This window comes from Helianthus annuus, chromosome 9 (genome assembly GCF_002127325.2).
Source record: "Helianthus annuus cultivar XRQ/B chromosome 9, HanXRQr2.0-SUNRISE, whole genome shotgun sequence".
Classification (NCBI taxonomy): domain Eukaryota; kingdom Viridiplantae; phylum Streptophyta; class Magnoliopsida; order Asterales; family Asteraceae; genus Helianthus; species Helianthus annuus.
In genome coordinates, this window is record NC_035441.2 from 15,091,948 (window position 1) to 15,164,036 (window position 72,089).

The following is a 72,089-nucleotide window of genomic DNA, read 5'->3' on the forward strand; positions in this document are numbered from 1 at the left end:
AGGGCGGGGCATGACGCCAAGGGCTTTGCCCGCTGCGGGTGGCGAAAGCCGTTTTTTTACAGAATGTTATGTGGCTGGTCCCAGCACTACCATTTTCACAAAAAAGCTCATAACTTCTCCAATTCTCACCCATTTTACTCCAAATTTGTTTCTAAATGACCGTAAAACCATGGCCTACATATTTAACCCAAAATCCTTAACCCGGATTCATAAATTTTATAAATTACACAACCTTTACCCAGTTTATTCGTGTTTTTATTTGACCTGTTTCACCTACTTAAGCATTAACCTATATTACCCACGTCTATTGCTAAAGATTAATCCCTTACGACATTTGCCCATTTTCCGACCTTACTAGACTTGCGTTTTACACTCCCATTATCCGATTTGCGTACGTACTTGTTTGACCCATTTGATTATTCAAATCAAACATAGACGTAATTGACCCATATCTAAATTTCCATTTAACATTTGCGTTTTCAATATATTTCTTCTTTTTTTTATTTATCATCACCACTTCAGTTGTGATGGATCTTGATAGAATATCATTATATTCCTATCCTATCCTCATATATGAGAATTTTACGAAATTGACCCTTTATGTAGCATATTGCCAAATGGTTTAACCCTCCATTAAAAATTCTCAAAAAGATTGACCCACATTATAAAACTCATATTTAAACTACCCTTTAGGCCATTCGCCCAGTTTATCATCAGAGGGCGTTTTGGTCAACTTTAGTTCATTAAATCACGAAGAACATTTTGAAAGCTAGTTTTGACCAAGAATACTCTTTTGACCCGTATTCTATGTTAAATTCATCATGTCTCTAAGAACATAATATCTCAAATTCAAATCACTAAATATACCTTACTTTAGGTAATTTAAATGTTCGACCATAACTCAATTAACTCTCCTCTGCCCTAAGACCTCATTGAGAGTTTGATCCATTACACATACCTGGCTCGGGTCAAAGCATTGACCCGTTTTAACATCTTGCCTTAATATTTGCTAAATCCCATACGCTATTCACCCCTGTGAGCATAAGACTTGACAAGCAATCATTAGTCATTATTGTCAAATGGTGTTAGCATTGCCATTGACCCGTTTGGTCTAAATGACCATTTTACCTGTTCATCCGTTATAGGTTACACCATAACGTAAATCTTTCCAAAACTTATTGTTTATTTGTCAACGCGTGGCTAGTTTACCATTTTACCCTTTTTATCATCAAATATGGTTTCCTACCATTTCTATTTGTTTCGGCCCGTATTAATTCGTGTCGGAACGCCATATTTCGAGGACTCATTTCAAATACTAGGTCACCTTGATTTTTAACCAAATACGTAAATGGATATTATATCTAAAAGATGTAAGCTTTGCTTACTTTGAATCCAAATTATGCTTTTCCTTCGTACTTGATTCATTTGACCCGCTTCCTTCCCAAGCTTCCACCTAGCTTGTCAAGCGTTAAACTATCATTTATAATTCGTAAGATGGTTAGATTAGTCACTATAAATCACCACTATTCCACCTTATGAATTTTATGTCGAACTTCGATCTTATTATAGGTCAATTAGACATTCAAAAGTCAATTGCCTTTTAACATATGAAATGCACAATTACATGAATAAGCTAAGCCAAGCCAAACACTTTTTAAAAATTATTGGCTTTTCCCACCCCATAAGCTAATCCAAACACTTTTTTAAAAACTCCTTTTAAAAATGTCATAAGTCAATAAGTGTCACACCCCTTTCTGCGGCGGAAGCACGAGGTGTGATCATGAAAGGTTCTCATTGCATACGAAGAGTAAACATACTATATGCTCATGATAATAACTTCAAATACCATAATTTGAAAACATGAGTTAGCGTTTACATCGCGAGTTAACATAAAACATTGTCTTAAAAGGTTTACACTTTATTTAAAGACAAACATAAGCGACATCCACGAGCATAAGTAAGACCGCGCGCACATCCACCTTAGTTACCTGAAATACATGTGAGTTTTGGAAAAACGTCAACATAATGTTGGTGTGAATTCATGCGGTTTTGTATTTCACGTTTGTATACTTTGTATGAAAACATAGTTTGTGAATAAATCAAGTTTTCATATATATATATATATATAAATCCAGTTTCATGTGTACACCACGTACTCATGTATAATTCAAATTCTTCTTGAGTACCCCACGTACTCAAGTATAATTCCCATTTTCTTGAGTACCCCACGTACTTCAAGTATAATTCAAGCTTTTCTTGAGTACCCCACGTACTCAAGTATTCATCAAGTTTTAGTATGGTATGAATTTGATGTAAATAAAGTATTCCTGTAAGTATCAGGATTGTTAATGGGTTGCAAAGCCATTAACATGTGACACGACATAGGAAGTCACCAAACCTTAGGCATTTAATTGGTATATTCTGAGACACAAAAGCACTACTCGATTCTCGCCCTCACCGAGAGTGTGGCTGCCCGGCACCCGTTAGGTATATTGTTGATTAATGGTGCTTCTGTACCCTATTCGTGACACGATTTCTCGCATCATTTCTCATAACGCATCCTACTTGGTTCTCGTTCTCACCAAGTGCGCTTTTCGTATTTCTTATATCACATCACGCTTGGTACTCGTTTCTCACCAAGCGTGTTTCTTGTATTCTTATATCACAACACGCTTGGTACTCGTTTCTCACCAAGTGTGCTTTTTATTATCATACCATTTGTTAATCACAAAATATTTGGAACATGTATTTCACCCCCGAAGTTATAAAACCTGAAAACAGTTAAGAGAAAAGGGGGAGCATGAACTCACAACTTTGCGTTCCTTGCGTCGTAAACTTCACCGGGTTTGCTTAATTAATGTCGTAACCTATACGCGTTTTCTTAACGTTAGTCACTAGACTTGTATCGCACAAGTACAGTCACTCTCTTTGGTGTATATATTCTTGTGTTAAAAATATTTTATATTTTTAACTAAGTATCTTACTTATATTATTTTCTCTAAAATTAATATAAGTATCTCGTGTTTTGCTCTTTGCACCCGAATTATGAATCTTGTATGTTGTATGTGTATTTTTATGTTTATACTCCTCATGAGTATTTAGTGTATTTTTTATGTCTTAATACGCTAGCACGTATAACACATACTATATACACTTAGCACAAAAGTTGGTGATAAAATAATATATATTTTTCTCTCAAAAATATACATACTTATATCCATTTTTATTCTTGAAGAAATCCTCATTTCTTATCACCAAAAATTAGGGAAACCATGGTAATACTCTTAAATACAGTTTTAGGGAATAAATTCTTCAAAAACTTATATTTTTCTAAGTGTGAGTTTCCCCTAAAAAAATGGAGGTTTCCCATGTTTTCAAAACATGTGTTTATTTTCTTTTATTCATCAACAATCAATTTTCAACAATAATTAGCAACAATATATACTAATTTCTCTATTCCATGAACTTGAATATTTACAAAAATGTGTAGTAACTTACTAGCACATTTAGTAAGTCTTGTTATCTTTAAAAATAAGTTTAATTTCTTAAAAACTTTATTTTTAAGGAATATGAAGTTTCACAACTTCTAGTCGGTTTTTACGAAAATTATTTCTTTGTTAAAACTTTTGTTACACAAGTGTCCATACACTTGTTTGTTCATAAAAACACCTCTAGTTCATGAAAGATCCGGTTTTAAAACATGGTTTCGTCTTACAGTTGGTTTTCCGAAAATACCACTTGTAGATCTTTAGATCTACTAGTTTAGAACTTCATTTTACAAGAAAATTTACTTTTACACAAGTTCATGTTATTATGTAGTAGTGTTCATCATCTAGTCCTTTTCATACTTTGACATACACTAGTTCATATTCTATGAACATGACTTAGCCGGGCTAGATGACGAGCTGAACTACTTACTAGCATAAATCAACACAAAATAATCATCACAAAACAAGATCCAAGAGTTTTACACTAATATTTACTTATTAACCACCAAGTTCATCACTTTTAGTAGACTTTTAATCTTGTTTTTACATTCTTATGATTTTCAACCGACAAATCTCTTATTAACCACCTTAGACAAGATCAAGAAGGTGTTTAGAAGCACTTACAACTAGCTCAAGGCTAGGGAAGAAACTAGACGAAATATGGGTGGTTAATAGCGTTGTGGTGAGGTTCTTGTGATTCCGTAAGCACCAAGCCTCCTTATGCATGATCCTTCACCTTTGTGTATGCTTGAAATAGCTTGATCAAGATCGAAAAGTGGATGTGTGTGGGTGTGTGTGTTCGGCCGAAGGTGAGCAAGGAGGGAGAGAGAGAGCTTTTGTTCAAGTGTTGTGGTGAAATGAATGGTGGATTATGTTGGATACTTATAGACAAATCTTGTATGATTAACCAATGGTTCTTATGTTGGCTAGATATTAGACAATGTTGGTTAGTATAATCAATAAAGGACAAGGGGGGGTCACATGGTGACCGAATTCGGTTGGGGGGGGGGTCTTATGGTTCATTTTCAACTAGATAGTAAGGGTCTAGTTTGATAATTAGGAGATTAAACCATTTACTAGGATGTTATGCATTGTAGCGGGTGTTAGGGTATTCGGGGACCCTAACTAGCTAAGAAAAAGAAAAACAATGTTATTGACATTATTTTTATGTTCCGGGTAGAGTCCGGTTGTTCGTTGGATACTGATCCGTTAAAGTGCTAATTTACGCTTTTTAGTGTCTTTTAAGTACCCCTCTTGTACCCTTTCAATTCCCAACACCTAGGGAAATATTCTGGATAATAAAACGACATTTTTGCATAATATTTCAGTGCCAAAATGTTGTTTTGTTGCTGAATTATATAAATTCTGCACTTAAAGTGCGTTTCGGGTGCTTTTTAGTGCTTATTTTTGCTTTCGAAATGACTATAACTTAAACCCTTATATGTACTCTTGGGTTTTAATGTACTTTTGTCGTAGGACCTACACCTAGGCCTCAATTCCAATGTCTGACTGCTTTCTGCAGTTCTGTTGACACAGTGTGTCTTACCGGTGAGTTTACTAATATTTCTGACGCAACGCTCTCGTTTATGCATAAAGCAATATTTTGTAGTATACAATGTGCATGAATTCACTTGTTTAGCATCTAATCAGTCAATGTTGATATTTAAGCACATAATTGCAGTCATTAAATAATAATTAAAGTGTACGGAAGTTACCGGTTTTGTGCCAGTTGTCACAGTCTCCCCCCGTTAAAAGAATTTCGTCCCGAAATTCAAGCTGAGCTAACTCTCGCATGAGTCTTTTTGAATAGGTGGGGATACTTTTCTTTGAACTGGTCTTCACGTTCCCATCTGTACTCGGGTCCGTGCTTAGAGTTCCAACGAACTTTGACAAGTTTCACACTGCTCCTCCTGGTCTTGTTGACTTTCTAGTCAGTAACCTCAACGGGTTGTTCTGTAAATCGGAGGGCGTCATCAATGTGCACTTCATCCGCGGGGATGATCACGTTCTCTTGTGTTGGACTCTTCTTGAGGTTGGACACATGAAACGTATCATGTACTCCATTAAGTTCTTCCGGTAACTCCAACTTGTACGCCACGGTACCAATTCTATCCAAGATTCTGAATGGTCCGATGTATCGTGGATTCAGCTTCCCACGTTTTCCGAATCTGGCTACGCCCTTCCAAGGTGAGACCTTTAACAACACTTTGTCTCCCACCTCGAATTCTAAGGGTTTTCGTCTTTGATCAGCGTAGCTCTTCTGTCGATCTCGAGCCGCCTTAATGCGCTCTCGGATCTGCGCAATCTTGTCAGTTGTCTCTTGTACCAGTTTAGGGCCAACCATACGCTTGTCACCAGCGTCTGCCCAAGATAGGGGCGATCGGCACTTGCGGCCATACAGAGCTTCGAACGGCGCGACCTTTATGCTTGTATGATAACTGTTATTGTAGGAAAACTCAACTAAGAGTAGGTGAGTATCCCAGCTGCCGCCTAGATCCATGACGCATGCGCGAAGTATATCTTCTAACGTTTGTATGGTTCGTTCGCTCTGGCCGTCTGTTTGTGGATGGAATGCCATGCTTAGATCTAGCTGAGATCCAAAGGCTTCCTGAAATGATTGCCAGATTCTTAAGACAAAGCGTCCATCTCTGTCTGAAATAATGGAGGTTGGCACTCCATGACGTGCCACAATTTCCTTCAAATATATCTCTGCCAGTTTTCCAGATCTATCCTTTTCTCGGATTGGTAGAAAATGCGCGGACTTTGTTAGCCGATCGACTATCACCCATATCATATCATGCCCTCTAGGGGTCCTAGGTAACTTCGTTATGAAGTCCATCGAGATTTGTTCCCACTTCCATACGGGAATCTCTGGTTGTTGTAGTAGGCCAGACGGTTTCTGATATTCAGCCTTAACCTTAGCACAGGTCAGACACTTTCCAACATAGACAGCAACGTCGCTTTTGAGTCTTAGCCACCAGTAATATTCTTTTAAGTCTTAATACATCTTGTCCGATCCTGGATGGATCGAGTATCTTGACTTGTGCGCTTCATCAAGGATGACTTCTCGTAGGCCACCATAGAACGGAACCCAAATACGCTTCTTAAAGTATAAGGCTCCCTCTTCATTTGGCGCCATGTACTTCCATGCACCTCGGAGGTATTCAGCTTTGCGGTTTTCCACCTTAAGGGCTTCTTGTTGTGCGTCACGAATACGTGAAGTGAAGTTCGTTCGGATAGTCATTTCCAATGCTCGAACCCTTAGGGTCTTAACCCTTTCTTTTCGGCTCAACGCGTCTGCTACAACGTTTGCCTTTCCAAGGTGGTACTTAATCTCACAGTCATAATCATTTAGCAGCTCGACCCATCGTCGCTGTCGCATGTTCAGTTCCTTCTGATCAAATATGTGTTGCAGGCTTTTGTGATCTGTGAAGATTGTACATTGAGTACCATATAGATAGTGTCGCCAGATTTTCAAGGCGAATACTACTGCGCCCAGCTCCAGGTCGTGAGTGGTATAGTTTCTTTCGTGCACCTTCAGTTGCCTTGAAGCGTAAGCGATGACCTTTTGGCGTTGCATGAGCACGCAACCCAGTCCTTGTCGCGAGGCGTCGCAGTATACCACGAAGTCTTCCGTGCCTTCGGGTAGTGACAATATTGGTGCAACGCATAGCTTGATTTTGAGTGGCTGAAAAGCTTCTTCCTGCTTAACACCCCACTCATACTTCTTGTCTTTCTGCGTAAGGGCAGTTAGCGGCTGAGCTATTTTTGAGAAATTCTCGATGAATCGCCTATAGTAGCCCGCTAAGCCCAAAAATTGCCGAACTTCAGTCGGGGTTTTGGGAGCTTCCCAATTCTTTATGGCTTCAATCTTGGACGGGTCTACATGAATGCCCTTCTCATTCACCACGTGACCAAGAAATTGTACTTCGCGAATCCAGAATTCGCACTTTGAGAACTTTGCATACAACTTCTCTTTCTTCAGTAGCTCTAAAATGGTTCTGAGGTGTTGCTTGTGCTCTTCTTTCGTCCGAGAGTAGATCAGGATATCGTCGATAAATACAATCACGAATTTATCGAGATATGGTTTGCATACGCGGTTCATCAGATCCATAAAGACTGCTGGTGCATTCGTCAGCCCGAATGGCATCACAAGAAACTCATAATGTCCATAGCGTGTTCTGAATGCCGTCTTTGGTACGCTTTCTTCTTGTATCCTTAACTGATGATATCCAGATCGAAGGTCGATCTTGGAATAGTAGCTTGATCCTCGTAACTGATCAAATAAGTCATCAATTCTCGGTAGTGGGTACCGATTTTTGATAGTGAGCTTGTTTAGTTCTCTGTAATCGATGCACATTCGCAGAGTTCCATCCTTCTTCTTCACGAACAGTACTGGAGCTCCCCAGGGCGAGAAGCTTGGCCTTATGAATCCTTTATCCAACAACTCCTGGAGTTGTGTGGATAATTCTTGCATTTCGGATGGTGCAAGTTGATAGGGTGCCTTGGCTACAGGAGCGGCTCCTGGAACCAAGTCTATACGGAATTCGACTTGTCGTTGCAGAGGTAGTCCTGTTAGATCTTCGGGAAAGACATCAGGGAATTCTTTCACCACAGGAATATCTTCGAGTTTTGGCTCCTCAGCCTTTTTATCTACAACGTGTGCTAGGAAGGCAACACATCCTTTCCTTAAGCACTTCTGTGCCTTCATGGAACTGATGATTCGAAGAGGCGCGTCTCGCTTTTCTCCATGTACGATGAGAGTTTCATCATTCGCTAAAGGGATGCGAATGATTTTCTCATGACAAATAACTTCAGCTTTGTTCTTTGTTCTTGGACAACCAGTCCATTCCGACTACCACATTGAAGCTACCCAATTGAATAGGTAGGAGGTCGATGCTAAATCTTCGTTCACCAAGTTCTAGCGTGCAACCTCTAACAACTTCGCCCGATTCAACAAGTTTACCATTGGCTAGTTCTATGGAATAGGGAATATCCAATCTACTAGACTCTATCCCAAGCGTACGTTTAAATTCCACAGACATGAAACTATAATCGGCACCAGTGTCAAATAATATGGATGCAAAGTGATTGTTAATGAGAAACGTACCGGTGACCACGTTAGGGTCCTCGCGTGCGTCCTTTGCTCCAATCACAAATGCTCGAGCCTGAGCATTGTCTTTCTTTGGGCAGTCTTTCATGAAATGATCATTGCTTCCACAACGGAAGCATCCTTGGTTCCGCCCCTTCCCGTTACCATTCTTGTTACCAACACCGTTTCCATTTCGATTCTTTCCCTTACCCCAACAGTCTTCCGTTTGGTGACCCAATCTACCACATTTGTCGCACCTTGGAATGCGATAAGCTCCATCATGATGATACTTACATTTTTGGCACTTAGGCATGGTGCCTTGGTATCCTTTGGCTGCAGTATTTGCCTCCTTAGGGGGGTTGGTGTCACGTTTCTTGTTGGAACCCTTGTTGTTGCGAGTTGCTTGATTCAGGTTTGAATGCTTTCTTTTCTTGTCACCGAACGACTCAGCATGCGTCACGGTGTTTTCTTTCGGGTTCAGAGATAGCTTCTCCATGCGAACACAGTCGTCAGTAAGGCTGACAGCCAGAGTTACAGCCTCGGTGATTGTTTGAGGTTTGGCTGAAGTCACCATGCCGTGAAATTCCGGGGCCAGTCCCCAAATGTAGCGTTCAACGCGCTTAAATTCCGGAGTCACCATATAAGGAATCACTCTGGACAAGTCATGGAACCTTCGAGTATACCCAGTGATGTCAGCACCTACCATCGTTAAGTGCCAGAACTCTGTCTCCAACCTTTGGAGTTCGGCACGAGAGCAATACTTCTCTCGCATTTTCTCTTTCAGTTCATCCCAAGTCATGCCGTACGCGGCTTCATCACCCAGCGTTTGACCTTGCAAATTCCACCATGTCAGTGCTTCATCGACAAACAGTCCAGTAGCGAAAGTGACTTGCTGATCCGTGGTACACTTGCTCATGCGGATAGTGGCCTAAGTCTTCTCCGTCCAACGCACAAATGCTACTGCTCCTCCAGTGCCATCGTAGTTCATCGGTTTGCAGTCGAGGAACTGCTTGAAAGTGCAGCCTGTAATTAACCCAACCAATTCACTTATGAGCAATCGAAGAAATAATGAAACAAGGACCGTTCATAAATTTCTTCATGCTTAGCAAATTGTTTTGAGGCTACCTTGAGTTGCGTTTCCTCTTGACGAATCTCCATGTCCGTTACGCCTGGCATTGCTTGGCCCTCCACTGTCTTGGGTACGGTTTGCCTCGTACTGGGCGATAGCAGCAGATATCCTCTCTTCCAGTAGAGCGTTCAGCTCTTCAGCAGTTCTGGGCAGTGGGGGAGGAGGAGGTTGATCATCATTGCGAGCATTCACAGCTTTCCTGGGTGCCATGTTCTGGCAGAACATAACACAACAGGGTTAAACTTTTGTTTGATATCGTCACACTAGACATTAGTAGCATATATATTCACAGGTATATATACCACATAAGTGACATCAAACAATTATTACTCCAGCAGAGTATATAGTAGGCTTGCACTGAGGGAATCTACACGTGACGAGACTTGCTGTGGTTTCTGTGCACTGAATTCCATAATTATGTATGCATCCATAATTGCGTAACATCCTTGCACAGTCCGCACAGTTCGTTTCATCCTCGTATTTCTTCCTTCAGATAGGCCATTGTTTTCAGGTAAAGTCACATATACTTGTGACATTCTACTTCTAGTACATGCTAATTATCACACATAATTGCAAGAAATTTCTCAGTTAAAGACAAGTGCTACTCCTGTGCACCCTAAGTCTCGTAGTGTCTTTTCTAGACTCATGTAAACAGTTTCAGGCAGTGGATGTCGCGGGACGTTTTATGCAATGAAAACTTTTTGAAAAAGTTGTTTTCGTGATAGGATCCTAGAGATTGTAGACTAGACTCGAGAAGGAATCCTGGTTCACTACAATCGCAGCTCTGATACCAATCTGTCACACCCCTTTCTGCGGCGGAAGCATGAGGTGTGATCATGAAAGGTTCTCATTGCATACGAGGAGTAAGCATACTATATGCTCATGATAATAACTTCAAATACCATAATTTGAAAACATGAGTTAGCGTTTACATCGCGAGTTAACATAAAACATTGTCTTAAAAGGTTTACACTTTATTTAAAGACAAACATAAGCGACATCCACGAGCATAAGTAAGACCGCGCGCACATCCACCTTAGTTACCTGAAATACATGTGAGTTTGGAAAAACGTCAACATAATGTTGGTGTGAATTCATGCGGTTTTGTATTTCATGTTTGTATACTTTGTATGAAAACATAGTTTGTGAATAAATCAAGTTTTCATGTATATATAAATCCAGTTTCATGTGTACACCACGTACTCATGTATAATTCAAATTCTTCTTGAGTACCCCACGTACTCAAGTATAATTCCCATTTTCTTGAGTACCCCACGTACTTCAAGTATAATTCAAGCTTTTCTTGAGTAACCCACGTACTCAAGTATTCATCAAGTTTTAGTATGGTATGAATTTGATGTAAATAAAGTATTCCTGTAAGTATCAGGATTGTTAATGGGTTGCAAAGCCATTAACATGTGACACGACATAGGAAGTCACCAAACCTTAAGCATTTAATTGGTATATTCTGAGACAGAAAAGCACTACTCGATTCTCGCCCTCACCGAGAGTGTGGCTGCCCGACACCCGTTAGATCTAACCTTTTGTTATGCGGTCAAGGTATATTGTTGATTAATGGTGCTTCTGTACCCTATTCGTGACACGATTTCTCGCATCATTTCTCATAACGCATCCTACTTGGTTCTCGTTCTCACCAAGTGCGCTTTCCGTATTTCTTATATCACATCACGCTTGGTACTCGTTTCTCACCAAGCGTGTTTCTTGTATTCTTATATTACGACATGCTTGGTACTCGTTTCTCACCAAGTGTGCTTTTTATTATCATACCATTTGTTAATCATAAAGTATTTGGAACATGTATTTCACCCCCGAAGTTATAAGACCTGAAAACAGTTAAGAGAAAAGGGGGAGCATGAACTCACAACTTTACGTTCCTTGCGTCGTAAACTTCACCTGGTTTGCTTAGTTAACGTCGTAACCTATACGCGTTTTCTTAACGTTAGTCACTAGACTTGTATCGCACAAGTACAGTCACTCTCTTTGGTGTATATATTCTTGTGTTAAAAATATTTTATATTTTTAACTAAGTATCTTACTTATATTATTTTCTCTAAAATTAATATAAGTATCTCGTGTTTTGCTCTTTGCACCCGAATTATGAATCTTGTATGTTGTATGTGTATTTTTATGTTTATACTCCTCATGAGTATTTAGTGTATTTTTTATGTCTTAATACGCTAGCACGTATAACACATACTATATACACTTAGCACAAAAGTTGGTGATAAAATAATATATATTTTTCTCTAAAAAATATACATACTTATATCCATTTTTATTCATGAAGAAATCCTCATTTCTTATCACCAAAAATTAGGGAAACCTTGGAAATACTCTTAAATACATTTTTAGAGAATAAATTCTTCAAAAACTTATATTTTTCTAACTGTCAAAATTTATAAAAATTTTGACAGAGTTTCCCCTAAAAAAATGGAGGTTTCCCATGTTTTCAAAACATGTGTTTATTTTCTTTTAATTCATCAACAATCAATTTTCAACAACAATCAGCAACAATATATACTAATTTCTCTATTCCATGAACTTGAATATTTACAAAAATGTGTAGTAACTTACTAGCACATTTAGTAAGTCTTGTTATCTTTAAAAATAAGTTTAATTTCTTAAAAACTTTATTTTTAAGGAATATGAAGTTTCACAACTTCTAGTCGGTTTTTACGAAAATTATTTCTTTGTTAAAACTTTTGTTACACAAGTGTCCATACACTTGTTTGTTCATAAAAACACCTCTAGTTCATGAAAGATTCGGTTTTAAAACATGGTTTCGTCTTACAGTTGGTTTTCCAAAAATACCACTTGTAGATCTTTAGATCTACTAGTTTAGAACTTCATTTTACAAGAAAATTTACTTTTACACAAGTTCATGTTATTATGTAGTAGTGTTCATCATCTAGTCCTTTTCATACTTTGACATACACTAGTTCATGTTCTATGAACATGACTTAGCCGGGCTAGATGACGAGCCGAACTACTTACTTGCATAAATCAACACAAAATAATCATCACAAAACAAGATCCAAGAGTTTTACACTAATATTTACTTATTAACCACCAAGTTCATCACTTTTAGTAGACTTTTAATCTTGTTTTTACATTATTATGATTTTCAACTGACAAATCTCTTATTAACCACCTTAGACAAGATCAAGAAGGTGTTTAGAAGCACTTACAACTAGCTCAAGGCTAGGGAAGAAACTAGACGAAAAATGGGTGGTTAATAGCGTTGTGGTGAGTTTCTTGTGATTCCGTAAGCACCAAGCCTCCTTATGCATGATCCTTCACCTTTGTGTATGCTTGAAATAGCTTGATCAAGATCGAAAAGTGGATGTGTGTGGGTGTGTGTGTTCGGCCGAAGGTGAGCAAGGAGGGAGAGAGAGAGCTTTTGTTCAAGTGTTGTGGTGAAATGAATGGTGGATTATGTTGGATACTTATAGACAAATCTTGTATGATTAACCAATGGTTCTTATGTTGGCTAGATATTAGACAATGTTGGTTATTATAATCAATAAAGGACAAGGGGTTGGGGGGGGGGGTCTTATGGTTCATTTTCAACTAGATAGTAAGGGTCTAGTTTGATAATTAGGAGATTAAACCATTTACTAGGATGTTATGCATTGTAGCGGGTGTTAGGGTATTCGGGGACCCTAACTAGCTAAGAAAAAGAAAAACAATGTTATTGACATTATTTTTATGTTCTGGGTAGAGTCCGGTTGTTCGGTTGATACTGATCCGTTAAAGTGCTAATTTACGCTTTTTAGTGTCTTTTAAGTACCCTTCTTGTACCCTTTCAATTCCCAACACCTAAGGAAATATTCTGGATAATAAAACGACATTTTTGCATAATATTTCAGTGCCAAAATGCTGTTTTGTTGCTGAATTATATAAATTTTGCACTTAAAAGTGCGTTTCGGGTGCTTTTTAGTGCTTATTTTTGCTTTCGAAATGACTATAACTTAAACCCTTATATGTACTTATGGGTTTTAATGTACTTTTGTCGTAGGACCTACACCTAGGCCTCAATTCTAATGTCTGACTGCTTTCTGCAGCCGGTGAGTTTACTAATATTTCTGACGCAACGCTCTCGTTTATGCATAAAGCAATATTTTGTAGTATACAATGTGCATGAATTCACTTGTTTAGCATCTAATCAGTCAATGTTGACATTTAAGCACATAATTGCAGTCATTAAATAATAATTAAAGTGTACGGAAGTTACCGGTTTTGTGCTAGTTGTCACAATAAGGCATTTTCACAAAAAGTCCTTTTTTAAGTTAAATAAGCTTAGCCAAACATGCCCTAAGTCTCACTCACGACAAAGAATTAATGGATTAAAAAAAAACTAATTATACTTTCCACTTAAAAGAAATGAAATAATCTTAATAATTTGTATTTCCTGCACCATAGACCACTTAAGCAAAATGAAATAAGGAAAAATTACAAGTTTTATCCTTTATCTTAATACCACTTATCAGGTGGTTGTCTTTTTTAACGAATTTTGACAAGTTTTTCCCTTTACAAGGAATTTTGTTGCATGTTTTGTCATTTAGACTTAACCTAGTTAGATTTTCTTGTTAAATCTTGTTACCCAAGGCTATTTTAGTCTTTTTATCCATTTATTTCAAGAGTCAACCCTAAAATATTTTGTTTATTCTTTTAAATAATATTAAATAAATGGGTAAAAAGACTAAAATACTCTTGGGTGACAAGATTTAACAAGAAAATCTAACTGAGTTAAGTCTAAAGGATAAAACGTGCAACAAAATTCCTTGTAAAGGGCAAAACTTGTCAAAATTTGTTAAAAAGGACACCGCCTGATAAGTGGTATTAAGATAAAGGACAAAACTTGTAATTTTTCCATGAAATAATCATACTATTTTTGACTTCGTGCACCAAAGAAATAGGCTGCCAGAACAGTGAAACAAGGACCAAATCGTCTCAATCACGGTGAATCTTCCACAGAAACCAACGGTCATGATTACAAATTACAGATTACAGAACAAGATTGGCGCACCAACGACTTAGGCTATGTGGTACGGGGGTCGTCCCCGCCCCGTCCAGGATCGGCGCTGTGGAGTTCAGACGGCCTCAACCCAAGACTCGCAAAGAGCGAGATCTTCTTCATGTGTCCACGAATTGCTTGCCATTGAGTTAGGTTTATGTGTGAAAACATAAACGGTGCACGTTCAGAAATTGTGTGGAAACGTAAATGGTTCACGTTCTGAATTTGTGTGGAAACGTAAATGGTGTGGTGGGGTATGTGGTATTTATAGTAGTAATAGATTTTCAATTTAAAGTTAATTTTACAAATTAAGTTAAAAAGTTAATGTTTGAAATATTTGCTGATCATAATGCATTTTGGTTGAGATATTTAGGTAAACATAATACTACATCATATTTAAACATACAAAAATACATAGCATACAATTCTACATAAAAATAAAACCTAAATACATAAAACATAAAAATAAAACCAAAATATTTAAACTAGAACGCGCCACACCGCTATGTGCTCAAAGTCCTCTTCGTACTGGTGCTTGTAGTCGACTAGTGCCACTTGAATAACTTGGTCTTCAGAGAGCTCGTTGTGGGGGATTTTGGACATTCAAAAACAAAGCATGGGGAATATTAATCTTGTATCGGATATGAGCGAAACGTGGATTCTTGCTGGATTGCGACATAACACAGAATTCTTTTAAACTTGTATTTTTATTATGTGTTTGTCTAAAATACATTGCTATGGAAAATATTCTCCTTTGACATTCAAAAATACCAATTTAAACAGGGTGGTCGGTATTGCAAGTTCATAAATTTGACGTTCAAGATCCCTGTTCATAAATTTCTTTATATCCATCTTTGTCAAAACTCTTATGTTTAACATCTCCCGTCCAGTTTAGCCTTGTTTAATGATACCTGCAAATACATAAAAAAATTAACTATAGATATGGGATCCCATTTTAGATATTATAACATAATAAAAATGAAAACTATATTTAACTTGAAACTTAGTATTACATCTTTGTCAATGAGGCATAAGAGGTAACACCCTGACAGTGAACAAATATTAAAAAAGTAATGACAAACACATCATTTTTTTCTTGAGTTAATAGCCAAAATGGTCTCTGAGGTTTGCTCACTTTTGCCACTTTAGTCCAAAATCCAAATTTTTTAAATCTGGGTCTCTGAGGTTTGCGTTTTGTTGCCATTTTAGTCCAAATTTCAAAAAAGTCTAATTTTATCAATTTTTTTACCGAATTTTGTCTTTATCCTCATTTCTCATAAGGGCAATTCTGTCATTCTAGATTATTATAAGAGTAAACTGCTATTTTGGTCCCTGAGGTTTGGTTACTTTTGCCACTTTAGTCTAAAATTCAAACCTTTTGCATCTGGGTCCCTGTGGTTTCAGTTTTATTGCCATTTTGGTCCAAAAATGAAATCAGGTCATACTTGTCTTATAAAATCCTGTAATTTTGTCATTTTCCTCAAGGGTAAATCAAGTCATATTTGTCTTATAAAATATGGTATTTATTTATAAAAAAGAAATGATCATTTTGACCCTGCGGAAAATGACAAAATAACAAGATTTTATAAGACAAATATGATCTGCTTTCATTTTTGGACCAAAATGGCAATAAAACTGAAAACACAGGGACCCAGATGCAAAAAGTTTGAGTTTTGGACTAAAGTGGCAAAATTGACCAAACCACAGGGACCAAAATGGCAGTTTACTCTTATTATAAAGTAATTAATATTAAAGAAAATAAAAAAAACCCCTTTAAATACCCTGTATCGATCAAAACCCTCACTTTCCCCATCATCTTCTTCCTCACCTGCTTCCCTTCCCCTCCTACTGCTGTACTTTTAAAAAAATCAATCTAGCCAATATATTGGAACCCATACTCACCAGGATGGATGGATTCTGGTCAACAATGACATAACCTTCCAAAAATTTCATATTTCACCATTGGATTCCTCGGAGCTTTCAATATTTCATCCCCCAAACATCAAAGTTCAAAACTTTATCCACTTACACTTAAAAAAGTTACAAGATTATCACATTGTGATTTGAAAATCTTTCACAAGATTCAGTGTAATTTACACCCATCTGAGCAGCAGACATTTTCAAGATTCTATTTTTATACATTTTTGTTTATTACTGGCAGATGGGTTATGATGATGCACTTGCAATAATCAATCAAAAGATTCAAAACCCATTTCAAAGAAGTCTAGAACAGACCTTGTAGTCAGATCCCAAGATCCAATTTTTACAAACGTTGGCTTTAACTTTTGAGGTTTCTTGAAAGGCTTTCAAAGTTTCAATCCTTTTTAACTATGTTAACATCAAAAGAATAAATCTTGAAATACCCATTTGAGGAAAATAAACACTTTTCTTGTGAAAAAAAGTTGATATTGATGGTGGAAGAAGGAAAAGACCATGAAACCTGCAACAAAGAGGTTGTTGAAGAAGATGAAAATGGAGGCCCAAAAAGAGGGGCTTTTGTGGGGTTTAACATTAGGGCTCCATTTGATTGGTTCAGTATGTTATCAAGAAAAACACATTGGAGTTTTGTTGGTGGGGTTGTGGTGGTTTATGGAATAAATCAAGGGTTTGGTGGAGCTCTTGGTAGGGTGGGTACAGAGTATTACATGAAAGATGTGTAGAAAGTTCAACCTTCTGCAGCACAGGCTTATCAAGGAATCACTAACATTCCTTGGATTATTAAACCTGTTTGGGGTCGTATAAAAATTTGATCTTTGATTACTTTTGCAAAGTTGAAGAAGATGATGGGGAAAGTGAGGATTTTGATCGATACAGGGTATTTAAAGAGGGTTTTTTTTTTTAATATAAATTACTTTATAATAATCTAGAATGACAGAATTGCCCTTATGAGAAATGAGGATAAGGACAAAATTCTGTAAAAAATTTGACAAAATTAGACTTTTTTGAAATTTGGACTAAAATGGCAACAAAATGCAAACCTCAGGGACTCAGAGTTAAAAAATTTGGATTTTGGACTAAAATGGCAAAAGTGAGCAAACCTCATGGACCATTTTGGCTATTAACTCTTTTTTCTTTGATCTAAACCCTCTAGAAAGAAAGTGAACATCGAAATTTAAAGCTCAAGAACTTGTCATTATGTAACAAAAAAGAATATGTCCAGATATTTCTTTTCTTGGAAAAACTATATTTGAGATAAATATAAATATCAATGAAAAACAAATACTTGAATGTGCATAACATTTTCTTGATTATATGGAGCAGATATGCAGATATGCAGATGGGAATTTAAAGGCAGCAAAAATATTTATTAATATATCTTTATAATCCCGAAACGTCTTAGAAAAACATGTAACGACTTCGAACTGTATGGAAACGGCTCAGGTCAGTTGTACCGGCTCAATATACGTTGAAACGGCTTCAAGTTATGTTGAAAAGTCTTAGTTTGATATGGAAACGGCTTGGGGATTGAGCTGAAGGAAACGGCTTGAGCCGTGTGGAAAGATCTCAGCTGGAAAGATCTCAGCTGAGAACAACTTTCAATCGACTGAGGATGACAAGCCATCAACTTACCGGCTCAAGGGACAAGCCATGTGGCGCTGAGAACTTTCAAATGATTGACAGCTTCTGAAACGGCTCAGAGACGTTTCACCTTTTGTCGGACACATGGCAATCACCGGTTGGTGGAACTTGAAAGGATTTGGTTAAGCCATTTCAGCTACTTGAAACAGCTCGTGAAGACGTTTCAAATGGCTATTTTTGAAATGTTGACCATTCAATGGCCATTCTTGCTATTTCCCCGTATTATTATTATTATTATTATTATTATTATTATTATTATTATTATTATTATTATTATTATTTTATTTTTTTATTTTTGGTTTTTTGTCCTTTTTTGTTTTGCTTTTTGATTTTTTTGTCTTTTTTCTTTTTTTTTTTGTTTTTGTATTTTTATATTTTTACCTTTCGATTTTCCACGTTGGCACTTACACCCTTAACTTTCTAGAAAAACTTTGTAATCGAGTTTTTATATGTTTATTTTTATGTACATGCTTGTAGAAATTCAAATTGAGTTACGCTTATACGTAGATTTTTTTCTTTTTCTGGAAATTAGTTGGGTCAGATATAATAAGATTTTATGCTTATTATTATGTACGTTTTGAGTTGGTCTACTTTGACGTAAATTTTATTATTTTCTTCCCAAAAATGAGTCGGGTCAAATATAATACGTTTTCGTGCATATTTTTATATACGTTTTCAATTGGTCTACGTTTTGACGTAAATTTTGTTCGGAAACAAGTCGGCTCAAATGTAATACGTTTTCTTCGACGGTATAATTCAAATCACTTTATGTTTTGACACCGCCGCAACACGTCATGCCTGTTATCTCCGTGCTTATTTTTAATTTTATGCACGTGTCTGTATAAATTTAAGTTGGTTTACGTTTTGACGTAACTTATAATTAGAAAGCTACGATAGTGCTTTCATCCTATTGACTTTTTTGTTTCTTTCTACACTTTCTTATTTTTTTATGGAACTACTCCGACGAATCTCCATGCTCATGGAACGGCGTCGTATGCCAAACTTTCCTCACCGACACCCGCGTCACCGGAATATCACTCCCTAATTCCGGACTCACCGCCTCCCTTCCCCCTACTTTTCTTTATGTTTAGTGTTGTAGTTTTAGGTTTCCTTTTTCATTATGGTTATATTTAAGATAGCGTTTACGTTTTCATTTACAATTAATTTAAAATCAGTCCGTCCCACTATCCAATTTAAGTTTATTTTTATGGTTTTCGGTCAATGTTAAAGATGTGTGGGTATTCTTTTGAGCATATTTCTTTCGATTGCTATACATAACCAAAATAGATATTGACCGAAATCCCGTGGTAGGGGTGTGCAGGGTTCGGTTCGGTTTTTGGGTAAAATCAAAACCGAAACCGAAATGTCGGTTTTCGAGTTTTAAAAACCGTTCGGTTTCGGTTTTTTTCGGTTTCGGTTTTTCGGTTTTTACGTCGGTTCGGTCCGGTTTTTCGGTTATTTCGGTTTATGGAACAAAATTATGTAAGATTCAAAAAATAAAAAGTATAGTTTATATCATAACTATCTTTTTATATGTTTACATTTAAATTATTATAGTTAACCTCTTTAATTAATATTGTTTACATAAACCTAACCTTCTAATCTTTTTTTATGTTTCTTCAAAGTTTTTATTAAATTTTGTTATATCTTATAGGTAATAATAAATCATTTCAGTTAAATATTTTTATTATAAACACTTAACACTAAAGAATAAAATTAACATTTTCTACTAGCATTGGGTTAAACACTTAAACAATTTAAACTTAAACATAAAAATATATGGATTGTAACTTATCGGTTCGGTTCGTTTCGGTTCGGTTTTTTCGGTTATTGAAAAAGTTTATCCGAAAACCGAACCGAAATTTTCGGTTATTAAAAATCCGAAAACCGAACCGTCGGTTCTTGGTTCGGTTCGGCTTTTTCGGTTTGGTTATTTCGGTTATTGGGTTACGGTTCGGTTATTTCGGTTTTCTTGCTCACCCCGGACCCGTGGCATAGCACAGTTAATCTTACTAGTTAATTAATATATGCCAAATTTAGTGATATACTCAATTTAGTTGTATAAATTGTCATATAGTAATCAGTGGCGAAGCTTGACCCGAATGACGGGGGTCGAAAACGTATATACCCAAAAAATTCTATAAAACCGGGGGGTCGAAAACGTATATACCCAAAAATTTCTATATGAAAAACTACATATATAACACTACTGAGCGAAAAGTTCGAGGGGTCGGGCGCCCCCTCCCACCCTTTCTATACTTCGCCCCTGATGGTAATAAAAAAACATTAGTTATATGAAGTTTTTTCTTACAGATGATATAATTATATCGTTTTTATTCTAGAACACCATGTATTACACGGGTCAATAACCTAGCGTTTTAATGTAATAACCCAACACTAAGTAGTGGTATCAAATGGTATTGTAACGAATTGGATCTATGCAGACCAAACAACATTGATATTGATATTTGTACCATCTGTTTTATGTTTTTCAATTGATGTAAATCACGTGTAGATATCATTCTGAACATATTACGACTAAAATTATTTGGTTACACGAGACAACTTTTGTGTAACTAAATCGTTATAAACAATTTTTTATTATTTTATAATACACACAGCTTTTTGCCGAAACGAACTGAACTGCCTATTCACTATTATGGTTGTGGTTTCGATACGAGTTTGTTTTGATACCAGTACCCTACTGCAATGTAATGGTGTAACCGCAAATTTATGTTTATTACTTTTATAAGTTTATTTGATTAGATCATATACCATTGTAAACATTATTTTATAGTTTATGTATATACCATAGTTATTAAAGGTGCTAAGCGCAGTTAAGGCGCATAGGTCTCGCCTGGAGCCTAGGCGCAAAACGCAAAAGAAGTGAGGGCCTGAGAAAAATTAAGCGCATAATGAAAAAAAGTAAAAATATATTATGTATTAGAAAAAGAATACTCTTCTTCAAATAAAATAAAAAAAATCTATTATATAAAACTATATATCATCTATTTAGAACCAAAAGTTCAAAAATATTAGTGTATTAGTGTAGAAAAATAGTTTTCCTTGGATAAAAGTAGAAATTTGGCTAGAATCTTGTCGGAATTTAGAGAATTTGGCCGGAAACTCTCCGGAATCTAGGAATCTCGCCGGAATCTTTGCCTGAACCATCACCTAGAGAATTAAAGCGCAATTTCCTCGACTTAAAGTGCAACTACCTTGCCTCGCCTGAAAAATGGGCCTAGGCGCAAGAGGTGATGACTTTTAACAACTATGGTATATACTAGATTCTCGGCATGTTGCGTGAAAATTTTAGTAGTTTGTTATTTAAGTAGTACATAATTTTGCTCTATTTATATCCTTAACTAATTATATGTATACTAGGTTAATGCCCGCGTAATACGCGGGCTTCAACCAAAACCATATTATTTACTTTGAAATGAAATGTTCTGTACAAATACATACGTTGGAAGAAAAAAAACAGAAAATTATTCAAATGCCGGAAAAAACTTCCTTGTAAACTACATTTGTTGTTTTACTCGTTACATTCCCATCTTTGTCTAGTATAAGCAACTTCACACCGGCACTACTTTTAACTCTTGATAACGCAACATAAAGTTTGCTTCCCACCATAATCCCAAAGATGAGGCATTTTTACCTTTTTTTAACCGGACCAGATTACCAAACCTAACCTAATGCAACCTGAAGGAACTCAAGGAACCCGAACCCAATTATTATTAATATCCGTTTGGTGATCAAATCTTTCCTGGAAAAAAGAACCCAGACCTAGTTATAAGATTTACATGTACATGAACACCAACCAACCCTTGAGTTGCATAATATTAGCTTGTTGGATATCTAGTTAGATAATTAAGGTACATATCACTAATCAAGATCCTCATAGTAACTTCCCATCCGAATGATAAAAAATCTAAAAACGGCAATTACCGATTACCACTGACCCGATTACACTTGATCCATATAATCAAAATGCCAATCAACCGAAAGCTACAACAGATTGTTATTCGGTTATGATTTCTCCTCTGAATAAACCTGAGGAACTAAAGCCCGAACAATACATGAAAGAAATAAAAATTCCATCTTAAAATTGGATAACAGAGATAAATTGCATAATTGTTCGATTCCCATTTAAACCATCTTCAACATATAAAAAATGTTCCAAACAGTATGTGAAGGCAATATAAACTCCATACTACAATAAAACAAAAAAAAAAACTCAAACACTATAAAAAGCAACAACATCCGAATAAAACATCCGATATTGATAATTAAATTAAAACTGTATAGTGTTATTTGACATGACAAGGTTTTGAACGACTACAAGCTATACCTTGTTTGAACTATGTGTTCACAGATTTGAAAGACAAAAAGAAGTTTTATATGAAAGTGCATTCGGCAATAAAAGAGACTGTAAGTTACATCAAATTACTTAAAAGAAGACGATTTAAGAAAACAAATACATTGTTCCGTGAAAAAAAAACTAAATCGCATTAAAAATAGCCTCCCATGTTCTTCATTTTTATCTCTTGCAAGCCCTATAAATTCATACAATACGTGATGTTCCATAACAAAAAGTTCTCGTTGGAATCGCGCCTCCCATGACGCCAATCAAATGGTGATACACTTATTCAAAGCACCTGCGGGATTTTCATACCATTTGCACCATTCTTGACCTTCCAAATCAACATGTTATGTTTAATCCAATTAAAAGCTTGTGCTTGAAGCTCTACGTTGTTTAATCTGCGGACTTCTTCAACTTGTTAAACACCAACTTATTTCTCGCTTTCCCTAGACTCCAATCAACAAAAAATTAATCGATAGCATCAAGGTTTTCAAATTTTTCGATCAATAGATAACAATGTGGTTTATAAAGATTTTTTTTTCTTATTGCAAGACACCTGCACTAATTCCTCATTCTAACAATTAAAGTCGCCAATTGGGTATAATATTACCAACATACTTTGATTTCTTCTGTTGGTTGGTAGCTAAAAGTTGAAATTGAGGCATAGCATCTTGATATTTATTGGAAAACCTCTAAACAATTATTTGTTAGAAATAACCCGTTCATGTGGCCTAACGGATCATTTGAGTAACGTTGCCAATATGACACAATTACAAGTTCCTAACATTTACTTGATGGAAGTAATTGTTGTAAGTTAACGGGACTTTACGATTTCCCTTTAGATGCCTTTAATAGAGAGAATACCAAGAGTTTATAACCAACCATGATTTATGATCATAATTATAGATCATTAGTGATAGTAGTCATGGTTTATAAATAGTTATATAAAGAACTCTTTTAAGAACACCAATACGAACAAAATACTAAAATTCTCTCTAAGGTGATCCATCAACCCAAGGCATCATAACGGGAATCATGGTTTCATCATCATCGTCTGCGAAGATAATCATTCCCACAAGTAAGTGCCTATAATTTCATGTTCATAATTATGTAAGGCTTGAATAAACATGATTAGGGTTCTATGTTTTTAACCCATGTTTAAAGATATAATCAACATGTGGTATCAGAGCAATGTTGATTATATCAAATTCGATCATGAAATCCAATATTGATGATTCGCTGTTGATGATGGAGTTGAGTTCCTTAGTCGTAAAAAAAATCAACTAAAAACATTTTAATATGATAATCAATTCAAATTGTTTTTTTAGCAAATGATTTTGACATCATCGTAAATTAATTTTTGTTTGCGGTGATATTTATCCAAGTTTTTCCATAAATTGTACTTACAATTTAAAGCCTTGCTCATAAGAAATTATTTTAATATTATGTTTGGTAAACTTGGATGGAACAATCTAGTTTGCTGAATTCTTTCTATCAATTTATCCATTCATGAATATTTTATTTCAAGTATAGGTTCCATAAGTTACAAATTTGATTATGTATTCAAGTATAGGTTCCATCAGTTACAAATTTGATTATGTATTCATGAATATTTTAGAGTTGTATTTAATATAATTTGTGAATGCTATTTAGAATTTATTATGATGATTAATGGATGAATTTATAATACATGATTTTGCAATCAGTTACAAACTTGATTATGTATTCATGCATTCTTGAATTAATCGGTTACAAAGTCCTTATGAATTAATGTTTGAATTTAATGATTGCAATTAATGAATTGATTATAGAAATTCTAGACTATAATCCATGAACTGAATAGTTGATTTTGTGTCTAAATGTTTGTACACTTAAAGCCCTTTATATGCAACTTTTATGCGAGATTCTTATTTTACGAATGGCCCAACTTTAATTTATACCATTTTATGTGATTATGTGTATTGTTGGATAATGAAACCAACAATGAATTGTTTGATGATGCACATAATAAATTATCAGCCTAATTTACATAAATATTTCATTTCTGGCCCAAAGGTGTTATGTTATATTTATGTGCTTTACTTTATTATTTATGTGTGTTCATAATACATGAATTTTGGTCAAAGCCAAAGCGAAGCTAGAGTTCATGTAGAACATTGAGACAGTCTATATTTATGTGTGTTCATAATATGTGAATTATGGTCAAAGCCAAAGCGAAGCCAGAGTTCATGTAGAACACTAAAGACGGTCTATTATTTATAACGTTCATAATGCTGAATTTTGGTCAAAGCCAAAGCGAAGCCAAAATTTAGGTAGAACATTAAGCCGAGGTTTATTATTTTGTATGGTTTATAATGCGTGAATTTTGGTCAAAGCCAAAGCGAAGCCAAAATTCAGGCAGAACATTAAGTTGGTTTTATTTATTTATGTTCATAATACATGTAATTTGGTCAAAGCCAAAGCGAAGCCAAATTTCATGTAGAACAATAAGTCAGTCTATTATGTATGTTCATAATGCATAAATTTTGGTCAAAGCCAAAGCGAAGCCAAATTTATTTAGAACATCAAGACAATCTGTTATTTATGTACGTTTATGATGTCTGAATTTTGGTCAAAGCCAAAGCGAAGCCAAAATTCAGGTAGAACCTTAAATTAGTCTATTATTTTGGTGTTATAGTAGACTATATATTCAATATAATAATTTGTGTCTGCCTTACTTGATTACCCCATAATGTAAATCATTCCAAACTTTTTCTTAAGTTTGTATCTCATCTATTTCATCCAATCTAATTTCAAAAACTAAAATGTTTTGCTTACTAAAGAGTTTCTACAAAATTTGCTCTTGTTGGATTGTTGATTATTTCTTAAGATATGATAATTTTACTGCTCTTTTCTGATAAGAGTTTACAGAAGAAAACTAGAGCATGACTAGTGGGATAAGTCAAACATTATATCTCTTATGATAATCAAGAACCCACTTAATTATTGCTATCCTGTGAGCCATTCTAGATTCTAAATTTCCTAAGACTAATTTATTTTCTTTGGAAGAATCAAAATAACTCTTAAGACGCATGCATTACTCTATATTCTTACTATAAAGATTAGTGGCATATGTTTATACATCATGATGTACAATACCATGACCCATAATTTAAAGGTTTACACATGAAAATCAGTACACTTTTCTGGTGCATTACATATAACTTTTCCACTAATATCATAAGTTGCCTTAAGAATCAACTATTACACTCAAGAGTACCAAAGGAAAATGAGTGTGTTGATTAGCAGCATATGTACAGGAAAAGGAATGCATGAAACTGGAAAATTAGATATTGTTTATCTCATCGCCACTAAACCTGAAAGGATGATACTTTTAAGATTCAGAGATAGTGTACAAGTACTACTTCCAGCTATAAGTTTCTTCAAAGGAAAGTCTCACTACAAGTTTATGCCATTAAACTAGGCATGAGCATCGAGACTATCCATAATTCAATGGAACAGCTGGCTAAGATAAGTAGTAAGATATTTATGATATTTAAGTCTGCTGGTAAGATTCTAACCAACACATGATCGGTTGACTCTAGTTCTATGTGTTTCCTTACTAGAAATCAACAAATAATTAATATGAGAGTTAGTGGCAAAATTTTATGTTAAGACTATAAGAACCATAATAAACTGTTTTATAATTGGGCTTAATGATACCTTATATATTCTGTAGATTATTCAGAATTTAGTATCAATATAAAAGCTGCATTATGACAGTTGTGAGGTTTGCATGGTTAAAACAAAGTCACTTTTACCTTAAACTCTCATATTATTTATTATCTCAATCTGGATAAAAACCTTATAAGATAGAACTTGATGATGCTACATTTTTCACAACCTTTGTTATCATGAAAATGAAAATTTAACAAAAGAAAAATGAGACTTACAAATTCCATCCATTAAGACCAAATTTCATGAGAAATCATGACTAGGTTAATGAAGGATGAAATATTATCAAATCTCATTCTTAGTGACTTATGAGCATGTGTTATAAGCCTTAATATTTAAATGGCTAAGGGAATAAATTAAGTTCCATTAGAAGTTATATTTCATTGGAACTTATCCCAAAATGGAATATTCAGACATAATTCATTTATCATAATATTTACTTGTATTGTCTTATATGAATTAAGGTATTAAAGAAATTAATTCATATATACTATGATTCCTTCTAAATATGTCCCCAAAATTTTTATAACATATGGACATTAAGGAAATCAAGTCTAACATATATGACATGTTCCCACAGCACATACATCATTGAAACTTATCTTGTAGCATTCCTATAGATCTAAAAGGTTAGTGGGAGTATTAAGTGTCTTAATCTTAATTTGCGAAAGTTGCAAGAGGTGGGGGAGTGAAAACTTGTTATTACCTCAATTTGCACCTCTTGTACAAGACATTGCTCCTTCACAACTTTTCTCTTTAAGAATGTACTGCTACTCTAACAAAAGTTTCATTGTTGCTTAAACGTTGGCACACTCAGATTTCTTGCCAAAATTGTAATCCTCAAACAGAGAAACTACAATGAGTAACTTCTTTAATTTGTTTCTCTATTAGAATTTATTGGTCTTCTAATGTTGAGCATAAGCATGCTAAATTGTTAAAAATTTCTAAGTCAGTGGGAGCAGTAAAAGTCCTTATCAGGATTTGCCAGAAGTGCAAGAGGCGGGGGGAAGAGACCTATTAAATTTTACTCCGATTACACCTCTTGCACACCATACTGCACCAACTCTTACACACTTAGAATCTTGAAAGTGATACCAACTTAATCAAGAGTTAATCCATAAAACTGAAACTCTTAATAAACCTATAATAATCAACTAAGGAGGCCATCTAGGTTTAAAAGCCTACTAACTTTGATGATTATGTATCCTCCTTGACTGAAGTTGAAATGGATTTTAGAAAGTTTACTGATCCTACCTTTTCTAATTAAGCCATTAGCATCAATCAAATTTCTAAATGTAATAAAATTGTTATTAGCAAATTTGATTTTATGTGTCAAAATAACGTCTGGGATTTGGTTGAATTACCTAAATCCAAATGCAAATGTTAAGACACTAAAAGCAAGATTGATTGTTAATGGTTATGCTCAGAAGAGAATTATTTATCAAAGAATCATCTTACCTTTTTTACAAAAGGTTTCTTTGAGGATCATTGTTGTTCTAGTAGCTTATAATCTTTTGTAGCTACATTAAATGGATATTAAAACAATTTTCCCTAAACAAAGACTTACATGTTCAAAACAACCTGAAAGTTCTAAACTGAAAGGTCAAGAACACTTAGTTTCTAAGTCGATGAAATCCATATATGGGTTGAAGCAAACATCAAAATGTGACGAAATCTTAATGCGATTCTTTTCATCACGAATTAAGTGGATTTATGTGTACCAACCTCAGGATGAGTGGGAGAAACTAATGTTAACTTGTCCTTATATAGATGACACTCTTTTGATAAGTATATGTTACATAAGTCAAATAATTTCTCACACATATTTTGATATAATGAATCTCAGAAATACCACTTACGTGAGAGATATCAAAATATACGAAGATAGACCCATTGGGGCATTAGTTTCGTGCCATAAGCTTTACTCTAAAGTGGGTCCTTACATATGTAACAAACAATCTTGCTCTCATTAAGAGGATAAAATGATAAATGAGATTACTTCCTTATGCTTCATTAATTAGAAGCCTTACGAATGTTCAAGTCTATACTCGTTTAGATATTGCTCACTTTGATGAACTAGATTATTGTGAAGCATCTTACAATATCTTTAAGAAATGAGAAAGACTATAAGAAGAGGTTGATTATTCTTACCTTGATTTTGTAATATTCAAAAGAAACTAAAAGTCAATTTGGGGTAATCCTTATGTCTGCGGACAAATCTATCTCATGGAGGAGTCATAAGAAACTGTTAACAACAACCTAAATTATAGTGACATAATATGTTGTTAATTAACAACGCAATTGTCCACTAAATGTTGTTAAAATTTTATCAGTGGGCTCATAAACTTATTAACTCCATATAAATACTATATTGAAGACTTACTGTGAAAAATCAGCTACCTTATTTCCTCAAAGAGTAACAGTTCGAGTGGTGCTGCATTAAACTTTGATACAAAATTGTTGTTCGTTTATGAACAAGAAGAGGAAACTAAATATTTGTATCGAATGCATTTACATTCATGATATGTTTGCGGATCCGATAACTAAGGTCTACACCCAAAGTCCTTTTAAGAGCTCATAATAAAGACGGGTTTTACTAAAGGCCTTACATAATAACATATCGTACATATGAATGATTAGTTATTTTTCCTCAATTATACAATTTGTTTGTCTATAAATACGTATGTGCACCTAATGACGTATAGACAATAATTATACAAATTAATTTCAAAGGGCTTACCTCAGTCATTTTGGTCTTAAATTTACGTATGTTTTGATTTGGGGTTGTAACATGATTAATGGGGGTCTTGAGTTGAAAATAACTCAATGACTGTATTTTTCTGTTACAGTTTCAATTTGAAACATTAATTAATGTTATAACTTGGCCAAACTTACTTATGCTTATCACAAATGATCACTCGGCCAAGTGGGAGAATGTTAGAAATAACCCGTTCATGTGGCCTAACGGATCATTTGAGTAACGTTGCCAATATGACACAATTACAAGTTCCTAACATTTACTTGATGGAAGTAATTGTTATAAGTTAACGGGACTTTACGATTTCCCTTTAGATGCCTTTAATAGAGAGAATACCAAGAGTTTATAACCAACCATGATTTATGATCATAATTATAGATCATTAGTGATAGTAGTCATGGTTTATAAATAGTTATATAAAGAACTCTTTTAAGAACACCAATACGAACAAAATACTAAAATTCTCTCTAAGGTGATCCATCAACCCAAGGCATCATAACGGGAATCATGGTTTCATCATCGTCTGCGAAGATAATCATTCCCACAAGTAAGTGCCTATAATTTCATGTTCATAATTATGTAAGGCTTGAATAAACATGATTAGGGTTCTATGTTTTTAACCCATGTTTAAAGATATAATCAACATTATTTCTTAATTAAAAATTTGTATTTAATCCAATATATCAAACCATGCATTCTGAAATAACTTTTTTTCCCCAAAAGTGTAATAATAGGTAGAAAATGCTTCAAAAACATATAGCAATTGTTAATGAAATCAATTTCCAGAGATGCCATAAGCAATTACATACCTCTTGGTCTAATCTTTGCCATGTTTTGGACGTATTAGACACTGATCTTGAGCATGGGACACTGTTATCTGCAAGACAAAGAAATTAGCATCCATAAACTACAATTATATACCGGTAGAAAATAAACCATTTTAGAAAAAAGTGAAAATCCATAAACGGAATGTGACATAACTGTTCCTGGTCGATCAACTTCATGTAGCAATCCAGATGAATGATGGCTTGCCCACAAACCATGATCGTTGTGGCCTTGATTGTGTCAAAAAGAAACTACCAAAAATGCACATTTTTTTAATCAAAAGTAGATGATGTAACTTATAAATGGAATAATACACAATTATAATGAATGAAAAAAAAAATATTGACCCATTTCTTGAATGGTTGACTTAGTTACCTTTAATCACTAATGGGTCAGATGGGTAAGATAATATACTAATTCAAATATAGTTATCATAATTTCAAAAATATAAAGGCATTTTGGTAATCCTATCTCAGAAGGAGAACCACTACAAGAAACGGGTACCTTTAGCGGCGACAGGTGTCGCCGCTAATAGTCCTTTTTGTCGCCGCTATTGGGTATTAGCGGCGACACGTCGCCGCTACAATGTCGCCGGTATAGGTCGGCCGCTATTGAACAAAGTGTCGCCGCTAATACTGTGGTCGCCGCTAATGCCTCTGCCTGAGTATTGCCGGAAAGTTCGCCGGAGACGGATTTCCAAATTTCAAACATAAAAATCTTCACTGTTTTGTTTATACTCAAAAATTAACTTAAACACAATAACAAAAAAATGATTAATTTCTTATTAAGATCCATTTACATTACATGGTTTTTACAAATACCTCTACAAAAAAAACACTACATATCTCTAAAAAAAACACTACATATCTCTACAAAAACTACAATGGCGGAGCTTGGTTGTCGCGGATGACGGCGGATCTTGATGGTGGCGGATGACGGCGGAAGGTGGTGGCGGATGACGGCGGAGTTTCGTGGTGGCGGATGACGCCGGAGGTTGATGGTGGCGATTGGCGGCAGAAGGTGTGGTTGTTGCTTGGTGGTAAATGATGGAGTTTAGTGAACATGAAGGTTGAAATGGGTGTTTGAGATGGGTGTGTGAGGATAAGAGATGAATGTGTGTTTCTTTGAGCAGGAAATGATGATAGCCATTAGATCAATTTTTAATCAATGGTCAGCAGCAAATCTTGTAGAATCACACGGATCGGGCTTTTAGCGGCGACAGCAATAGCGGCGACAAAGAGCCTTTAGCGGCGACGCCTGTTTCTTTGAGCAGAGGGCCATTAGATCAGTTTTTAATCAATGGTCAGCAATAAATCTTGAAGAAGCACACAGATCGGGCTTTTAGCGGCGACAGCAATAGCGGCGACAAAGAGCCTTTAGCGGCGACGCGTATCTAGGTCGCTGCTATTGCTCTTGTCGTCGCTAATACCGTCGTCGCTAAAGATACCTTTTTCTTGTAGTGAACAAAGCACAAAATTATTATGATGCTTGAGTTAACGACTAACTATTATCAGAAAATAAATTTCAACAACCTCCCACGCAATGATGCTGGCTAGATGTGCAAAGTTAAAAAGAAAACCAAAATATTAATATATGTGAGTTACCGAGTGCAAGGGTTAAATGAAATGATCCATTTGAATATTTGTTAGTTACTTGGAGCCACATTAAAAAAAAATAATTCTATACAAAAACTTGCTCAAAATATTATACAAAACTGGAGCAACATTAGAAACACACTTCTGTTAATACTTTCTGTAGACCTAACCAAAATGCAAATAAAGCATCTATATGAATTTCACCTATAATTGACCAAGAATTACTGTTATTTGGGTGATTATCTTACCGCCACAATAATTTTTGGTAAGTTTCATCAAATTCCTAGTTGTACAAGTTGCAACCCCATGCCATAAAACGGGTCAAATAGATAAAATAGGAAGAGAAAAAAAGCGTAAAAGTAAATGGGTCTAAAGAGGTCGCCAAAAGTGTAACATTATTGCATAAACTACTAAATTGTGTTAGTCAAAACTTATATTATTATTGATAAAGTTTAGCTTTAATCATATTTGGCAGTTGGCACACTACTCATTTACAAGAAATAAAATAAAAACGGAAACAACTTTGGGACAACCTAAACCATACAAAACCTATCCTTTTTGACCCATTATATCTACCCATTTTGGCACACATGGGACTTTACCCATTAAAAGGCCTTTACTTCAGCATTATTAAAAATCACACATAAGGCTAAGGGCCACAATTACCGCTTGCTTTCTTTGAAGAAATCTCAATGGCACTTTTCTCACTCTTCTTCTTTTCTTGCCCATCTTGAAACATTCATTCATTTCATCATCTTCCCATTCAATAAAAGTGTAACGTTTTGATCAAAGTTGGTGATTTTCTTTTAGATTAGCTTGAAAATGTGTTGCGCTGTATTCTGGGCATCCATTCTAGCTCTATACAGGTCCCTTCTTGCAAGCCCCAACACAATAAAGTTCATTTTCTCCATTCCAACAATTTGGATACATTGGTCTTGGTAGTCCATAATTGTTTAATTAGAATCACTACCCTGCGCGTTTAAATACAAAAAGTACTTATGTAATACAACTTGTGATAGAAACAAATAAAATAATTATAAAAAAAAGTGAAAAAGCAACCTGAAGCCACAAGTGGGTTGATTTTTTTAAACCATTCGCAAACAAATCATGTCAAAACAATTTAAGGTTTGATTAGAATCCATATACTATAAGATTTAGGGTAAGAGCAAGTGATGGTTTCATTTAGGCTTGTAAAAGCGTATTTACGGCCCATTATAGCGTATTTCACAGCCTTACATGGTTGTCCAGCAACCCCTTTACAACAAAACATATTTACAAAACTAAAAGCATTATACCTTTGTTTCCAGAAGAGCCGCAACTTCTCATGGCATTAACACACATAAGTAGTCCTGAGCTTATCTGTCGGCAAACTTCTAGCCTGCTTACAATAACAAAATAGCAAAATCATATCAAGAAATTACATTATACAAGAAATTACATCGTATTAACACACTTGCCTGAGTATACGTTGAAAAGAAAAGTAACCCCGGAACTTCTAGAAGCGCCCAAATGAAAACCTAACAACAAAAATTTATGAATAACATGTTATTATTTGGGATCTCAGATTTGTGCTTCGAAACACCTTTTTGTTGATGCACTTTCAGGATGCTCACCTTGGGATGCAAATGGAACACTTGCATATGAAATCCAAAAACAACCGCACGCACTACAGAGATAACAGTGAAACACTTATCACACAACAAAGTTGATAACCTGTAAAGACAATAGTTTGATAAACTCTTTCAATCATACCTCCATTTACAATGAAATTCATAAGGTGGAAAACCTTTTGAGTTGTCCAGCCATATTCAGGCAATCTAATATCAATCCTAATCAACTGAACCTGTAATAACAAAAAAAAAAAAAAAAAAAAAAAAAAAAAAAAAAAAAAAAAAAAAAAACAACTCCAAAACAATCATTAATCTATCAGTTCACCCAAACACGAACTAAACCTTCAAATGCAACATTACGTTACATATTTTATATTATTAACAAATTAGGGTTTCTAGATTACAATTCCTAATTCCTAAATAAAATTGAGGCGTTTCGCATCAAATTCAAAAACGAAACCCTAAATGACTAAAATCAGCCTTCATCCACCTCAGATTTGCCTATATTTAAGTAGTACACAATTTTGCTAATATTTATATCCTTAACTAATTATATTTTTGGGGTGGGGTAGGTGTCTAATGGTAAAAGCAAAGCCTTTAAAATACTTGATTTGGAAAGATGGAGATTTTGGGTTTAAGTTACACACTCACGACATAGAATTAATGAATTAAAAAAAACTAATTATATTTTCCACTTAAGCGAAATGAAATAATCATAATAATTTGTACTTCGTGCACCGTAGACCACTTAAGCAAAATGAAATAAGGGAAAATTACTAAAATGTTACTTGACCAACCCCAATTACCAAAATGTCTTCTTCCTGCGTCCATGGGCGGACTCATCCGATATGGGAAGCGTGCGTTTATAAAGTTGAAGAGTCCATCAATTAGGAGGTTACATGTGTCCAACAAAGGTGATGTGTCGGCAGCGGACTATTTGGAAGCGTCGGTGGACTATTCGGAAGCGTCCGCCGTCGACGCTTCACCTTTGTTGGACACATGTAACGTCCTCGTTCATAGACTCTTCAACTTTATAGACGGACGCTTTCCATATTGGATGAGTCCGCCCATAGACGCAAGAAGGTGACATTTTGATAAGTTGGATTGATCAAGTGACATTTTGGGAATTTTCCCATGAAATAATTCATAATAATATTTTTGACTTCGTGCACCAAAGACATAGGCCGCCAGAATAGTGAAACAAGGACTGAATCGTCTCAATCACAATCACGGTGAATCTTCCACAAAAACCAACGGTCACGATTACAATTGCAGAACAAGATTGGCGCACCAACGACTTATATTCCTTGACATGAAATTTTACTCCAGCATATTCATTTAATTCCACGCACCATTATCATCCTTCCCTTTAATGCTCTTCATAATTTTCCACAGGCACTTTTTTCACCGAATTCTCTTTTTCTATATAAATAATCGTATTTCTTCAGAATTTGCATATCCCATTTCACTTCTAAAAGGCCAACAATTATACATCACCATTTGTTAGAGTGAAATGGGTGCACCCCTCACGAGTTGGGGTAAATTTTCACCCACCCAATCATATGTTATCATATTATTTTCCCTATCTAACTTACTCTTATCCAAAAACAAAAGGGGTGCACCCCTCATGAGATGGGAGGAAACTATTTTCTTTTTCTTTTTTCATAAACTATTAACTAATTAATAAATTAAAAAACTAACTAAAATTACTTAAAAAACATTGCATTAAATAAAACTAACTAAAATTACATTAACTAAAAAAACAAAAAAAAAACATTACATTAAATTAAATCTACTAAAAAAATAAAAACATAAAATATTTAGAAACTACATCGCCAATTATATTTTTTGGCGATCTCCGGTTTCGTGCTAGTGTGATTTCCAACATCTCCTGTGGAACATTGTCGTTCGACCTATTAAACGTCTCCAGATCCTTACCAAACCTAATCGATCTCAACGTCTCTCGATGTTCATTCGGCAACTCCATAATTTTTTCCTCTCGTTTCTTTTTTAATGTCCACCAATTCTTATTTCATAAATTTGTATTCTTGGAGCTTGTCAGACAATATATTCGACCTTTCGCTCGACGTTACGGGTCCTTTATCTTTCTTTTTTGTCTTCTTGGAGAGGGACCTACATTGTTGGGATTGAACCCTACAAAGGAACAATTGATAAAGCCAAACCTGTATCAGATCAGTGGATTCACAATAAGTAGTTGTTTGCAACAGTTCTTTCCTCTTGAATGTGGGCTAACATCTGATGTTTGATCTTCCATATTCCAAGCATACCCCTTTAGTTTTTGTACAGCTTCTTCCAATGAGAGCTCCTCGTAGAGAACACCTTCTCTAATCAATGCGGTGTACGTATTCCATTCTCTGGGAAGGCAATTTAGAAACTTCTCAACTTTCTCGAATTCAGTGTAGATACCCTCTTGACTACGATCAAGTTCGCTCAACAAATGATAAATTTGGTTCACCTTGTCATCGAATGATTCATTCCTTAAAGCTTTAAACACAACGAATTGAGTCTTTAATCGTTCGAGACGTCGTTTCTTATACATTGCATTTCCCTCATAGCGCTCGATCATGCTATCCGACAACTCCTTCGAGTTACTTCTCTTACGAAAAGTATGAAGTTTAGATTGCGTCATAGCCATTGTAATCACTGACATAGCTTTCTCTTCACAATCATAAAACTTTCTTTGGTAGTCGGTGAGTGCCAAGTTAGTATCAATCGTTAACGTTCTTACTGGAGTAGCTCTACATCCTTTAACGATGCACAACCAGATCTTAATGTCTTTCGCTCTTACATACCTTTCAAAACGCTCCTTCCACTCAGGAAAATCAAGCTCGTTTATCAACAAAGGAGGTTTGTCGTTACTCCCTACCTCAGCATTGTGCTTGAGGTTTCACACCATTGCAGTCAGATTGTTGTTTGCCATTTTGAAATACTTGTGAAAGAAACAGTGAGTTTAAACAGAAAGTTAACAGTAGGTTTCCAAGCAAAAACAGTCACTGGGAGAATTTTATAAGTCCAAAACCCGGAGAGAAAAACACGGAGTGCAATGTCTGAGAAATTATCAGAGTGTTGAACCCGGATCACCACCTGAAATGGAACACAAACAAAAAACTCGGACACTACACTGTTAGGAATCAAGCTCAGACTCTCTTTAAAGAAAAAAACAAAACTGGGACTAAGAACTTTAAACTGGGGCCTATTAAAAACAAATACTAAACTTGGACAAGGTACTGAAGATATAAAACTCGGACTAAATAAAGTATAGGTAAAACTTGGACTTAAACCTTGGACTTAAACCTTGGAATTTAAACCTTGGACTTAAACCTTGGAACATAAACCTTGGACTTAAACCTTGGAACTTAAACCTTGGACTCAAACCATGGAACTAAAACCTTGGACTTAAACCTTGGAACTTAAACCTTGGACTCAAACCTTGGAACTTAAACCTTGGACTTAAACCTTGGAATTTAAACCTTGGACTTAATCCTTGGAACTTAAACCTTGGACTCAAACGTTGGAACTTAAACCTTGGAACTTAAACCTTGGAAACCTTTATAAGAAACTCGGACTAAAGATATAGAGGTAAACTTGGACCAATTATACCAAAAAAGGAAAATATGGACCAAGTTTGAAACTCGGACAATCTTAGAACCAGCTTCCGGATTATCTCCCTAGTGTGACTTCACACTAGATCGCCAACACCCCGGAAACACAAACACAAAATTAAAACACGGACAAGATTTTTGAAGATCAAACAAGGAATCTTTCAAAAAGCTCCAAAACACAGTATGAATGCTATGAAGACTTTGTAAAAGACCCAGATGAAGATCGACACTAAAAATCACTAAACTACTCAAAATCCATCACCAAATCACTAGAAATGAATGAAGAATCAAGAATAAATCACAAAAAAACTCAATAAACACTCACTAAACCCTATCAAAGTTTGAACTTTCTCACAAAAACCATCAAACTAAGAAACACCTACAGTAGTATGAGCACACTGCTCTGATACCACTTGTAAGGCCTCCTAATCCAAGATCTCACTCTGCTAATGCAACCAACAGGTGTGTGGAATCCACCTGATGATCAACCACTGTAGATAAAACACTAGAATGCAAAGATCTGTGAGAGAAATCAAGAATACACGGAGTATTATTGATGAGGAAGATGAATGACGTCACACACATAGCCGCCAGACAAAACACACACAATAATTAGGGTCAGAAAGGTGCACAGAATTTCACAAAAATTCGCCGTTTTGTCTATTCCACATAAAGGTATATACAAGACAAACTCCGGACAACACATTGTCTGGAGACAAGGGCCCAAAGCCCATACAAGACAAAGCACGGACTCCATGACACACTGGAGTCCGGACAAAACAAACTACACAAAAACCCTGACTTTTTCCTAAACACAAACCCCTGACAAAAGTCTAGACAAAAACTTGGACAAATTGTCCAAGGATAAACCTTGGACTAAGTTTCAAGACATGAACAATAAAGACCCTAACAATTGGAAGGCATGCACTTATCACCCAAAATGCATTAACATTTTTCAATCGATGTAAATCACGTGTGATATCATTCTGAACATATTACGACTAAAATTATTTGGTTACACGAGACAACTTTTGTGTAACTAAATCGTTATAAACAAATTTTTATTATTTTATAATACACACAGCTTTTTGCCGAAACGAACTGAACTGCCTAGTCACTATTATGGTTGTGGTTTCGATACGAGTTTGTTTTGATACCAGTACCCTACTGCAATGTAATGGTGTAACCACAAATTTATGTTTATTACTTTTATAAGTTTATTTGATTAGATCATATAGCATTGTAAACATTATTTTATATTTTATGTATATACCATAGTTATTAAAGGTGCTAAGCACAGTTAAGGCTCATAGGTCTCGCCTGGGGCCTAGGCGTAAAACGAAAAAAAAGTGAGGGCCTGAGGAAAATTAAGCGCATAATGAAAAAAAGTAAAAATATATTATGTATTAGAAAAAGAATACTATTCTTCAAATAAAATAAAATAAAATCTATTATATAAAACAATATATCATCTATTTAGAACCAAAAGTTCCAAAAATGTTAGTGTATTAGTGTAGAAAAGTAGTTTTCCTTGGATAAAAGTAGAAATTTGGCTAGAATCTTGTCGGAATTTAGAGAATTTGGCCGGAAACTCTCCGGAATCTAGGAATCTCGCCGGAATCTTTGCCTGAACCATCACCTAGAGAATTAAAGCGCAATTTCCTCGACTTAAAGCACAACTACATCGCCTCGCCTGAAAAATGGGCCTAGGCGCAAGAGGCGATGACTTTTAACAACTATGGTATATACTAGATTCTCGGCATGTTGCGTGAAAATTTTAGTAGTTTGTTATTTAAGTAGTACATAATTTTGCTATATTTATATCCTTAACTAATTATATTTTTGGGGTGGGGTAGGTGTCTAATGGTAAAAGCAAAGCCTTTAAAATACTTGATTTGGAAAGATGGAGATTTTGGGTTTAAGTCACACTCACGACATAGAATTAATGAATTAAAAAAAACTAATTATATTTTCCACTTAAGCGAAATGAAATAATTATAATAATTTGTACTTCGTGCACCGTAGACCACTTAAGCAAAATGAAATAAGGGAAAATTACTAAAATGTTACTTGACCAACCCCAATTACCAAAATGTCATCTTCCTGCGTCCATGGGCGGACTCATCCGATATGGGAAGCGTCCGTTTATAAAGTTGAAGAGTCCATCAATTAGGAGGTTACATGTGTCCAACAAAGGTGATGTGTCGGCGGCGGACTATTCGGAAGCGTCAGTGGACTATTCGGAAGCGTCGGTGGACTATTCGGAAGCGTCGGTGGACTATTCGGAAGCGTCCGCCGTCGACGCTTCACCTTTGTTGGACACATGTAACGTCCTCATTCATAGACTCTTCAACTTTATAGACGGACGCTTTTGATATTGGATGAGTCCGCCCATAGACGCAGGAAGGTGACATTTTAATAAGTTGGATTGATCAAGTGACATTTTGGGAATTTTCCCATGAAATAATTCATAATAATATTTTTGACTTCGTGCACCAAAGACATAGGCCGCCAGAACAGTGAAACAAGGACTGAATCATCTCAATCACGGTGAATCTTCCACAAAAACCAACGATCACGATTACAGATTGCAGGACAAGATTGGCGCACCAACGACTTATATTCCTTGACATGAAATTTTACTCCAGCATATTCATTTAATTCCACGCACCATTATCATCCTTCCCTTTAATGTTCTTCATAATTTTCCACAGGCACTTTTTTCACGGAATTCTCTTTTTCTATATAAATAATCGTATTTCTTCAGAATTTACATATCCCATTTCACTTCTAAAAGGCCAACAATTATACATCACCCTTTGTTAGGCCATCCGTAGTCATAACGCCCCTTTGTGGACGTTATGCGACACGTGGCGCGTCACGTCAGCGTGTGGGCGTTATGGGGCCTTATGCATTTAAGCCCGTAGTCACAACGCCACTACCTCATCATTACCCAATTAATTAATAAACCCTTAAACTATACATATATATGTATATATATGTGTCTGTGTGAGTGGAGGGAAAACAAACAACAAGCATGGCGCCGCGAAATATATAAATTTTTCCTCTCGTTTCTTTTTTAATGTCCACCAATTCTTGTTTCATAAATTTGTATTCTTGGAGCTTGTCAGACAATATATTCGACCTTTCGCTCGACGTTACGGGTTCTTTATCTTTCTTTTTTTGTCTTCTTGGAGAGGGGCCTACATTGTTGGGTTTGAACCCTACAAAGGAAGAGTTGATAAAGCCAAAACCGGATCAGATCAGTGGATTCACAATAAGCAGTTGTTTGCAATAGCTCTTTCCCCTTGAATGTGGGCTAACATCTGATGTCCTCTAAGTACGGCCCTTCTACAACAACTGCTGATCTACAACAACTGCTGATCTCTAAAAACAGTTGATGACAAAGCAGTGATGCTCAATCTACTGATATGGATCAAGTACTACTGAAGACATAAAGCACTGCTGGAGCTATAACAAGGGAATGAGAAGTAGTAGTTAACTTTGTATTTTGTTTATTCATTGTAATCAGTAGTTAGTAAAGCAGTAGTTGTAATAGTCAGTGATTAGAGTTTGTTAGGAGGTTACATGTCACTTTCATGGTGACGTCAGCCAAAAGATGCTCAGTGGTTTGTTCGGTACTATAAATAGAACAGTACCCTTACTGTTCTATCAGCTCTCTTCGTCACCAAGTCATTATATACGAACAATTCAATGTGAGCTCAGGCTTAGGGGGAAATTGTGCATGCATTGTAGTTGAAGATTGTAATAAACGAGTTAATACTACCCCGCGCGTTGCCGCGGGATGGTTAAAAGCATTGAAGCCACACAGATGCTCCATGATAACAACAATATTTCCCAAACTTATATTATATCTCTTTCCCTTTTCTAGTTCGTTTTCTGCAAATCTTGTATACAAAATTTTAAATGTCTTCATGCAACTTTTGGATGTTTGTAGTGGTTTAATTTTCTGTTACACAACTTGCTGGACAACAAAACTGCATATTGACACATTTCACATGGTAGAACAATAGAATTGTATATTGAAATAAACCAAACCTTTAAATATGAACTTTGATTTTTTATACACATCATTGGTTTCAAAAGACAATGTGAAACATGAGATTAATCAAGCATGGTATGCTTAATATAACTTTTCCCTGGCGTTTCAACTCCGCACCACCGTCAAATTCCGTCACAACTTCGTTACTCTAAAACCGAAGGGTCAAAACATATTTAAACATCGGTCTGACCGGAATATCCGTCGGCCTAGGGCCATCATCCATCCTTTGGTCAACCTTCGCCGTCAACAATTCTGGTAAAGGCGGAGCAATCGTCGATTCCGGCACCGCTGTGACTCGGTTGCAAAGTCAATTCTACAACTCGTTACGCGACGCGTTCACTAAAACGGGTTTCATTATGTGATACGTGTTACGATTTCTCGTCGCTGATGAGAGTGGCAATGCGGAGGGTGGCATTTAATTTTGCCAAAGGTTAGACAATGTCGTTACGACCGGGGAATTGTTTGATTTCGGTGGATTCGATAGGAAGTTTGCTTTACGTTTGCGCCAACGGATTTGTCACTTTGATCATCGGTAATGTCCAACAGCAAGAGACATATGTCGAACAGTTATGATATTTGTAACAGCATGGGACACATGCCTACTATGATATTAGTAAATCGGTTCTTAGTTTTCCGCCCATCTAAAATTCTAAACCAAAATAGATCAAAATGCATGCACAAAAATTAAACAAAAACACATGTAATCAAGAATAATTCCGGGATCCGTAACCGTAGCCTCTTCGTCTCTGGAAAGTCGTACCGCAGTCTGTTCGTATGCGGCAATTTGTAACCGCGACCTCTTCGTTATTATGGTCATCATATGATTACAGATTCAATCACACAATTTCACATCTAAATAAGATCAAATTACACAAAAATAAAACAAAAACACATATGATGAAGAACAAAATAAAGAGAAAAGGACTACATATACCTTAGAATATATGAAGCAAAAACAGGGACAGATAAGAATATAAGAGAAGATTTCTTTGGATTGTTGTTGTAAATTATGATGGATATGAATATGAATATACGACATCTTGCCCAACCTTGACCTGAAACGCAATAACCGTTGATGGAAACGTTGTTTTGCAAATAGTTGCATAAAAAGTCTATTGTTTGGATATAAGAAGACATTAGCGGAAAAATACAAACTGGGGAGAAGTTGGTTGGTTTTTGAATTTGATCGTGTTAAGTACACGTCAATCCACAAAGGAAAAGGAATATGTTGCTTCATTTTGTCATGCTTCACAAAGGAAAAGGCATGTGAGGATATTTGATTAAATACACGTCTATTCACAAATGAAAAGGAATGTGTCGCTTCAATTTGTTAGGCTTCACTAAGGAAAAGGCATGTTAGGGGAAGTTTGGTTGGTTTTTGTATAACAGTTTTATATAATAAATAAACATTAAAATCGGTGAGTTTCATTCCTTTGTGATTAAGGTTTTAAACCAACGCTCCCATTCGTTTCAACGAAAAACGTTTTGGAAGAGATGGGCACTTTATATAGGTCAAATTAAAATCGCACCCTTTTATTTTAGAAAGACATGTCTTCTAACTAAAAGGACATAACTCAAGTTTGTAATTGTAACCCTTTTATTTTAGAAAGACATGTCTTTTAACTAAAATGACATAACTCAAGTTGGTAATTGTATAAGGGTATATAATATAATCATTCAATTTCATGTTAAACATGTTTGCAAAACAATTCTCTCATTGATTGTGTGTTGAAGTTTGTTCCATTTAAATTCTGCTGCAGTTAATTCTATTTCATCTTCATTATTATCAAACGAGCACAATCATAAGAAACTCAGATCCTAACATTTGGTATAAGGGCTAGGACAGTCAAACTTGATCTAATAATCATTTTGACGTAAAAGTTCAGCTCAAAATCGTTGATACTTTTAATTGTTCGTTGTTAGTTGTAAAACAGAGTAAGGTATAATCACGTACGAAGTTGATTATTCAGTGCCTGAAAAACAACCAGAATGACGTCACAATCACAAGATAACAATAATAGTGTTGGTTCACTCTTCAAACCACCTATGTTGGTCAGATCTGAATACAACATCTGGGAGATAAGGATGGGTCACATCCTAGCTCAACAGAATACCGGATGTTGGAGGTCGGTTGTCTTTGGACCACATGTTCCAATGGTGCCGAGTGCTGAGGATCTAAAGGCCATGGTTCCTAAGAAAATAGAGAACTATACTGAACAGGATTTTCAGAAAATTGAACTAGATGCCAAGGCATTTAGCATCGTTGCATCTGCACTACCAAATGAAATCTATGCTGGGCTGTTACACTGTAACAGTGCTAAGGAATTGTGGGATGCACTTAAGGAACAGTTTGGGGGGGGGGACTGAAGAAGTAATTGAAAATAACTGGGAAATTTTAAACCAACAGTATGAAACCTTTTGTCACACTAAGGGTGAATCACTAACACAACAATTAGAACATTCCAGCTGTCTCATAAGTGAACTAAAACTTGTTAAGGTTGAATTTGCTAAAGCAACCGAAAATAGCAGGTTTCTTAGGCCACTTCCTGATAAATGGGACACAATTGCTTTTGTAACCAGGAATTCAGTTGGGTTCAAAGATCTGACCCTGACCCAACTTCATGGTAGACTCCTGACCTATGAAAGGGAGTTGAACCAGAAAAAGAAGTTGCAAGAGACTGGGAAGGTTACAGATGATTATTCATTTGGTAACACAACTCTTTTGGGTCAGGAAGAATCAGGTAGTAGTAAGGATCTGTGTTATGATCATTACATTGACATAACTGCTGGTGGAGAATTTAACTTAGATTCTCACTCATCCAATTATGCTTTTACAGCAAATCGAGAAAACCAGAATTCTGATAGTCTGTGCTTTGAACTGTCACACCCCGATTTCCACGTGTATCACCGGTGGGCCCGGTGGGGGATTACCGTGACGTAGTTGGCAACAATATAGTCAAACCACACAATTATATAAATGCACAGCGGAAGCTTAAAGATAAATATATACTCCAACCTCTGGTTGTAATATCAAATGTATTACAGAAGTCGAATGTATCCACAGCGGATCAAAATAATAATAAAATATTGTTCAGTCAGATACGGCATCGAGTTTGCGAGACTATTCGTGATGCTTAGGAAGCTATTACCAGCCAATTTCGTATAGTACCTGCACTTAATCTTTTGGGGAAAAATACGTCAGTTTACACTGGTAAATACGTTCAACTGACACATTTGAAATGTTTATTAAAATTGATTTGAATGCACAAGGCACAAATTCTTTTATAACTTGGGAAAATTATTAAAATCTTGTGAACGAATTACATGTCCTTTTATGCGTTCGGTAGCCCGGATCCTGTCCGGGTTAAAGATTAATAGACACACCACATTGCGTAAAACCGTAGTATAAAAACCAACGGCTAAGTCTTTTAAATAATAATGTCGACATAATATACCGGGTGTACGCCTACACCGGGATGTCGAGGTCGTGGCCATTTCCTAAAATGATGCCAAGTATATCCGGGACAACGGTCATTAAACCCCCAAAGGCTTTTAAGAAACAAAACTGTTTAAATGAGCCGATCACATTATTCAATTAACCACCTAAGCAATGGAAGATATGATGCTCAATCAAGCGGTAAATATTATACCGTATCCCAAGCCCGTATAGGGAAAATAAGTTAAAAGTATTTACCTTTGCAAGTATATTCCTTTAATAGATTACGTCACAGGTAGCTTTTACTGGGGCTCCTATTCTGGAACGAAGGTTTTAATTAACCTATTAGAATCCTAACGAGTCTTTATATTGGCCGTAGCCTAGACCGGTTGGTTCCGAAATGTGAATACGGTTTAATCGCGCGAAAAGGAGAAAACCGAGAACGGAGTGTGATTATGACCCAACAAGTTCAGAGACTTGTTTTTATATAGGTTTAAGGTTCACACTCTGGATTTTGGGGTCCAAACAATATAATTTGACCCGTATCGGCTAATTTATGAAAACTAGTTTCATAAGCCGAACCGCGCACGCAATAGGCGAAACGGTTAACCATGAGAGTCCTACGCTTATTTCCTAAGTCAATATGCCTTAAAGAGGTTGTGGTATCAGTAGGATACCTTCCGTCATGCCCGTAACGAGTTTTAGCTAATATATCGCCCCGTAGAGGTTTTTCAGTCATTTTAAAGACTTTTAAGGAGCTTTTCGAGTTCTACAGGAAATATGAGTTTCCCGAACAGTTTGTAAAGTCTAAAATACTTTATTTATTATTTAAAATCATTAGCAACTGGAATCGGGTCAAAAGACCTTGTAGAACTCAAGTTTTGGCCGAAAAGGGCATATTCGGTATTTACCGAACCGTAGCCATAACCGCAGGTTATGAGCAAGGTAAAAATTATTAAAAATCTTTAAAATTCCAAAAATATTATTTTATAACAGTGGGTAAAAGTTTTGGTGACTAAATCTCGGTTTAGATAGGCGTCATGCTAATTGCGCCGTTTATTACAAAAGTTTCTTATAAATGCGCCATTTAGCATAACTCTTATTCTAGACCTCGGATTGACGTGAAATTTTAAGGACATGCTTATAATTTAGTAAGCAAGGTTATGGTCCGTTCACGTGTCCGAAATACTCGTTTTAATTTAAAAAGGCGTTACGGTCAACTTTTAGGCGACTAACGGAAATGCGTAAAAGACTCGGACAATTCATGAACCGGTCACAGAGGGTTATACCATCATGTAACCTGGTCCTAAGAGAGTCTTAAGGCATATCTATACCTTACTAAAACGGGTCAGAACTGAAGTAAAAAAAAGTCAAACTTTTGCGACATTCGGCTCCGAACCGGGTTAATATAGCAAATGGTCGATTCAAACGAGCGCAAACAAGTTTATATACTTAATATCATGTTTTATGAGTGTCTAAATAGGTTGCATATTATTTACATTACAGATTATGCAAGAATCGCAAAAATAGCTTTCTGTTGACTTTTTAAGCATTCGTTTGACTCGACATTTGAGCTAGTTAGAGTGGTGATCAGAAGGAACCCTTTTAGATGGTTATTACCCACATAATTACCAACTCATAACTACTTTTGATCCGTCATAAGCCTGAGCCATTACGAATTTATTTTGAAGTCAAACCGTATTCACGAAGGTTTGGTTTTTAGCTATTTACTAAGTATAAATCAAACTAAAAAGGATCTAATGGACTTACAGAAGTTGAGACTTGCTTAAAGAGCAAAGAAGAATGCTTGAGAGCCTTTAGAATGACCAGAGAAGTGTGTTTTGAGTTGTGTGATAGTTATGAACACAATGTGCCTATTTATAGTGTTCAAAATGCCATGAGATCATTACACATTGGTCTACATCTGGTCATGGATGATGGGCAAGTGTCCCTAGTGCTATGGGTCGAGTAGGGGGCGCCCATGCCTCATTTATTGATGGTTTGATCGTTCACAAGCTCAAAAGGCATGAAAAGCCAAAGTTTCTGCATCTGGGCGTCCCATGCGGCCCGCATGGAGGATCCATGCATTTTGTATGCGGGCCGCCTGAGATTTAAACATCAGGCGCGTTTAAGAGGTGGCTCGCGGCCCGCCTCAACTTAGCCCATAACTTAACGCGGGTCGCGAGAGGCTTGATTTTCTGAAACTTTAAATCTTTTGCAATGATGATCAAAATCTGGTAATTAATAACGAAATCTTTCGTAATTATTAACCTGACCTTTCGGGTTTGAAGGGGTAACTTTGCGATTTGGCCCTCGATTATTTACAACTAAGGGCCTCGTGTTATTTACCCGCTTAGTTAAGTCCCCGGTTAGTTTATTAATTATTCTGAAAGCCTTAACTTTCGTTGATGACGCTTTTAACCCTTCTTATACGAATCTGATCATAACTTTCTCGTTTTAAAACGGAACTTCTATACAGTATATTCTAGTGAGCGTATAATACTATTACAAAGCCTCGGGAGCGTTAAAGGGTCACTCAGAGGTATAATTAAACATGTTGACACAGTTAATCCCTGTAGCTTGTAATCTCTCACTTTCTTCCGCGTTTCGCTTCCGTACGATCCATGATTTATTCGTTTGAAGGTACAAGCACCATTTAGGGTTACTATACAGTATATTTACCCTTGTTTGACAATTATAACCCTCGAACTTACATACATTCAAGGTTTGTCAATATTAGTCCTTTATTTAATATCAATGCCACGTGTAATCAAATGACACGTGTTAACACATCATTGGACAAAAAAAATTTCGAGGTGTTACATCCTCACCCCCTTAAAATAAATCTCGACCCGAGATTTACTCAAACAAATAGGGGTACTTTTCTTTCATTGTGGCTTCGACTTCCCACGTGTATTCGGGACCTCTACGAGCATCCCATTTGACCTTTACAATCGGTACGTGCTTTCTTCGAAGCTTTTTCACCTGTCGATCTTCAATCGACAAAGGCTTTTCTACAAACTTTAAGCTCTCATCTATATGCACATCTGTGTGTGGGATCACCAATGATTCATCAGCGAAGCACTTCTTGAGATTGCAGATGTGGAACACATTGTGAATTCCATTGAGCTCTTCTGGCAAGTTCAACTTATAGGCAACTGACCCGACCCGTTCAATGACCTCAAAAGGTCCTATGTATCTCGGACTCAGTTTGCCCTTCTTGCCGAAACGCATCACCCCCTTCCAGGGTGACACCTTAAGCAACACTTTTTCACCTACTTCGAAGTGAAAATCCTTTCGTTTCAGATCAGCGTAGCTTTTCTGCCTATCTCGGGCAGCCTTGAGACGTTCCCGAATCTGGACAATCTTGTCCGTCGTCTGGAAAACTATCTCTGGTCCTGATAATTGGACCTCTCCCACTTCCGCCCAACAAACAGGCGATCTACATTTCCTACCGTATAATGCCTCGAAAGGCGCAGCCTTTATGCTGGTATGGTAGCTGTTATTGTAGGAGAATTCGATTAGGGGTAGGTTCTTATCCCAGTTACCACCTAAATCGATCGCACATGCACGAAGCATGTCTTCTAACGTTTGGATAGTACGCTCACTCTGGCCGTCCGTCTGTGGATGGTAAGCCGTACTGAAGTTCAAACGCGTGCCCAAAGATTGCTGGAAACTTTTCCCGAAATGAGACGTGTATCTAGTATCCCTGTCGGAGATAATAGACACAGGTATGCCGTGTAAGGCTACAATCTTATAAACATAAAGTTGGGCTAACATATTGGAGCTATACGTCTCCTTGATGGGTAAGAAATGAGCTGATTTAGTCAGCCTATCGACTATGACCCATATTGTATCGTTTCCTTTCCTGGTTTTCGGTAACTTGGTAATAAAATCCATAGTTACACATTCCCACTTCCACTCGGGAAGTTCAGGCTGTCGTAGCAAGCCGGACGGCTTTTGGTGCTCGGCTTTGACTTGAGCACAAGTCAAGCACTTTGCTACATGGGCGGCTACAGACTTTTTCAAGCCTATCCACCAATAGTTTGCCTTTAAGTCTTGATACATTTTGTTAGCTCCAGGATGGACTGAATATTTGGAATTATGAGCTTCCTGGAGGATAACATCTCGTAGTCCTCCATAAATCGGAACCCATATTCGTCCGTTCAATCTAAGAATTCCATCCTTGCTAAGAGTCAACTGCTCTTCAGTTACTCCTAACTTTTGTTTAGGGTAATTAGCCTCTAACACAGCCTCTCGCTGCGCAGCTAATATCCTTTCAATCAAATTGTTCTTGACTTCGATGCTCTTGGCATTGATTCGAATAGGCTTTACCCTCTATTTTCTGCTCAGGGCATCAGCGACTACATTCGCTTTACCGGGATGGTACCTGATCTCACAATCATAGTCATTCAGGGTTTCCATCCATCGGCGTTGCCTCATATTCAACTCCTTCTGGTTAAACAGGTGTTGGAGGCTTTTGTGATCAGAATAAATCACAAATTTAATACCATATAGGTAATGCCTCCACAATTTCAGTGCAAATACAACGGCACCCAACTCCAAATCATGGGTGGTGTAATTCTTCTCGTGCACCTTTAGTTGTCTTGAAGCATAGGCAATCACCTTGCCCTTCTGCATAAGCACACACCCCATGCCTGTGTGTGATGCATCGCAGTAAACTACGAATTCATCTGTACCTTCAGGTAATGTCAACACAGGTGCGTTGCTTAGCTTCTGCTTCAGAACTTCGAAGGACTCTTGCTGCTTTGGGCCCCAAATGAACTTTTCTTTCTTTTTGGTTAAGGAAGTCAAGGGCGCAGCAATCCTTGAAAAATTCTCAATAAATCTCCTGTAGTATCCTGCCAATCCCAGAAAACTACGAATTTCGGTAGGCGTCTTTGGCTCTTGCCAGTTCATGACTGCCTCTACCTTAGCGGGATCCACCTGGATACCACGCTCAATTACAACGTGACCCAAAAATTGAACCTCTCGTAGCCAAAATTCGCATTTAGAGAATTTGGCGTAGAGTTTCTCACGCTGTAGCAATTCGAGAATACAACGGAGGTGTTTCTCGTGGTCAGCTTGGCTTTTGGAATATACAAGGATATCATCGATGAAGACGATGACAAATTTGTCCAAGTACGGCTTGCAGACGCGATTCATGAGATCCATGAACGCAACCGGTGCATTTGTGAGCCCAAAAGGCATCACTAGGAACTCGTAATGATCGTAGCGAGTCCTAAATGCTGTCTTATGCACGTCTTCATCTCTGACCTTTAGCTGATGATAGCCCGACCTTAAGTCGACCTTCGAAAAATAGCTCGCTCCTTGCAGCTGGTCTAACAGATCGTCAATCCTTGGCAAAGGATATCTATTCTTTATGGTAACTTTGTTTAGCTCACGATAATCGATGCACAAACGCATCAATCCGTCCTTCTTCTTTACAAATAGGACCGGTGCTCCCCAGGGAGATGAACTAGGTCTGATAAAACCTTTTGCCAACAGTTCATCCAACTGGGTCCTTAATTCCTTCATTTCCGTCGGAGCTAGCCTGTAAGGCGCTCTAGCAGTAGGTGCTGCTCCAGGAATGATATCTATTCTGAATTCCACTTGTCTATCTGGTGGTAAACTAGGTAGTTCTTCGGGGAAAACCTCGGGATATTCAGAAATGACAGGAAGATCCTCTATCTTCGGCTTGGGCTCTTCAATTATTACTTGAGCCATGTAAATGACACAGCCTCTATTCAAGCACCTAGAAGCCTTGAGCATAGATACATCTTTGGGCAATCCATACTGCGTGTCTCCTCGAATGGTAAGCGATTCACCACTCGGTGTCTTTAGCACTATGTGCCTTTTGCCACAAATGATTTGGGCCTGATTACGGGATAACCAGTCCATGCCTAGAACTATATCGAAACCTGCTAGTTTAAAGGGAAGTAGAGATAGAGGAAAAGAGTGGTTCTTAATGGACATTTCACATCCCTCTAGAACAGTGGAGACGGTTTCTATCGTGCCGTCTGCTAACTCTACCTCGTATTTCACATCTAGGGTCTTGATAGGCATATTCAATAGTTTGCAAAATTTTTGGTCTACAAAGGATTTATCGGCGCCTGAATCGAAAAGTACTCTTGCAAATATATTATTTACGAGAAAAGTACCTGTAAGCACATTGTCGTTCAGCACAGCCTCCTTTGCATCCATGCGGAAGACTCTAGCATTAGACTTCTTGGTTTCCTCCGCTTTCCTGGCATTCTTAGGGCAGTTGCTCTTGATATGCCCCTTTTCATTGCAACCGTAGCAGGTTGCGTCCTTGATTTTCTTACAATCCACAGTCTTATGGTCCTTGGACTTGCATAGTCCACAGGAAAAAGTCTTTGGCTGAGACTGTGAATTCAACCCAAACCTACATTTTCCAGAATGGGGTTTCTGGCAGATTTTGCACTTGGGCCTTTCTCCAGCTTGCCCATCTTTCTTTGTTTCAGCCCCTCTCTTGCCATCACCGTTTCCACGGTGCTTCTTTCCAGGCCTCCGTGAGGCATCGTCCTCACGTTTCCTCTTTTCAGCCTCCTTGCTCCTTAGCGTCCTCAGACGGACAGCATCTAAAGTGAGAGACAAGGAGAGGTCAGTTACTGACCTAAAGGTCGTCGGCCGAGAGGCCTTTACGCTAGCTTTTATCGCAGGCTCTAAGCCCCCAATGAAACGGGCGATTCTTCTAGACTCTGGTGTCACAAGGTATGGAACCAGGCGAGACATCATATTGAAGCTCGTTAAATAGGCCTGGCAGTCCAGGTTCGTCATCACCAGTGACACAAAGTCAGACTCGATCTTCTCAACCTCATGCTGAGGACAGTAGTTTTCCTTAATGAGAGCAATAAATTCCTCCCATGTCATCTTGTATAGAGCAGACTTACCTGATGCTTGCACCAACGCCCTCCACCATGCCAGGGCCTCGCCCTTAAATGACTGGGACACAAACTTCACCACATCCTTCTCCGCGCACCCACTGATGTCCACAATAGTGTCCATCTCATCCAGCCAGCTGATACAATCAACAGCACCCTTCTCCCCTGTAAATTCCCGGGGCGTACACGACACGAAGTACTTGTAGGTGCAACCCTTGGCACCAGATGCATCAGTGTATTCTCGTTCACGACGAATACTATTCTCAGCTGACGAGTGATTATCGTCATCCTTCTTGGGTTTGGAGAGTGGTTTGGATTGTGACTTTGGTTTGGAGAGTGGTTTTGATACAGTTCTGCTATGAGACTCAGTGTATTGACGATCAAGAGCTGCCTGAACAGCGTTGTCAATCAGAGCCTTTAGTTGTGCGCCTGTCAGATGCACTTGCGCATTGTCGTAGTCATCTTCGTTTGTATGGCTGTTCTCTCCGTTGGGATCCGCCATTGTAACTTGTATCTGTTACAGAAGATAACAAAATTTTACTTAGAAGTTTATTATGGAAGTGTCTTTTATGACAATTTGTTAACCATGGTAACAGAGACCATATCCGGTTAACTTATTACTCACTTAGTTTTAGGATTTGAATATATCCTATTTTAGCTATAACAATAATATTGGCGGCACAAAGCCTAATCACGAGGATGTTTTATAATATTAGCCGAGATTTCAGAGAATCAAAGGCATAGAGATTTGAACTGTAGTTCTTTCATCTCTTTCTGACAGGGAGTCATAGACCACCACTGTCTTTTGTCTTTATAAGACAATTATTACGGCCCATAGGCACTACACCACTAATGGATGTTTTAATAAGGTTGGCCCGTAGGCACTACATCGCTAATGGATGTTTTAGTAAGGTTGGCCCGTAGGCACTACATCTCTAATGGATGCTTTAACCAGATTGGCCCGTAGGCACTTCATCGCTAATGGATGTTTTAATAAATGATCATTTTTATTGATGATTTAACCCATGATTAATAAATCATTTAGTTGGGTTTTAAAATCATTTAAAGGATTATTATATAAGAATGACGCGTGCGATTTTAACGAACCACATCTGCCATGATTGTTAACATGCTTACAGAGGTTAACGGGGAATCTGAATCCTTTAATTAAGTCTTACCATCTTGACCGGATCTTAAAAGACACCAGGCTAGGTTTCACCCTTAAGATTCTTTATTTAGGCAGATCAATCTAAAAGGAATGGTTTTGATTTATTTCTTATATATTAAAAACAAAACTCATAACATACATTCCATAGATTCAAATACGATCACATATTGCCCTAAACGGGACTTTAAAACAAGTACGTACCCTTATAAAGGTAAACTAAAAGATAGGTCCATACAGGGACTAGTACACGACATGTGTCCTGGTAAGGATTAACGGATAAGTCCATGTAGGGACTAAAATACGATAAAGGTCCACGCAGGGACTTATTTTAAAGTAAGAAATTACATTAGTATAACCATAAGGGCTAATAGTCACGTTTCTTCTTTGTGCCCTTTAGTAGGTTTGCTAAGCCTTTGAGAAATCCTCGGTGGCTCTTTTTCTCTTCCTCGAACTCTCTTTCCACACGATCTAATCGTTGGAGTATCTCTTCCTGCTCAGGAGGAGAGAAACGTGGTTGAGGTGCTGGTTGCGGAACTGGAGGTCTAGGTGGTGCTGGATACCCATGAGCTGAGTAATCCGGTATTCCTCTATTTCCGTCGGGATAGCGGGCGTTATATCTTGCCGCTACCGCATATGGGTCGCGCTCGTAATTGTAGTTGTAATGAGCTTGCGACGTCGGCTCGAACGGGTTATAAGCCGTTGCGTATGGGGGTAATGGGCGGTCATCCCCAAATGGTGGCGAAGATGGCGCAACTGGTGCGGAGTTCGCCTCTTGAACTGGGCTTGAAGGCCCTTCCTCTGGTACGGACGGATAGTGGCTACCACTTGAATGGCGAGGGGTGCTGAAGTGGAATTCCCCTCCACGGGTAGACATCCGTGCGCCTGATCTTCTACGCCTTGGCGGATCTGGCATTACTGGTTGAGCCGGTGGGGGAGGCGGTGGCGTCACTGCCTCGAAGTGCGGATCCTCGGAGGGATCTCGCGGATGCTGCTGTTGCTGCGATGCTTGCTGAGATGGCGTATAATACCACTCATGTTGATCAAATAGGGCCATGAAGCTATCTGGGCCTTGGTAAGTTGGTCCATGATATGAAGATCCGTCAGAGATCTCTATCGGGTGCGTGGGCGTACCACGAGCTGGTTCTATTGGATCCGTATCTTCATCCATGTGATCTTCCAAAAAGTGGTCTTGTGGACCAAGCAGAACAAATCCTGCAGGCTCCTGTATGTAGTCAGCTGGATTAAACTGACCTCGGAAATATGGGGTAGGATCGCCAAAGGCACGGTGAGACACCGAACGCTGTAGAGGTATGTAGGATGGCTGAGGGTTGTTCGGATCATTTTCGGAATCTGGTCCAAAAGAGTGACGATAAGATGGCGTCGAACTGTGAGAGGTCGAATGCCTTGTTGGGTCAAAAAGGTCTCTTCGTCGTTGTGGTTCTTCGCTCCTTGTCATCGAAGGAGGTCTTGTACCTGACGGTCCAGCTTCGTGATCGTGGTGAGTAACGATCTCTCCTCGGCCTCTTCTTCCCCTTCCTCGTCCTCGGAAGATTACAGGTGGCATTTTCCTGCTCCAAAACTTATTAAAAATTCATAATGAAAATAAAGACAAAAAGGGAGTATAAATCTGAATTTGTCCTAAGTTATTGTCTAGACTCAAGTATGTGCAATTGTGTCATTGAGATTAAACACAATAGGATAGTGTTTAATTCGCTCAATGTTGGCTCTGATACCAACCTGTCACACCCCGATTTCCACGTGTATCACCGGTGGGCCCGGTGGGGGATTACCGTGACGTAGTTGGCAACAATATAGTCAAACCACAGAATTATATAAATGCACAGCGGAAACTTAAAGATAAATATATACTTCAACCTCTGGTTGTAATATCAAATGTATTACAGAAGTCGAATGTATCCACAGCGGATCAAAATAATAATAATATATTGTTCAGTCAGATACGGCATCGAGTTTGCGAGACTATTCGTGATGCTTAGGAAGCTATTACCAGCCAATTTCGTATAGTACCTGCACATAATCTTTTGGGGAAAAATACGTCAGTTTACACTGGTAAATACGTTCAACTGACACATTTGAAATGTTTATTAAAATTGATTTGAATGCACAAGGCACAAATTCTTTTATAACTTGGGAAAATTATTAAAATCTTGTGAACGAATTACATGTCCTTTTATGCGTTCAGTAGCCCGGATCCTGTCCGGGTTAAAGATTAATAGACACACCACATTGCGTAAAACCGTAGTATAAAAACCAACGGCTACGTCTTTTAAATAATAATGTCGACATAATATACCGGGTGTACGCCTACACCGGGATGTCGAGGTCGTGGCCATTTCGTAAAATGATGCCAAGGATATCCGGGACAACGGTCATTAACCCCCCAAAGGCTTTTCAGAAACAAAACTGTTTAAATGAGCTGATCACATTATTCAATTAACCACCTAAGCGATGGAAGATATGATGCTCAATCAAGCGGTAAATATTATACCGTATCCCAAGCCCGTATAGGGAAAATAAGTTAAAAGTATTTACCTTTGCAAGTATATTCCTTTAATAGATTACGTCACAGGTAGCTTTTACTGGGGCTCCTATTCTGGAACGAAGGTTTTAATTAACCTATTATAATCCTAACGAGTCTTTATATTGGCCGTAGCCTAGACCGGTTGGTTCCGAAATGTGAATACAGTTTAATCGCGCGAAAAGGCGAAAACCGAGAACGGAGTGTGATTCTGACCCAACAAGTTCAGAGACTTGTTTTTATATAGGTTTAAGGTTCACACTCTGGATTTTGGGGTCCAAACAATATAATTTGACCCGTATCGGCTAATTTATGAAAACTAGTTTCATAAGCCGAACCGCGCGCGCAATAGGCGAAACGGTTAACCGTGAGAGTCCTACGCTTATTTCCTTAGTCAATATGCCTTAAAGAGGTTGTGGTATCAGTAGGATACCTTCCGTGATGCCCGTAACGAGTTTTAGCTAATATATCGCCCCGTAGGGGTTTTTCGGTCATTTTAAAGACTTTTAAGGAGCTTTTCGAGTTCTACAGGAAATCTGAGTTTCCCGAACAGTTTGTAAAGTCTAAAATACTTTATTTATTATTTAAAATCAGTAGCAACTGGAATCGGGTCAAAAGACCTTGTAGAACTCAAGTTTTGGCCGAAAAGGGCATATTCGGTATTTACCGAACCGTAGCCATAACCGCAGGTTATGAGCAAGGTAAAAATTATTAAAAATCTTTAAAATTCCAAAAATATTATTTTATAACAGTGGGTAAAAGTTTTGGTGACTAAATCTCGGTTTAGATAGGCGTCATGCTAATTGCGCCGTTTATTACAAAAGTTTCTTATAAATGCGCCATTTAGCATAACTCTTATTCTAGACCTCGGATTGACGTGAAATTTTAAGGACATGCTTATAATTTAGTAAGCAAGGTTATGGTCCGTTCACGTTTCCGAAATACTCGTTTTAATTTAAAAAGGCGTTACGGTCAACTTTTAGGCGACTAACGGAAATGCGTAAAAGACTCGGACAATTCATGAACCGGTCACAGAGGGTTATACCATCATGTAACCTGGTCCTAAGAGAGTCTTAAGGCATATCTATAACTTACTAAAACGTGTCAGAACTGAAGTCAAAACAAAAGTCAAACTTTTGCGACATTCGGCTCCGAACCGGGTTAATATAGCAAATGGTCGATTCAAACGAGCGCAAACAAGTTTACATACTTAATATCATGTTTTATGAGTGTCTAAACAGGTTGCATATTATTTACATTACAGATTATGCAAGAATCGCAAAAATAGCTTTCTGTTGACTTTTTAAGCATTCGTTTGACTCGACATTTGAGCTAGTTAGAATGGTGATCAGAAGGAACCCTTTTAGAGGGTTATTACCCACATAATTACCAACTCATAACTACTTTTGATCCGTCATAAGCCTGAGCCATTACGGATTTATTTTGAAGTCAAACCGTATTCATGACGGTTTGGTTTTTAGCTATTTACTAAGTATAAATCAAACTAAAAAGGATCTAATGGACTTACAGAAGTTGAGACTTGCTTAGAGAGCAAAGAAGAATGCTTGAGAGCCTTTAGAATGACCAGAGAAGTGTGTTTTGAGTTGTGTGATAGTTATGAACACAATGTGCCTATTTATAGTGTTCAAATTGCCATGAGATCATTACACATTGGTCTACATCTGGTCATGGATGATGGGCAGGTGTCCCATAGTGCTATGGGTCGAGTAGGGGGCGCCCATGCCTCATTTATTGATGGTTTGATCGTTCACAAGCTCAAAAGGCATGAAAAGCCAAAGTTTCTGCATCTGGGCGTCCCACGCGGCCCGCATGGAGGATCCATGCATTTTGTACGCGGGCCGCCTGAGATTTAAACATCAGGCGCGTTTAAGAGGTGGCTCGCGGCCCGCCTCAACTTAGCCCATAACTTAACGCGGGTCGCGAGAGGCTTGATTTTCTGAAACTTTAAATCTTTTGCAATGATGATCAAAATCTGGTAATTAATAACGAAATCTTTCGTAATTATTAACCTGACCTTTCGGGTTTGAAGGGGTAACTTTGCGATTTGGCCCTCGATTATTTACAACTAAGGGCCTCGTGTTATTTACCCGCTTAGTTAAGTCCCCGGTTAGTTTATTAATTATTCTGAAAGCCTTAACTTTCGTTGATGACGCTTTTAACCCTTCTTATACGAATCTGATCATAACTTTCTCGTTTTAAAACGGAACTTCGCGGAATTTATACAGTATATTCTAGTGAGCGTATAATACTGTTACAAAGCCTCGAGAGCGTTAAAGGGTCACTCAGAGGTATAATTAAATATGTTGACACAGTTAATCCCTGTAGCTTGTAATCTCTCACTTTCTTCCGCGTTTCGCTTCCGTACGATCCATGATTTATTCGTTTGAAGGTACAAGCACCATTTAGGGTTACTATACAGTATATTTACCCTTGTTTGACAATTATAACCCTCGAACTTACATACATTCAAGGTTTGTCAATATTAGTCCTTTATTTAATATCAATGCCACGTGTAATCAAATGACACGTGTTAACACATCATTGGACACAAAAAATTTCGAGGTGTTACATGAACTCAATGATCTCCAACATTTTGATCCAAATGATCTCGAAGAGATGGATATTTTGCACCGACTTGCACTGCTGAGTGTTAGAACCAGCAAGTTTTACAAAAGGACAGGGAGAAAATTTCTAGGGTTACATGGGAACTTGAAAGTAGGGTTGGTGTTGGGATTGAACCCTATTAGAGGAACAGATAATGTAAAAGCCAAAACTGGATCAGATCAGTGGATTCAGAATAAGCAGATGTTGATGAACAAAAGCTCTCCCCTTAAAAGTGATTACAACATCTGATGACCTCCTATCTGCTGATCTTACTAACTGCTGCCCAATAACTGATGCTCAATCAAAAATCTGATGAAGACTCAAGTCCTGCTGATTCAATCTACTGCCTTGAGTCAAGCACTGCTGATCCGGACAAGTGCTGTTGGGTTCACAGCAGTAGAAGGTTGCAGCAGTTGTTCTAAAGTCTGTTTGTAATAGAATGTATTAGCAGTAGTTTAATAAGTAGTGTCTGTATAGATCAGAGGTTAGAGTTTGTTAGGAGGTTAGATGTCACTTTCATGGTGATGTCAGCTAAGATGCTCAGTAGTTTGCAAGTGCTTATAAATAGTACAGTACTTTGTACTGTTCTATTAGCTCTTCACATCATTCGTCTTCTTTGCACGAACAAACTACTGAGCTCAGGCTGAGGGGGAGTTTGCATTCTTACATCATCATTGTAATCGTAATTGAAAGAAATTCAATCATTCGGTTCTTTGTGTAAAGATGTTTGATTAAAAGTATTACTCTCATTTGATTGCATACAAAGTTTGTGTTCATCTTATCTTCCGCTGCACACTCATTCATTTCCATCTTATTTTACAAACAAAAGTGCAATAAAAAAGAAACTCAGATCCAACAATTGGTATCAGAGCTAGAACAGTCAAATTTGATTTAACAATCATTTTGACGTAAATAGTTCAGCTTAAAACAGTTGATACTGATCGTTTGTTCGTCGTTGAAAAACAGAGTAAGGATTAATCACCATCATAGTTGATTTCTCAGTACCTGTAAAACAACAAGAATGACGTCACAATCTCAGGACGATAAAAACAACATTGGCTCGCTCTTTAAACCACCTATGCTAAAAAGAAATGAGTACAACATCTGGCAGAGGAGGATGGGTCACATCCTCGCTCAACAAAGCACAGGTTGTTGGAAGTCTGTTATCTTTGGTCCTCATGTCCCTACAGTGCCAAGCGCTGAAGATGCAAAAATTTTTGTACCAAAACCTACTGAAAATTACACTGAAACGGATTTTCAAAAATTTGAACTGGATGCTAAAGCATTTAGTATCGTTGCATCAGCGCTCCCCAATGAAATATATGCTGGACTGTTACATTGTAACAGTGCCAAAGAGTTGTGGGACGCACTTAAGGAACAGTTTGGAGGTACCGAAGAGGTCATAGAAAACAATAGGGAAATCCTGAACCAACAGTATGAAACATTTTGTCATGTTAAAGGTGAATCACTGACTCAACAATTTGAGCGTTTCAGTTGTCTCATCAGTGAACTGAGGCTTGTTAATGTCACGTTTACAAACTCGACTCAAAATAGCAGGTTCCTCAGATCATTGCCAGAAAAATGGGACACAATAGCTATTGTCACCAGAACTGCACCTGAGTTCAAGGATCTGACCTTGACCCAACTCCATGGTCGACTCCTGACCTTTGAGAGGGAGTTGAACCAGAAAAGGAAGTTACAAGAGTCAGGGAAAACCGTTGATGATTATTCATTCAGTAACACTGCTCTTCTGGGTCAAGAAGAATCTGGTGGTAGTGGTAAGGATCAGGGTTATGATCATTTCATTGACATAACTGCTGGTGCAAACTTTAACAACCCTGATCCTCACTCTACAGGTTATGCGTTCACTGCAAATGAAAACCAGATGTCAGATAATTTAAGCTTTGAACTCAATGATTTACAACATTTCGACCCCACTGACCTAGAGGAAATGGACATCCTTCACCAACTGGCCTTGTTGAGTGTTAGAACTAGCAAGTTTTATAAGAGAACTGGGAGAAAATTCCCAGGTTTACATGGGAACCTAAGGGTTGGGTTGGATAAATCGAAAATCAAGTGTTACAAGTGTAACAGGCTGGGCACTTTGCTAGGGAATGTAGGAGTCAAACAACTGGTCCCATAGTCACTCACCCTAGTTCAAATCCTAGACCTCAAAATCAAAACACTGTGCACTATGCCCAATATGCCCCAACAGCACATGTGAACACTGCTCACTATGCTGTTGCCCCCATGCCAGTGCATTATGTCCAAACAGCTGCTCCACAGATCCAATATGTTCAAACCCCTGCTCCCCAGGCACAAGTGCAATCTGCACCTCAAACTACTGCTCCAGTTGTTACACAACCTGAACAACAAAGTTTCTTTAGTCAAGAGTTTGTTGACTGGAGCAGTATGCCTGAAAATCTTAATGATGGAAATTTTGCACTATATGCTTCAAATGATTCTTCTCACAATGAGTTTTGTTTGATGGCATTAGAGTCAATACAGGAGGGGGTTGAATCTAAGGAAGAAAAGCTGAAGGTTGAAACAGTGGAAGAGGTGATTGAAGCAGTGGTTACTGCTGTGACTGATGAAGTACTGTTGGGAGAAAGTTCAGGTACCCTGATTGAACCAATGACAGATCTATGGTCTGAAGAAGACAAGAAAGATGAAAAAGCTGGTGAGAAAGAAGAGCGAGCTGTTGAGGAAGAAAATCTAAAATGTGATTGTGCAATGATGGCTGCTGCCAAGGTATCATCTCAAGTTCTAGAAAAACTATGTTCTGACAATTGCATTATTGCTTTTGCAAACATCAAAGAGGTGAATGAAAACCTTAGGAACAAAATCTTAACTGATGAAGTCAAATTTGAAAGATCTTTAAAAGAACTTAAAAACAAGTTGACTGAAAAGGAAAAAGAGATTAGCAGTTTGAAAGAAGAGCAAAGCATAACCAAAACCCAACTCCAAACTATGGTAGAAAAATACCAAGTTTGCAAAAAGGAGTTAGAATCCACCCAGATCACTTGTGAAAAATGGGTGGAATCATGCAAAGGGTATGAGGTTATGCTTGAGAAACAGATAAAAAGCAATGTGAAATTTGGGGTTGGTTATAGAAAACATGATGATAAAAACACTGCTTTTGGAAAATCTGTTTCAACCACTGATGCAACTACTGAGTTCATCCCAACAAACAAGGATGGCCAAGAAGTGAAAATCACTGACAAACTTGGTAACAAAATCACACTTGACAGACCAATGGGTCCCTCTGCATTTGAGGAGATTGAAAATCATCAATTTAAACCAAAATGGTCTGATGAGTGTGATATCCTTGAGAATTTCAAGACAATGGACTTTACATCAACTGATGGTGTTAAGGCTCCAAAAGCTAAAGTCATTCCTCTTAAGGACATTCCAGCAGTGGTTAAAACCTCTGCTACAAAGGAGTCTGAAAAGAGGAAAAAGAAAGAGAAAATTGATAACTTGTTTTGTGAATTCTGTGAGAAGAGAAACCATCTAACAAAAGATTGTTTCCACTTAGAAGCTTTTGACTTAACCAAAACAAGTGTCACTACTTCAGCTGAAAGTTGCAGTGTTTGTGGTAAAACAAACCATAAAACTCAGGCATGTGTGTACCTCAAAAACTTCAATGAAAAGAAGAATGAGTACATGGCTAAAACATCCTTGAGTTCATCAGCATCATCACCATCTGTCAAGTTCACAAAGAAACAACCACTGTTTGTGCCAGTTCAAACAGCTGTCACAAAACAGCTGAACCAAACATCTGTCAAAAGAGATGTTCAGGTTACTGATGCACCTCCTGCCAATCAGTTCAGAAAAGGCAAGGAAAAACAGTCTTACCAAAGGATTCCACACGTTTATGAGGTCTACAAAAAGCCCTCTAAACCCAGAGTGAATAGGCATCATTTCGGTTACCAGCAGTTGATTGGGCAAGACCCTCAGCAGTGGTTAGCAAGAAACAGTACTAAAACTGTCCAAACCCCTGACTTAACCACTGCCCATCACACTGCATCCATACCAGACACTATTGAGACCCCATCCAAAGCCCTGTTGGCTTTGGAGTCCTTAATGAACTAATCCTTTTACTTCATGTGCAGGGAGCTTCTGCATGCTTTGATAGTTTATGGAATGTAGATAGTGGAGGCTCCAGGCACATGACAGGATGTAAAGCCCTCCTCAAAGACTTTAAAATCCATGGTGGGGGTGATATATCCTTTGGAAATAATAGTAAAGGGAAGGTCCTAGGGTCTGGAACAGTGCAATCTGGCAATGTAAAATTTGAAAATGTCAATCTAATAGACAATCGAAAATTCAACCTTCTGAGTGTATCTCAAATGAGTGACAAATGGTTTGGGTCATTCTTCACAAAAGATTGTTGTAGGATTGTTGGACCAGAAATGGTCAAAAAGATTGAAGCAATAATAAAAAATGGTCAAACTAAACTTGTTGCTCAAAGAAGTGGCAATGTTTATGTTGTTGACATGTCTAAAGAGTGTCCCAGAGCTGATGCCTGTCTGTTCTCAGCTGCCTCTAACAAAGAGACAGAACTTTGGCACAAAAGAATGGGACACACAAATCTTAAGACAATAACAGAAATTTCAAAAAATGGATTGGTGAGAGGCCCTCCACAAAAATTGTTTTCATGCCCTGAACATTGCATTTCCTGTTTAGAAGGAAAACAACATAAAAGTTCCCACAAGTCCATTGAAGAGTCCAAAACAACCCAGTGTTTGCAAATGCTGCACATGGATTTGTTTGGCCCAGTTCAAGTCATGAGCCTTAAAAAGAAAAGATATTGTTTGGTAATAGTTGATGACTTTTCTAGGTTTACATGGACTTTCTTTTTGCACTCTAAAGATGAAACTGCAGGCATCTTGCAAGACTTTGTGACACAGGTTGAAAAGCAATTTGACCTTCCAGTGAAAAGCTTTAGGAGTGACAATGGCACAGAGTTTAAAAATAGGGAGTTGGATGCCTTCTGTGTGAAGAAAGGGATTGTAAGGCAATACAGCATCCCTAGAACACCAGAACAAAATGGGGTTGTTAAGAGGAAGAACAGAACTTTGATTGAGGCTGCCAGAACCATGCTTGCAGATTCAGGTTTGCCATTAACTTTCTGGGCAGAGGCAGTAAACACTGCTTGCTATGTCCAGAACAGAGTTTTAATAAACCCCAGGCACAAAAAGACTGCCTATGAAATTCTGTATAAAATTAAACCACTGATTTCATACTTCAAAGTATTTGGCTGCCCATGCTTTATTTTGAACTTAAAGGATTCCACTTCAAAATTTGCAGCCAAAATTGATTGTGGTTATTTTCCGGGATACTCAACCACTGCCAAGGCCTACAAAGTGTTCAATGCACGAACCAAGGTAGTGGAGGAGACTTTGGATGTAAAGTTCAATGAACTTTCATCAATGAAAATCCCAGCAAATCCTGCTGATCTGTTTGATCTTGAAAAATTCACATTTGAAAATACTGCTGTCAAGACTAACAGTGCAGGTCCATCAGAGGATGCAACACCAGACTATGGGTATGAAGTCATCATTCCTCAAAGGCCTGCCACCAAAGGGAAAGCATCAGTTGTTCAAAACAACTGTCAAAGCTCAACCACTGCTACCTCAACAGTTGTTGATCAAAGTAGCCCATCTACCACTGCTTCCACATCCTCAACTACTGCTGACAAAAGTCCTCCAACAGTGGATAAAAGTCAGCAGTGGTCCACTCCATTACCACCCATTCCACCACCTTTTGAAGCCACTGCTGGGTCATCAAAGTCACCAGCAGTGGTTAGCTCAGATGATACACATTTGCAGCCTTCACCCACAAATGCCATCATACCATACCAAGGAGATTTAATCTTCTTGAGATCTCATCCACCTGATCAAATCATTGGCAACATCAATGAAGGGGTGCTCACAAGAAGCCAAGCCCAAAACATTTGTCTTTTTGCTGGTTTTCTATCACTCCATCAGCCAGTCAAGTACCAAGAGGCACTAAAAGACAACAGCTGGGTAGAAGCTATGCAAGAAGAGCTCCAACAGTTTAAAAGACAAAAAGTATGGGAGCTTGTACCACTGCCAGAAGAGGTTAGTCCCATTGGCACAAAGTGGGTCTTCAAGAACAAAACAGATGAAAGGGGCATTGTTGTCAAGAACAAAGCCAGGCTTGTGGTTCAAGGTTACAGACAGGAAGAGGGGATTGATTATGATGAAACATTCGCCCCTGTTGCACGATTAGAAGCTATCAGACTGTTCCTGGCCTTTGCTGTCAACCACAACATGAAGGTGTTTCAGATGGATATCAAAAGTGCTTTCTTCTATGGTACATTGCAAGAAGAGGTATATGTATGTCAACCTCCAGGCTTTGAGGATCCATTTTATCCTGATCATGTCTACAGGCTAAACAAAGCCTTGTATGGCCTGAAACAAGCACCTAGAGCCTGGTATGAAACTCTTTCCAACTTTCTACTCTCAAATGGTTTCAAAAGAGGTACCATTGATAAAACACTTTTTCTTAAATGGAGAGGGAAAGATTTAATGATTGTCCAAATTTATGTGGATGACATTATTTCTGGAAGCACATGTACTAAAATGTGTGAAGAGTTTAGAGAACTCATGACAACTGAGTTTGAAATGAGTGCAATGGGTGAGCTGCAATGCTTTCTTGGTCTTCAAGTACAGCAATTGCAAAATGGAACTTTCATTCATCAAAGCAAATATGCTAAAGAACTTTTAAACAAATTTGATATGAATGATTGTAAACCATGCAGCACACCCATGGCCACAAATAAGCTGGTCATGTCTGATGAAAAGGATGAGCTGATTGACCAAACACTTTATAGAAGCATGATTGGGTCTTTATTGTACCTAACTGCATCTAGACCAGACATCATGTTTGCAACATGTGTCTGTGCAAGAAGTCAATCAGCTCCCAGAAAATCTAATCTCATTGCTGTAAAAAGGATTCTCAGATACATAAAAGGTGCTCCCACACTTGGTATCTGGTATCCAGCTAATGGGAATATCAAGCTTTCAGGTTTTTCAGACAGTGACTTTGCTGGTTGTCACACAACAAGGAAGTCCACTTCAGGAGGGTGCCAGTTTCTAGGTGATTGCTTAGTTTCTTGGCAAAGCAAAAAGCAAGCAGCAGTTTCAACATCCACTGCAGAGGCTGAATACATTGCTGCTGCAAGCTGTACAGCCCAACTCCTGTGGCTTCAAAATCAGTTACTGGATTTTGGTATCACTGCCTTAAAGACACCACTCATGCTGGATAGCCAGGCAGCAGAAAATATCATCAAAAATCTAGTTTCCCGTTCTACCACCAAACACATCGACATCAGACATCACTTTGTGAGGGATTGCTATGAAAAAGGTTTGATTTCTCTGCATCATGTCCCAACTAAAGATCAGCTGCCAGATGTGCTCACAAAAGGACTTGATACAACAACTTTTGAAAGTCTGGTCTCTAGGATTGGGATGCTAAACATGGAATAACAAGCAACATCTTGTTGTTCTATGAATAAAAGCAACAAAATGTTTTCAGAAAATCAAAAATCCATCCTTACAAATAGCTTAAAAATGAAAATATCATTAAAATCCTTAAAAGTCTGCCATAACCACTGATTGTTTAAAAGGTCTGCTCTATTTCTAAAAAGGCTGTCCACTGCTGAAAGGCAACCACTGTTTTCTCATTTTTTGATAACCACTGTTGTTCAAAAGCAGTGTCTTATCCACTGATATGCTATCCACTGATAGTAAAAATCATCACTGCCCCCTTTCTACTGCTTTCATCTGTTGCTTTCATACAAAGTACTGTCCTCCATCTTCACCAGTGGTTGTCACGTGGGCAGTACATAGCAGTCAGACTTTTTGTAACGGCTGCCACGTCAGCATTCACCCTCTCTCCTATAAAACTCCCCACTCATCATCCAAACAGGGTTTTACTGTCGAATTGAATTCATAAAAATTCTCTTCTCAAAGCAGTTTTTTCTTTCCATCTCTCATCCACTCTCTTCGATCAATCGTTTCAAAAATGACAAAATCGAAGTCGTCTGCAAAACCCTCATCAAAATCACCGAAAACAGCCTCTCAAAAGGCAACTACCACTGAAATCCCATTCAAAAAATCTCACAATCTCCTGGGTCTTCTCACTAAACCAGGAACCACAGATGTTTTCGATTCCATTATCACCATCATGACAAAGTCAAAGTACAAAACTTTGCTCACCGCCGACGCACCCATCTACTTGAAAACACAAAGAGAGTTTTAGAAGAATGCAACCCTTGAAAAACAAGGAAAAGTTGTAATAGCCATTAACTCAACACTGCAGAAGAAAGCAGTCCAAATAACACCGCAATCAATATCTGAAGTCTTTCAACTGAACGATCTGCAATGTAAAGATTCTTTCCCTAAAAATGAGTTAAAAATTGACTTCATTGAGAGAGGGTATGCAGACACAATGATGACGAAAGATACCTTAGAAAAGGTTTCTTTCCTTCTGCAACCAGGTTTTTATTCCATACCCTTCTCATGTGTGTTTCAAACAAAACCACTTCCTTTTATGAAATACCATTGAAAATTCAAAACTTGGGGTATGCTATTTTACAGGAAGAAAACCTCAACTACTCCAAGGCAATTTTCAATGATTTGGTTAAAAATGTTGAAACAAAATCATTCCTACTGTTCCCAAGATTTTTAAGTTACTATTTGAGAAAAAGTTCAGTAAGGATGATATTGCGGTAATAAACCAAGGTGATTCTTCTCAAATAAATAACTTAACTGCTGAAACATTTTCAAGAATGTTGACACCTTGCAAAACACAAGCAGAGGTGCCTGAGCAGACTTTAGCAGCTACCACTGCTCCTCAGGCATCTGCTGCTGAGTCTACTGCTCTAGGTGATCAAAGCAGCAGAACAACTGTTTTGAAACCCACACCTATCAAACCAAAAAGGCCATCCAAAAAGAAAAATAAAAAATCCACCAAACCAATCCAAAAGGCAACTCTGGCAGATGAGATACCAGAGTTAATGCCTGTGACAACACAAATGTCACTAGAAACCACTGCTGCTTCTTCCTCACAGCAGTTGGTACAAATATCTCAACCCATAACCATAACTCCTCCTGCTTCTTCACAAAAAGGACAGGTTGTACACAAAGGGCCACCACATCATGATGCTCTGGATACACTTGTCTCCATCATCCACAGCTCACTGTCCGAAGCAACTCCGCCTTCTAAACCCTCCATCACATCCTCAATTCCACCAAAAACACAACTACTGTTGGATGCAATTGACTTGAACCAGACACTATCCAGTCCTTCTCAATCACCTGTCAATGAGAATATACCTCAACAAATGACTGAGCCTGCTGTATCATCCATTGCTAACCCACCAACAAAACCTGAGGAGGTTACACCCATCGAGTTACAAGTAACTCTTTGTGGTAATCCAAGTGAAGCAGCCACTACAACTGTTGAACCTACAGGTTTACAGTTGGGCAGTGGTTTCATTAATAAGACTTCCTTGGAGGCAATTCCTTACATAGCACCTCTGCCAACAACCAGTGGATTCATATATCCAACTGGCATCATCAAAAGGTTGTCAAGTGTTGAAGGAAGAAGACCCCAGTACCAAGACAAAGGGGCATCAGTGGTTAGTGTTTGGAATAAATTCCCTACATCTGCCACTGATAAAACCATTGTTAGTGGGAAATAAGATGATCCCATTAAATTGGGTGATGATTTAAAGTACCAGAAATTGACGGATCGTGTGGAAAAACTTGATAACTCTGTTGCTGAGCTGAAAAATATGCTCCAACAGTTGTTACAAGTACAAAAGGTACAATCAACTGCTGTTCCACCTCAAGCACCTGCTCTACAACAAGCACCTGCTACAAATGAGCTCTGGAATCTCTTTGAACCTTATCTCCATCATCAAGCACAACTGGCAGATCAGCAACATGAAAAAACATGTTCTACAGCTGAGAAATGCCATGGAGTCAAGGTTCAAAGACACTCAGGCTGATCTAAAGGCTCTCAAAACTCAGATCCTGCACTCCACTAGCACTGCTCCTCCACCAGTGTTCTTCATTGATCAACTCCCCGAAGATAATGCCAAAAAGGGGGAGAAAATTCAGGAGTGGAGAAGAAAGGGAATAACTGATGGTCTGTATCTTGCACCAGAAAATTCAAATATGACCAAGCAAATCCCTTTGCCAGATGGTATTAAGAAAATTGATGTGACTACCAATGCACTTGCAGAAGCACTTGCTAGTGTAAAAAGGGATAGAGAGGCCAAGAAGAAAGCCAAGGTGGATTATGTGGATCAGGGTACTTCAGGATCAAGGGATGATGAAAATCTCATTGATGAAAAGAAGAGGCCTAATAAAAGAGGAAGGTTACCCAAATCCATCCAAGTCAGACGTTCAAAGTCTGCTCAAAAACCACCTCCCAAAACAGGTGTTGTAACTTCTGTTGTATCAACTGCTGTTGGTACCTCAGTAGTATCAACATCTTCTCCCACTATAACACACACCACTTCAACACACACTACATCTACTGCTTTACCACCATCACCACCAAAATCACAATTACCTCCTGTCAAAAGACAGAAGACAGCAGGTGTTAAAACATCTGCTGTAAAGACAACAGTGGTTGGAACACTAGTTGTTTCAAAAACTGTTTGTCTATCACAATCCACTGCCACTACAACCACCTTTCCACCCCAAACATCTTCAAAACCTTTAGCTCTTGTCAATATACCAAAACCAGTTCCACTTTCTTCTGTTCCAATGCACAAACCTTAACCTCCTGCAGGTGTTCAATTCCCTCTTGAACTAGAAGCTGTTAGAGAAGAGATAAAATCCTTCTATACTGAGGATGACCCTGCAAAAAGGAGTTTGCCCTCAATCAAAGGATATCCATGGCCTAAAAACATTGATGAATATTTGAAGATAAAGGCCAAACAAGCAGAGGATATCTCACAAAGAAACTCACAAGGGAAATCTGACAAAGAAGTCTCAAGATACTACCAATATCTGCTTACACAAGTCAATTCCCTGGAACGTTTTGCAAAGAATGTGAGTCAACAAATTTCTGAAAGAGCAGCTGAAACTCTGAAGAAAGACTACATTGAAAGCATCATGTTCTACAAAAGATACAAAGGAGAGAGGCACATGTATAAAGAGTGGACTGTTCCTGAGCTTGAAGCTGAAGCAGAAAGAATACAAGATATGATAAAAAGGAAAGTCACTCACACTCCTCCTGATTGGGCAAAATTCAAAAGAAACATTCCCGACAAGCAGTTGGAAATAAAAAGAATGAAAGAAGAATTGGTTGTTGCTGAATTTGGAACCAAGAGAAAAGTTGCTAGATGGAAGGAAGATTTGGTCAGGACAACCTACAAAAGGTTGGAGGAATTAAGGAAGAAAGATCCCAAAATCCCTCAAAAGCCTGACTACCCTGAAGCAGCGGTTTCAAAAAGACCAACAAAGCTGCATATCAGGAAAGCCACTGCTCCAACTGGTACTTCTTCCTACAAAAGAAGGAGACAAAGCCAGTTGGGAGCTGAGTCAGTTCAAGATATTCTTTCGGGCAAAATGGTCTTAAGAGAAGGAGTGTTAAGAAGATTGAAAGAAGAACTTGAACAAGAAAATTCTGCTTCCACTGCTCAGCCAGTGATGAACCAGCCAGCCTCTCCAAATACTTCTGCAAATAAGCATCTCCCAAGAAACCCACCAGGCTCAAAAATACAAAAGTGGGCAACTGACAAACAGACCCGCGTAGTGACCTTGCTCAGGCCTGGTGGAGAAGTGAAGAAAATATCAAGGGAACAAGCTCTTGGCCTGAGTCTTGAAGATTTGCAGGATCTCCTTGATCTTCCACTTAGTAGGGATGATGAAGATACAGATGCCCTGAACTTTGAATTACAATTTAAAGGTCAAATAAGGGAACTGTTGATGAGGCAATAAAACGTCCACAAATAATGAAGTGTTTTGGCATTATCTGTTCCAGGGGGAGATTGTTGGGATTGAACCCTATCAGAGGAACAGATAATGTAAAAGCCAAAACTGGATCAGATTAGTGGATTCAGAATAAGCAGATGTTGATGAACAAAAGCTCTCCCCTTAAAAGTGATTACAACATCTGATGACCTCCTATCTGCTGATCTTACTAACTGCTGCCCAATAACTGCTGCTCAATCAAAAATCTGATGAAGACTCAAGTCCTGCTGATTCAATCTACTGCCTTGAGTCAAGCACTGCTGATCCGGACAAGTGCTGCTGGGTTCACAGCAGTAGAAGGTTGCAAGAGTTGTTCTAAAGTCTGTTTGTAATAGAATGTATTAGCAGTAGTTTAATAAGCAGTGTCTGTATATATAAGAGGTTAGAGTTTGTTAGGAGGTTAGATGTCACTTTCATGGTGATGTCAGCTAAGATGCTCAGTAGTTTGCAAGTGCTTATAAATAGTACAGTACTTTGTACTGTTCTATTAGCTCTTCACATCATTCGTCTTCTTTGCACGAACAAACTACTGAGCTCAGGCTGAGGGGGAGTTTGCATTCTTACATCATCATTGTAATCGTAATTGAAAGAAATTCAATCATTCGGTTCTTTGTGTAAAGATGTTTGATTAAAAGTATTACTCTCATTTGATTGCATACAAAGTTTGTGTTCATCTTATTTTCCGCTGCATACTCATTCATTTCCATCTTATTTTACAAACAAAAGTGCAATAAAAAAGAAACTCAGATCCAACAGTTGGATAAATCAAAGATAAAATGTTACAAGTGTAATAGGTTAGGTCATTTTGCTAGAGAGTGCAGAAGTAAAACCAATGGACCAATCATCACACATCCTAGCTCTAACCCTAGACCACAAAATAACGAAACCACTGTGGTGTATTCCCAATATGGCCCTGCTGCCCATGTAAACACTGCCCACTATGCACACCCTGCAACCCCTGTTCCTGTGCATTATGTCCAAACCACTGTTCCTCAGATACAATATGTCCAAGCCCCAATTCCTCAAGTTCAGGTGCAACAAGCTGCACCTCAACAAGCTGCACCTCAAACAGTTGTTCAAGCAGATCAGCAAAGCTTTTTCACACAAGGCTTTGTTGATTGGAGTAGCTTGGCTGAGGAATTAGGAGATGAAAAGTTTGCTCTATATGCTGATGATGCTATTTCTAGTGATAAATTTTGTTTTGCAGCATTAGAGTCAATTCCTGAAGGGCTGGAAACTGAAGAAGGAACATCCAGTGCTGAAAGAGTGGATGAAATTGCTAAAGCAATGGTTATTGCTGTTGTTGGTGAATAACTGTTGGAAGAGAAATCAGAACCCCTGTTGGAACCACTGTCTGACCCCTAGTCTGATGAAGAGGAGAAAAAGCAAGGTGGAAAAGAAAAGAAGGTGCCAGATGAAAGTGAACATATCTCTGATTGTGCCATGATGGCTGCTGCTAAGGTATCACCTCAGGTTCTTAAAAACCTTTGTTCAGACAAATGCATCATAGCATTTACAAACATCAAAGAGGTTAATGAAAACCTTAGAGATAGAGTGTTAAATGATGAAGTACAATTTGAAAAATCTTTAAAAGAATTGAAAATCAAATTGTCTAAAAAAGAAAATGAGATAAGCAGCCTTAAACAAGAACATAGCATAACCAAGGATCAACTCCAGACCATGATAGAAAAATATCAAGTCTGTAAAAATGAGTTGGAATCCACTTAAATCACATGTGAAAAATGGGTGGAATCCTGCAAAGGTTATGAAGTCATGCTTGAAAATCAGATCAAAAGCAATGTAAAATTTGGTGTAGGTTTTAAAAAACATGATCAAATTGAAAACACTGCTAGAAATGTATCTGATCAAACCACTGTTGAAGTCATACCCACCAACAAGGATGGTCAAGAAGTTAAAATAAGTGATAAACTTGGTAACAAAATCACTCTGGAAAGATCTGTGGGGTCCTCAACTTTTGAGTAGATAGAGAAATACCAATTCAAACTCACATGGTCTGATGAGTGTGACATCCTTGAAAATTTCAAGCCCATGGATTTCACCACTGTGGATGGTGTCAAAGCTCCAAAGGCCAAGGTAATTCCTCTTAAGGACATCCCAATAGTAGTTCAAAACTCTGTTGCAAAGGTGTCTAAAAAGAAGAAGAAAAGAGAAAATATTAAAAACCTGTTTTGTGACTTTTGTGAAAAGAAAAATGATTTGACCAAAGATTGTTTTCACTTAAAAGCTTATGACCTTAACAAAAGAAGTACCATTGTGCCTTCAAAGAGCTGCACCATCTGTGGAAAATCAAACCATTCCACTCAGGAGTGTGTGTATTTAAAATCCTTTGAGATAAAAAAGGAAGAGTACACATCAAAACCACTCATGAGCTCATCAAAACCACCAGTAAAGAAACAACCATTGTTTGTGCCAGTCCAAACAACTGTTACAAAACAGCTGAACCAAGCCTCTGTCAAAAGAGAGGTTCAGGTGACTGATGCACCCCCTGCTAACCA

At 37.6% G+C, this 72,089-nt stretch overlaps 2 long non-coding RNA genes across 4 annotated transcripts; both read right to left on the reverse strand.

Moving 5' to 3' along the window:
• Positions 1–22,709: 22,709 nt before the first annotated feature.
• On the reverse strand, positions 22,710–32,962 carry LOC110877194. 3 transcript variants are annotated; one of them, XR_002556819.2, is made up of 5 exons: positions 32,877–32,962; positions 32,248–32,552; positions 30,143–30,237; positions 29,971–30,038; positions 22,710–23,087 (listed from the first exon to the last, which is right to left on the reverse strand). It is a non-coding gene; the product is annotated as an uncharacterized LOC110877194 (long non-coding RNA). The 3 variants fall into 3 exon arrangements; XR_002556818.2 differs by having other exon boundaries at positions 22,710–23,140; XR_004866537.1 differs by lacking the exon at positions 32,877–32,962 and adding an exon at positions 32,641–32,660.
• Positions 32,963–33,033: 71 nt separating this feature from the next.
• Positions 33,034–33,464, reverse strand: LOC110877193. The gene is made up of 3 exons (XR_002556816.2): positions 33,334–33,464; positions 33,195–33,247; positions 33,034–33,098 (listed from the first exon to the last, which is right to left on the reverse strand). It is a non-coding gene; the product is annotated as an uncharacterized LOC110877193 (long non-coding RNA).
• Between the last annotated feature and the right edge of the window lie 38,625 nt (positions 33,465–72,089).